Source organism: Phacochoerus africanus, chromosome 12 (assembly GCF_016906955.1).
Source record: "Phacochoerus africanus isolate WHEZ1 chromosome 12, ROS_Pafr_v1, whole genome shotgun sequence".
Classification (NCBI taxonomy): domain Eukaryota; kingdom Metazoa; phylum Chordata; class Mammalia; order Artiodactyla; family Suidae; genus Phacochoerus; species Phacochoerus africanus.
Genome location: NC_062555.1, coordinates 8,917,396 through 8,989,484, shown reverse-complemented (window position 1 = coordinate 8,989,484; position 72,089 = coordinate 8,917,396). Strand labels below are relative to the sequence as shown.

Below are 72,089 nucleotides of genomic sequence, written 5' to 3'. Positions count from 1 at the left end.
TGCTGCACCCACAACATACAAAAGTTCCTGGGCCAGGGACTGAACCCGCACCGCAGCAGTGACCCAAGTCATAGCAATGACAACACTGGATCCTCAACCACAAGGCCACCAGGGAACTCCCCATTCTATTAATTTAATATGGTAGGTGGTATTATTAATTAAAACAATTTTTTTCATAGTTCCCATTGTGTCTCAGCAGGTTACAAACCTGACTAGTATCCATGAGGAGGTGGGTTTGATCCCTGGCCTCCCTCTGTGGGTTAAGGATTCCACGTTGCTGGGAGCTGTGGTATAGGCCGCAGGCAGGCTTGGATGTGGTATTGCTGTGGCTGTGGTGTAGGATGGCAGCTGCAGCTCCAATTTGACCCCTAGCCTGGGAACTTCCATATGCAGCCCTAAAATGAAAAAAAAAAAAAAAAAATCTGACCGGACAACTTTAGGTTTAACTTGATGTCTCTTCTGTGGTGTTCAAGGGCGATAAAACTCTGCTTCCAAATTTCCCATAGAGAAGGATTATTTACATTTCTCAAGTACTCCTGCTGTGTCATTCTGATGCTAATGGAATTCATGGGGTCCAAGAGAGCTTTATTCTTATCTGTGGCCTCAAGTCTCTGTACCCATATTAAGTACAGAGGACCCCAAAAACATCTTCATTCAGCAGCCCAGGTCTCCTCTGACAGATGAGTACACACTCTGATTCTGAGTGACAGTCTAGCACATTCTGGATTTCTGCAGTTGGCCCTTTTCACTCAGGTTAGAGAGCCCAGAAACTTGCAGTCGAAAAGGCTCTCTACCTTCACTTCGAGCAATTTAGGCAACTGACAGGGGATACTATATTGAGATTACTCTCACTGTATTATCAGGAGTCATTTCCTCACCTGGTAAACTCAAGAAGGACTCAAATTGTCATGAGTGACAGCAGGGAAAAGCAAAAACTGATTGCCAAGCCACTGGAAGTGGCATTAGTCAAGTCCCAGTAGGTGCCAGCTGGTTTAGCAGCCAGATGCTGCCAGGTCACACAGGGACCAACCCTTCATAAGTGCCAGCAGATGAAGTTCTTAGGTCATTCAGAAAGGATTCTGGTGTTTCTAGTGAATACCAGTAAAGAACCCTAAGTGAAAAATATTTGTATTTTACGTGGTTTAATTCCAAGTTGAAAAAATATCTGTTCTCCTGTGTATCAGTCCTAAAAAGAGAGAACATGTCATAAACAAAAGCACATAAATTCTAATTGAAAGAGATAATTTCCTATGATTTTCTAGAATCATTTGTAGAGTGAAAATTAATGTATCAAAATTAATTAAGGGAATGTAAAAATCCAAAGAGATGGCTATGGTAGAGAGACAGGAAAAATACAGCCCTTAAAGTATTTCAGGAGCAGTTTCAGACAGTTTATTCCAAGATTTCCAGGAGCAGATAATATGCACATCCTTCAAACTGACACTTGAAACAATCAAAATGTAAAACAATTGAAAATGTAACAGAAAAAAAATCTGATTCACAATAGTAAAGCACTCCATCAAATGCAGAGTAATAAAATTAATAAACAGTAGAAATTATAAAACTTAGGTAAACACCATCAACAAGATTAGGGAAAATGAAAACCTATGTAAATATCAGCACATTAAAATGCCCAATTGTTCCAAAATGATTCTAAAAATTCGTTGAAATCTTCAAAAATGCCAGTGTTTTTCATACAATTTAATAAGATATTTGTAAAATTTCTGGAGATTAAAGTGCATAAGACACATCCAAATTACTGCTCTACCTGCTGCACAATAAATAGGTATCCACCCATTTTACTCACCAATTATCCTCCTGATGCTTAGGTAGCTTGTCTCCAGAAAGCATAAAATGTATTCAGTGATAAATGGCTCGGTGTGTGATGACTGGCTGGGTCACAAGGTACAAACAAATGTTACTAAGTGAAATGGCTTATACATTGAAGGAATGGCTTCACCAAGTGAAATCTAAGTATTATAGCTCCCACTCACCACACACGTGAGCTCTGGTTTACTTATGTTCATTGGGACTTGGACTGTTTCAGATTCCTAAATTTGGCTAGTCTGAGGAGCAAAAAGCAGTTTTTCATAATATTTTAATTTACATTCATCTGATTTCTAGTGAATTTGAGTTTCTCAACATACTCTTGTTCTCTGCAATTTTGTCCACTTTCACACTGCATCTCCTGCCTTCCTGGAGTTAATCTGTAGTTTTTTTCCTCATACATAATGATTATTTTAATATCAATTTTAGAATGATTAAATGATGACTGATTATTAAAGTATGGAACTCATATACAAACATCTAAGATACATATCATATGTGTGAATATATACAAAATGATTATGAGTATTCTAAATATTTAGGTGGTCATGTCATTGAAAAATATCAACTCAAAGTCTATCAAAGACCAATTTTAAAAACCATACCTTCGGTTTGGAAATTCTTAAGATTAGTATAATGAAATTTACTATCCTTCTTCATCTGGTTTGAAATTTTTAAAAAGTCTAAGAAAATTTCCCAACCTCTGATGAACAAAAATAGCTTACAATGTGTCTTCTTTTAGAATCATACTTTTTTCTTTTACACTATTGCACACTTACAGGTTTGGAACCAAAGCATTTGGTTTCATTTTACTCCGTATTTTATGTCAACTTTCAAAACACAGAAATTGACAAGCTATACATCATTCTGTCCTATCACACATACATTTGAGAATAGCCAATTTTTTTTAAAGTGTTCTAGTTTTTATTTTCATAGTAGCATTGTAAATTTCAGTGGTTATTTTGGAAAGAAATATATTCAGATATATTAAATCATTCACTCTAAGAACATTGTTGATGTCATTATCTAGTTGGTATTAAGGAACATTTAATCAAAAAGAATATAAACTTTTGCCTTCGAGATTCATATTATAATACGCTATTTCTTACATATGTATTCAGATATTTTATTTTTTCTTTTTTTATTACTCAATGAATTTATCACACCTGTAATTGTACAATGATCATCACAATCCATTTTCACAGGATTTCCATCCCACAACCCAAGCACATCCCCCCAACCCCCAAACTGTCTGCTCCAGAGACCAAAAGTTTTTCAATATCTGTGAGTCAGCATCTGTTCTGAAAAGAAGTTCAGTCTGTCCTTTTTTCAGATTCCACGTCAGTGAAAGCATTTGATGTTGGTGTCTCATTGTATGGCTGACTTCACTTAGCATGATAATTTCTAGGTCCATCCATGTTGCTAAAAATGCTGGTATTTCATTCCTTTTAATGGCTAAGTAATATTCCATTGTGTATATATACCACCTCGGATATTTTATAATCAATAAATATGCATATTTTTTCAGCTTTCTATAATTTTTATATATAGAAATCACATTTTATTTGTAACATATTTTAACAGATATAATTCATACTATAATATGTATCATTTTAAAGTATAAATTTAAGTGTTTTTTTTTTTTTAATTTTATTTCAATTTTTGTTTTTTTGCCTTTTCTAGGGCCGTACCCACAGCACATGGAGGTTCCCAGGCTAGGGGTCGAATCTGACCTGCAGCCGCCGGCCTACGCCACAGCCATAGCAATGCAGGATCCAAGCTGCATCTGCGACCTACACCACAGCTCATGGCAACACAGGATTCTTAACCCACTGAGTGAAGCCAGGGATCAAACTCGCAACCTCATGGTTCCTAGTTGGATTCATTAACCACTGAGCCACAATGGGAACTCCTTAAGAGGTTTTTAGACTTAACAAAACTATGCAACTTTCACCATCAAATTTCACAACATTTTGATAACCCCAAAAAGAAACTCCATGTGCTCACTCCCAGTTCTCCTCCCCCCAGCCCCTAGCAACCACTAATTCACTTTTTACCTCTATGAATTTGTCTCATCTGGACATGTCTTATTAACTGAAGCATAAACATATAATATGCGGCCTTTCATGGCTAGCCTTTTTCACTAAGGATAATATCTTCACAGTATATCATGCTGTAGCACCATTTAGTATTTTTTCTTTATAGCAGAATAATATTCCATAATATGGACTTTCAGAATTTTGTTTATTGGTCCACCAACTGATGGACATTTGGATTCTTTCCAGTTCTGGACTATGAATTATACTACTATGAGAATTCGTATGTAAGTATTTCTGTGAATATATTTTTAATTTTCTTGGTATATACCTGGCAGTGGTATTGCTGAGTCATATTTTAACTTTATATGTAACTTTTGCAAAATAACTGCTGTATCTGAGTCTAATTCTGCTGCCTGCTCCGTCTCTTCCTATCATACTTTTTGTCTGTTATTATTCCTTGTAATTTTTTGTTGAAGGCTGGACATGAGGAACTGAAGTAAAGAGATCTTTAGTGGGAGGTGTTATCTGGCTAGAAGTTAGGTCATATTTATTGTTAGCAATAGCTGTAGGCATCTAGGTTAAAATTTGCCTTAGTGTCCTTGTTTTTTCCTTCCCTTTTGTCTTGGGTTTCCCTGGAGACTCATTCTTAAATAAAACATGGTACATGTAGATCTTTCAGTTATAACCCTCTGTTACTATATAGAGTTCTATTGATATAGTGGTAAGATGTGTGTGTATGTAGGGGGAGGAAGGGGAACATTCTGAAGTCCTAAAATTAGATATTTTAATGAGCCTGTGTTGCTAGGCTGTGGCCTTCACAAATGTGTCTGTTTTTTTGGATAAAATTTCTCCCCCAGAGAGAAAGGAAGGTACAAGGACATGGAGTTGGATACTTCCGTTCTTTATGCCAGTCAGATGTTGGTAACCTCAGTTGGTTAGGCTCCAGTAACTCAGTTTTCCTCGAGGGCAGACCTTGTTAAGAACAGAATGCTCTGGCATATTTCAAAATATCAAAACTTCCCTCTCCCTCCTGGAGGCAAAGGTGGGTTTTGATTGTTTGTTTGCTTAATTTGTTTTTCCTGATCTAAACTGTGAGACCCTAGAACAGCACTTGGAGGTGAAATACACAGAAGTGTGGGGATTCCCCTAAGAATGGACTGCCTGGAGTTTTTAATTAAATTTTCCCACACTGAGACTACAGCAATTTTTCAAGTGCAGTTTAAGTTTTCCTACCCTGGGTCTGGCTCCATCAGTGGTGTCTGTGCCTGGAATTCTCCTCCTGTATGTAGTGTGTATCCCCCTATCTGTCTCTCCAATCGGGAGGCAGTGGTTTGTCCTATAACCTCAATTCTCTGATGATCTAAGAAGAGTTGTTAGTTTTCAACTAGTTCAGCTTTTTTCTTGTCAGTATGCAAGTGATGATTTCTAAACTCTTTACATGCCAGACTAGACTTTAACTCTTTGAGAAACAAGCAAACTTTCTGTAAAATAGCTGTACCATTTTGCATACAACCAGAAATACATAAGGGTTTCAATTTCCCCACAACCTTGTCAGCACCTACAGTTACCTGTCTTCATGATTACAGTCATCTTAGTGGGTGTGAAATGGCAATCTATCATAGATTTGCTTTGCCTTCATGATTTTGAGCAGTTTTTCATATATTATTTCTTCCTTGGAAAGTTTTCCATGTAAACATTTTGTCCACTTTTTAAATTGGGGTATTTGTTTCTATTGCTGTTGTTTTGATCTGTAAAAGTTATTTATATACTCTGCATACTAGAACTTTGTCAGATATTTGATTTACCATTTTCCCCCATTCTATAGGTGTCATTTCACTTAATGGATATAGTGATTTTCAGTATAAGAGTTTTTGATTTTAATAAAGAATAAATTTACTTCTTTTTTGGTTGGTATGCTTTTGGTATCATATCTAATAAACCATTGAGATTATTAGGTAATGAAATTGACCTATGAATTATTCTAAGAGTTTTATAATTTTATGTCTTATATTTAAGTTCTACATTTTAAGTTGGTTTTATATATGTTTTGTGAGGTAGAAAACCAACTTCACTCTTTTGCAGGTAAGTATCCAGTTGCCTCAGTACAATCTGTTGAAAGGCTAGTCTTTCTTCAATTTTAATTATATTAGCGCTCATAAAAAATCATACTGCCATGAATTCGTGGATTTAATTGGGGGACATCAATTTTATTTCAGTGATCTGCCTCTTTATGCCAGCATCACACATTCTTCACTACCGTAGATTTAAGTTTTGAAATTTGCAAGTGTGAGTCCTTCAACTTTATTATTTTTCAGGTTGGTTGGGTTATCCCTGGTACCTTGCATTTTTATATGAATTTTAGAAATATTTTTAATACATTTTTCAAAAAAGGGCAGCTGGGATTTTAACAGCAATTGTGTTAAATCTACAGATCAACTTGAAGAGTATTGTCATCTTAACAATACTAAGTTTTCCAATCTATAAAACCCTGGTTATACTTTCCACTTATTTATATCTCCTTTAATTTCTTTCAAATGTATTTTGTAGATTCCTATGTAGAAGTCTTAAAGTTTTTCTGTTAAACATATACCTCCATAGGTTATTCTTTTTGATGCTATTATAAATGAAATTATTCTCTTAACTCTGTTTTTGACCTTTTCATTGTCAGCTGTATTAGTTTCCCACTTCTACTGTAACACGTTATCATAAAATTAGTGGTTAAAATCTATTCTCCATGTCAAAACCAGCAACAGAGCATCTTCCAATCTTTTTCTATTTCCACTGTCACATCACTTTCTTCTGATTCTGACCTCTGCATTTCCCTATCTCAAGGAAAGTTAGTTGTGATTACCTTGCGCCCATCTAGATATCCATGATGACCTCCCATGTCAGCATCCTCAAATTAATCACATGACTAAATTACCTTTTACCATCTAAGTTAGTATTTCACAAATTTGGGAGATTAGGAAATAGATACCATTGGGGGTGGAGGGGACTATTATTCAACCTGCCATAGTCTACCCTCCAAGCCTCAAAGATTCACATTCAACTCCCCATGCAAAATGGTTCCTCACCCCAGAATCAACAAAAATGTTATCCCATTGCACTATCAACACAAATGGAAAACTTCATCTAAATTTCGCTAGATCAAAAATTCCTATTCTCTCCATCTAAATGATCTAATTATCCAGAGGTGAAGGTCTGGGTGTAATCCATCCAGAAGCAAAATTCCTTTTTATCTGTTCACTTATAAAACTAGAAAATAAGTTATTTTTCCCAAACTACTATGGTGGGGCAGGCATAGTATAGCAATTACAGAGATCTCTACTCAAAGAAAGAAAATGACAGAAAAAGAAGAATCACCAGTCACAATTTCCAACCAAACTCCAATATATTTTAAGAATAACAGGATAATCTTCTGTGGCTTGCAGCTCTGCCCTTTAGACTCATTGCCCCACTCTCTAAGCCATCATTTCTTTTTCTTAAAAGAAAGTATATACATTTCAAGCTGAGGAGTTTACCAGTTTGTTTCTGACCTGCAGAATTTGGCGGATCCAATTGACATTTTTCATTTCATATGTTCAGCCTTATACCTTTCATCTCAAGCTGTCAGTTCTTCTGCTGGCATCAATTTTTCAAGATCCTGATCTGTCTTCTGTGCATAACATGGGATTCGCTCTTTAAAAAACTGTCTCCTCCACAGATACTTCGTGGATAAGCATATTGCATTTACCAACTTCATCTTCAATGGCTGAGGAGATTTCTGAATCATAGGTGTAGTCTTCTCAAAAAGACCTAAGTGTGACTGAATACTCTGGCCTATTGATTCAAGCTGCTATCTAGCGTCATTTCATTTCAACATAAAGGACCCCTTTTATTTCTAGTTCATCATGTCTGCAGGTGACATAATTCTTTCAGTTCTTTGATTATCTGAGAATGTCTCAAACTTCCCATTATTTTTGGAAGACAGTTTCATTGGATCTAAAATTCTTAACTTACAGTCTTTTAGCACTTTGAATATGTCAATCCACTGCTTTCCGACTTCTGTGGTTTCTTAAAACAGCTGTTAATCTTCCTGAGAATCTCTTGTATGTCATGTCACTTCTCTCTTGTTGCTTTCATGGTTCTCTACCTTTCGGTTTTGGATAAATGGATAATGATGTGTCTAGCTGTGATTTTTTTAATTTATTCTATTTGGAGTTTGTTGCGGTACTTGAATGTTGAGGTACCTGAATACATAGAATAGTTTTTCATCACATTTGAGAAGGTTTTGGCCATTACTTTTCTTGTATCTTTTTTTATCTTTCCTCTCTTTCTGGGACTCCTATTCTGCCTATGTTGGCATACTTCTTAGTGTTTTGGTATCTCTGAGGTTTTGTTCACTTTACTTCATTCTTTTTTCCTTCTGTCCTTAGCCTGAGTAATTTCAATTGATCTATCTTAAACTGTGCTGATTCATTTAAGTCTTCTGTTGAGCCCCTTTAATGAATTTATCAATTCCAGGCTATTCTTTAAAATAATAATTTCTATATGAAAGTCTATGTTTGGCGAGACATGGTTCTCATGTTTTCTTTAGTTTTTAGTGATGTTTTTTTCTCTGAACATATTTAATATCACTGATTTAAAATCTGCTTCCTAAGTCCACATCTGAGTTTCCTCTAAGACAATTCTTATGTACTCTTTCATTTTTTACATATATTTTTTTTCTGTCTAAATGCCTCATTTTTTGTCTTTGGTGGTCTTGTAAAATTTTGTTAAAAATTGGATGTTTTAAGTAACAGTGTGGCAACTTCGTTAATCAGTTTCTCCCACCTGCCCAGGATGTTTTGGGTTCTACTTGGTGTTGTTTAATAATTTTTCTTAAGTAATCATGTAAAGTCTATATTCTCTGCTTTTGTGGCCATTAGAGTCTATCAAATGAGCTCAGCTGTTTGTTAATGAGTGGACAAAGACTTTCTTAGATGCCTAGAATCAATAACTCTCCAATTTATTACCAAGGGTATCTGTCTGATTATTAAAACTCACCTTTAACAATCACTGGAGCAGTTTAATATTCCAACAAAGCCTTCACTTCCTGACTGTGCAGAGCCTTGGGGTTAGCCAAGGTGAAAGCACAGGGCCTTTTCAAGTCTTCTGAATATATCCACTTGGGCACGCACAGCCAAACACACAGCCTTCTAGAATCTCACAAATATGTTGTAGCTTTTCAAAGCCCTCTCCAGACATCTTACTCTCCAGATTTTCCCTTTTAAGCTTTTCAGTTAGCCTATAGTTTGTCTCAACTGTTTTCCACTACCTCACGCAGCTGAAATGTTCAACATTCCCTTGATTGTTTTTGACAAATGATTCTCCCCTTCTCAAAAAAAAAAAAAAAAAAAAAAAAAGATGCACCTGGGAAGCTCAGTCTGTTAAATAAAGGCAGGTTGCAAGTAGAGTTTTTCAGGGAAACACAGACCTGCACAATGAAAATTCTCAAGGAATGGGGACCTGAAAAAGCTCCAACCCTAATGGGGCCCTAGGGTAGGGGCTCCTAGGCTGCTAGTTTCCATAGGGGTTCAGGCTTCTGGTTTTCAAGAATCCTACAGAGTTGAGGAGGGATTGCTGGAAATGGGGCAAATTAAAGTGCCATAAAGCCCACTGTTCTTACAGACAGTCCACATTTTTTCTTGAATAAACACTTTTCAGGACTGCTGCCCATGGTGGTTATTTTTCAGAATCCTGGAGAAGTTGTTTCTAATATTTTTTCTTTTTTTTTAATGGAGAAGATAATTTTCAGGGCTTCCTCCACCATTTTTTGCTGATTTGCCTGCCATATGATCTGAAAGAGATGGGCAAAGTCCTCTCTTACATTTCTGTGAACTTTTTCGGTATGGAGTTAATCTTGTTATTACTTTTATTATTACATACTGTATTAGGCTATATAAATTTTCCCAACCATCTCTTTTAACCATTACTTTTCTAGTTTTCTTTTTTTTATTATTTTCTAATTTACTCATTTCTACATACCATTTATATTCTTTTTAAAAATTGTTCCTTGTGTTTCAATCAATTATGCCTGGGAAGCACAATTTATTTAATTCACAACCAACAAACACACAGATTACATTTTCTTTTGGAACTGCTTGAATTGATTATTATAGTTTTACTTATCTATTTATTTAGTCTTTTTAAGGCTGCACCTGCAGCATATGGAAGTTCCCAGGATAGGGGGTGAATCAGAGCTGCAGCTGCCAGTCTACACCTCAGCCACAGCAATGTGGGATCTGAGCCACATCTGAGACCTATACCACAGCTTTTTTACTATTTCATTGGTTTTCTTTTCTTTTTTTTTCGGTTTGGTTTCCCCTTTCGTCAAGATTATTTAAGGTATCTTGGAAAACCTTTAACGAGGAAGGGAATTTACTGGAAACATATTGCAAAGTTCACAAACTCACCTAAAAGGTTAAAGATCAAAGCACAGAGATGAGCAGGAACCAGGTGGGGAGAGGGCTACACAAGAGAAGAGCCTGTTAGGGCAAAGTTACAAGCCCTGCTGCTAATCACCACTCTCCCTTAGTTACTGTTTATCCCACTCTTAATTATGTATGTTTTTATTGCACCATTTGATATTTGAAATGTTATTATTTTTTATTATAATGTAAATTATAGTGCTATGACTCACTTGAGGGCAAGAACTATTTTCTGCAACTACACGTGTCTTAACACAGTTCAATTTTGATTAGTTGATTCCGTTTACTGATCTACATTTTACTTGTAATTGATAACTTATTACCTCATGGAAATATATATATATATATATATATATATATATGTATATTTCAAGGTCTCAACAGTTATAGGCATAGAGTATAAAGTAACAGAATAAAAAGGGGTGTGTTGAAAGCAAAATATGTTCTTGAAATTCACTGATGAAGAGAATTTCTTCGGTACCTAAATGTCTGGGTATTCAAGAATTACTGAAACTATCAAAAGTTTTCACCTATCATTTCTGAAACTGTGAGCGTTCCCATTATCTGCTATTTACCTTCTTTAAACCTTTGCACTCATCTGGTCAAATACTTTGTCATTCAGATTTAATGGATATTATTTCCTTCTCTCTATTTGGACCATCTCTACAATGTTATTCTTTTTTTCCCTTAAGATGACATCTATTTTTAGCAAGCATTGTTGATATTTCTGCTAACTGCCTTTGGCCCTTCTTAAGTTATGTTCAGGCTCCTCTCACCAAGCTCCGGGGGGCTTTTGTTTTCAATTACCTGAAACTGGGACTTTCAGCAGAGGACAGCCGCCAGGCTTCTGGAGCTGTGTTTCTCCACATTTCATCCATCACCTACCCCTGTTTTTGCCCAGACATGTCTTAGTTATGACTAACTGATGTATAAATATGAAAGCCTGTTTCCCAGAGCTCCCTCTGGGTCAGGCTGGACTTTACGGGAAACTATACCCTTAGTCACTGCTTTCCTCCCTAGCTGTGCTTCATTCCAGCAATGTTTTCCTGGCCTGTGTCACAGGTATCTAACGTCCTTCCTCCTCAGCTATTTCAAGTCTACTACCAAATTCATACACTTAGTACTTAAGCTTAGCTGGATTTTTAGATATATTACTTTTCATTTCTTTGACATATTCTCTTTTTGAAGTGTTCATTATTAATCTTTCATTTTATTACACACAGTAACCTGATTTCATTCTGAGAAAATGAATTAGAAGAGATTTAATCTATAGAAGATAGATATTATGGCTAATTTAGTCATTTTAGGTAAAGGAAATACTAGCTCTGCTGGCCTTGTTCATCCTGACTCTTCCATCTCAAATTACTGCTGATATGCTATTTGATACCTACAGGCTGAATTCTAGTGAAAACATCTGGTTTTACTCAGGTATTTCAAGAAACTCATCTGTTGTCCATTTTCTCATTTTCTGGACCTTATGAGTTTGTGTTTTTATTTTTTTTTTATTATTTCATTTTTACTTTTTTCATATAATTGATTTACAATGTTGTGATAATTCTGCTGTACAACGAAGTGATTCAGTTGTACATATGCACACATGTATTCTTTTTCAGATTCTTTTCCCACATAGATGATCACAGAATACTAGGTAGAGTTCCCTGTGTTATATGGCAGGTCCCCACTTGCCAATCATTCCACACACCACAGTGTGCACATGCCAATCCCAAAACCCCAGTCCATCCCTCCCCCTCACCTGTCCCCTTTGGAAACCAAAAGTTTGCTCTCAATGTCTGTGAGTCTATTTCTATTCTGTAAATAAGTATATTGGTAACCTCTTTTTTTTTTTTTAGATTCCATACATAAGTGATATATATGATGTTTGTCTTTCACTGTCGGACTGACTTCACTTAGTATGTTAATCTCTATATGCATCCATGTTGCTGCAAATGGGATTGTTTCATTAATAATAGTTTTGCTCTCTAATTGTTGTGTGCCTAACTGTTGAGTGCCACATCTGGTATGAGGAAATGAACAGAAATAACTTGAAATCAAAATAGTATTATTTTCTCTCAGAGATATTTTATTTTTCTTCTGTTATCTATTTAGCACACTGATGTTAAGAACAAATTTCATATTTTTCAGCTTTTCTAGTTGTTCTCAGTGAGAAGAACACAGTACAGTTACCTAATCTACAATTAATAGAATTTCAGTGCTCATATAATATTTATGTGTCTGTTTACCTTCTTGTGTTCCACAACAAATTGTGTGTTTCTTAAGGGCGGTGGCTTTACTTTATCCATCTTAGATACCCAACAACCTGCAACTCTATGTACACACTGGAACAGCTCTCCATGACATTGATTAAAATGTCAATTGAAGACCAGTGTCAATTGAAGACAATAGTTGAGAATAAAGCAACAGGGAATCTGAGAAATGTGATAAGTATTCTACGCAAATAGCAGCATCTAAGAATTACGAGAAGCATCATACTTACTGCAGCCTGGAAGATTTGGCATCAAATTATGCTCCTGCAGATGCACCAGCTCTCAGAATCTGTGCAAGTATTAACAATCTTCAAACTCATTTTTATGTAACACAAACTAAAGTTGTTCCAACGAGAAAACGAGTTAATTGACATAGGATTCCTAGCAAAATCAATGATGCATGAGTGCTCAAACACTGAACTTTTTATTATTGTAATTATTACTTGATACGTGTATTACACTAGAACTCAGCCTGTAGGTATCAAGTAAAATGTGAGCAGAAATTTGGGTGGAAGAATAAGGATAAACAGGGCTAGCAGAGCTCAGGTTTCCATTACTTAAAAATGACAAAATGAGCCATAATGTCTACCTTATAGAGATTAAATTTCTTCTAATTCTTTCTCACAGGTCTTATTTTCTAATCATTCAGAATTTTTGTCCCATCACTATCTGGAAACTTCTCAGGAGTTCTCTAGCCCCCTTTTATTACATTCTAGAAGAGAAATCCAGTAAAACTAAAATGCCTAAATTCTCAGTGACCTTTTCTCTTTATATCCCCTCAAAATTATGAGTGGTTACAATTTCACCTATGACTGGCAACAAATAAAGACTTACAAGTCAAAGTACCCAAAAGAGACCAAACCTTCGTAGCAGGCACAGGATTTTGGTGCCCGGCATTCATCCCACATCTACCAGGCTAACTGTACCTTGGGAACATCTCTTGGGGTATCGCTCCTCTGTTGTTCGAAACAAAGCTATTTCAGTGACATTCATCCTATCTCAGACCCAATGCCAAGGTCTCAATTAAACACTTGGCCTCCAGGACTGTCATATAACCCAATTCAGCCATGGCTAATTGTGGAGCTGTTTAGTGGGAATCTGGGAGAGAAAATTCTTCACTCTCCTCACTGTGGTTTCAGGAGTGAAATATTCTCTTCCCACCGGACCTCAATATTGTTTTGGGGGTCAATAAATATTAATTCAACAGCAGACGCAGGCCTTTGATTTAGTTAGAAAGCAAAAGCAACGGTTTTAAGAATGAATACAACAAACATAAACCCCTTTATACCGGTTTCCATTTGCTGAAGATAATTTAAATGCTTTCACAATACGAGTTTTTTCCTACTTCAGTAACTTTAGGTTTTTAAGACATGGGGTAACAGCGGCTATGACTTCAATTTATATTAATTGGAAAATACTAAATTTCCTGTTACGTATGTGTTGTCACGATAAGAAATTTTCAACATAAAATGTTTCTTAACAGCTGAAAACAGAAAAGCGGGAAGGGCTGAGCACTGGCTTCGGGGACTTGAGGGTTGCAAAGAAGCCGGCTGATGATGTCATTTTAGGCGAATCCATAGAAAGGACACGAGTGGGCTGCGCCCCGGTGGTTTTCCTCTGCCCTCCCCTCGACTCCAAGCCCGGTTGTCTATGGCATCCCACCACCTTCACTGGGGTCACACTGACCTTACCTGGACCGCAAGATGGAATCCCGGCGGGCCTGGAACCGAGGAGGACCCGGGGTGCCGACATCCTTCAACAGCGGCGGCCTGAGCTCCAAGGAAGACCTGCCTCTTCTGGAAGCGGCTCGCTGCACTGCACGGGCTTCCCGGCAGCTTCATCCCCACAGAGGTCGGGAAGGTGGGAGGCTTCGCGTCCACGTGTGACCTGCGACGTCAAAGGTCACGTCCTGACGTCAGAAGTTCAACCCCTGGCGTCACTGGCCGCGCTCGCTGGCGTCATAGGTCATGACCTCTGACGTCCCCGTCCAAGCTCACGCGCGGCCATACGTTCTTACGGAGGCCTGTGGACCTGAGCCGCCTTCCGCTCAGCGTGTGCTGAGGTGCGTGAGTTTGGCGCTTCGGCTGTGAAGCTGCTCATGGTGCCCGCGCAGGTGCCAGGTGGGGCCGGGCCCAGGGGGCCTGTTCCTCCAACCTGAGTTCTCCTCGGGGTGGCAGTTCCCTGGAGGGAGGCACGCTCGCCGGGTGAGCCCCGGTCACCTGCGCATCACACCCGAACCTCAAAGTGGACTCTGAGCCGGCTCAGCGCCCAGCTCTGCTGGGCCAGCCCTGCTGTTCCTTGCTCGTGACCCGCCGTAGGGCTGAGTTCCCTGGGCCCGGGTCTCTGGGCCGCCGACCCTGGACCACTCCGGGTCCTGCTGATCTGGAGGGGCGAGCTGCGCTGGGAAAGTGCCGTGAGGATCCCCCGAGAGACGTCTTTCTCCCCTTTTAACCCGCTCACCCCTGAGGAAGGCGCATCGCCTGGAACCTGAAGCAAGCAGGTGAGTTGGCTGTGCCTCGTGGCTGGGGTGAGTGATACGATCCTAGATTCACATTTCTCGTTGAGACCTACTGTGTTTCAGGGGAAAAACGCAAAAAGCTGAAACCAACTAGTGGACACGTTTCACTTTTCAGCAAATACCTTTGAGTGCTGTTTGTATCCAGTGTAGCTTTTAATCCCAAGGATACAGTGGTGAACAAGGACGCGGTCCTGTCAGCAAGGTGTGAGAGGAGAAGGGTAGATAAACAAACATATACACAATTAGAATGTACTCTGTCCAACGGTGATGTGTACTCTTATAAACAAGGAGGAGGGGGCAGAAGGGAGAACTGGTAATAAAGAGGATTGACTTTAATTAGTGTGATGCAGACGGCCATACTTGTTAAATAGTGTTTGAGTAAGACACGGCATGTCTTGTACTAGCCATATCTCTAAATTCTCAGATTTTTATTTTTTACGGAGTAGCGCCATTATCCTGCTAAGAAGGATACTACATATAACATTCCCAGTTCCTGTATTTACTGGAATGTTACAAAATGTGCTGGGTATCGACAAGAAATAAATTATGTATGTATTACTCCAAAGAACATTGATAATTTATGAATTTATATTAAACCCATTTTACTCTGTCTTATTAAACTTGAGAGCTGTGACCTATCTAGAGATTTCAGTTAAATTAAGCTAATTAAAGCATGGAAATAGCAAGGGTGAAAATGGCATACATGTAAATTGCTTAATGCAAATTTAAATTAATGAGTAAAGCAAATTTAGAAGTGCCCTGTTTTTATACAATTAATACATAGTTGTCTCTTTGCCAGTACAGTGAATCACAATTATCATATTCATAAAAAGTGAACTTTCTGAAATCTGACGTTATACATGTTCGTATTCAAAGATTCAGGGTAATTTTAACAGGAATACTTTCTTTTGAATTTTTCTGATATATAGGTGGTTTACCTTAGAATGATACATTATAAATTTTACTTTGTGAAATATCGATGTTTCATTTTTAGTGAAACCATTTTATAGTTTTGTTTTCTAATCTGTCACACACACAAGCGTACACATATATGCTTAAGATATTAATTTTATTATATGAACACATAATAAGTAATATGAATACATGCAGAGAGAAAGGGTTGGGATAAAATAAAGGTGATTAAAAATGATAAGGAGGAAAATGAAGAGAACAATAGTGAGTTAGGAAATAAAGATATGTTTAGAGGTTGCCTTTACATGTAGATTCACAGAAACATACACATATGTACATACATATACACACACACACAAATACATGCGTGTACATCATTTAAATACATTGCCTGTATGTCATAGCCTGGATTTCTATTAGTAGATTTTTTTTTTCTGGCTTTATTGACATAAAATTGATAGTAAAACCCTTATGCATTTTAGGTGAATAACATGATTTACTATGCATTCATTGTGAAATGATTACCACAGTCTACCTAATTAACACATCTTCCACTTCATAGTTACCATTCTCTGTGTTTGTGTGTGTGGTGTGAATACTCGAGATCTGCCCTTCGTGGCAAATTTCAAGTATACAGTAGCGTGTCGTTAACGCTAGTCACCATGCTGTGCATTAGATCCCCTGAGCTTAACTCATCTCGTAACAGAGTTTGTGCCTTTGACCAACATGTCCACATTTCCTCCAACCACCAGTCCCTGGCAACTACTCCTGTATGATTTCAGCTTTTTTAGATTCTATACATAAATGAGATCATGTAACATTTCTCTTTCTCTGTTTTCCTTATTTCACTTAGCATAATGTCCTCCAGGTTCATCCATGTTGTAAGTGGCAGAGTATTTTCCTTTTATGGCCTAATTATATTCCATTGTGTGTGTGTGTGTATCACATTTTTTATCCAGTCATCTGTCGTTAGACACTTAGATTGTTTCCATATCTTGGCTATTATGATTAATGCAGCTGTGAATATGGGAGTCATGATATAGCTGGGAGATCCAGAAATCATTTCTTCTTTTGGATATAAACTCAGGAATGGGATTGCTGATCGTATAGTAGTTTCCTTTTTACTTTTTAAGAAACCTCCATACTGTTCTCTGTAGTGGCTGCACCAATTTATATTCCTATCAGCAAAGTGCAGGCTTCTCTTATCTCCTCCATACCCTCACTGGTACTTGTTGTATCTTGTCTTTTTGATAATAGCTATCGTGACAGGTTGGAGGTAATCTGATTGTGTTTTGACTTGCATTTCCCTAATGATTAGTGATGATGAGCACCTTTACATATGTACCTGTTGGCCATTTTTATGTCTTCTTTGGAAAATGTCTATTATATCAGCTTTGGAAAAATGTAGGCTCTTTTTAAAATCAGATTATTTGTGTTTTTGCTGTTGAGCTGTATGAGTTCCTTATGTATTTTGACTATTAACCTTTTACAAGACACATGGTTTGCAGATACTTTCTCCCAATACATAGGTTGCTTTTTCATTTTTGTGGATTGTTTCCTTTGTTGTACAGAAGTTTCTTAGTGTGACGTAGTCTCACTTATTAATTTTTGCTTTTGCTGCCTGTGTTTTTAATGTCATATCCAAAAATCATTGCCAAGACAAAATCAAGGAGCTTTTTCTACATGTTCTCTTTTAAGAGTTTTATGATTTCGGGTTTTACATTTTAGTCTTTTTTAGTTTAGTTTTGTGTATGTTTTAAGATGAGTTGTTTTTTTCTATGAATATTTAGTATCTCCAACACATTTATTGAAAAGACCATCCTTTTCTCCTTGTGTATTCCAAATTGGAAAGAAGCTAAATGGTCTCTGTGTATACATTATGCATCTTAAATACTCTGAAAACCACACATACACACACACACACACACACACGTGCACACACACACGTGCACACGTACAAACTGATAGAACTCCTAAATGAATTTGGTAAAATTGCATACTACATACAAAACATCAGCTGCATTTCTCTATACCAACAATACGCTATCAAAAGACAAATTATGAAACAAGATCATTTGTAATAACATCACAAAGAATAAAATACTTAGGAATATGTTTAACCAAGTAGGTGAAATATCTGTATGCTAAAAGCAACAAGACTTTGCGAGAAATTGAAGGCACACAAAAATGCAAAGATATCCCATGTTCATTGATCAGAAGACTCAATAGTGTGAAAATGCTCATACTACCCAAATCAATCCACAGATTCAATTCAATCCCTATTAAAATTCCAACAGCATTTTTCACAGAAATAGGAAAATGGTCCTAAAGTTTGTATGTAAGCACTCAAGCCAAGCAATCTTGAGAAGGAAAAACAAAGCTGGAGACATCACCCCTGATTTCAAACTGCACATGGAGAGTTTAGCTCAGCTCTTCCGTGGTAGCTGCCTTGGCATCCGTTTTGTTTGGCAAAGCGGCCTGCAGAGATCTTAGTCTGACACTTTTGTTTGGCAAAGCGGCCTGCAGAGATCTTATTCTGATCTTATTCTGGCACGTTACCTAGTCTGCAGAGTCACAAGCAAACGATACGCCATCCCTGACAGTCCTCACCATCAGCAGACTCTGGCTGCCCAGGGCTTTCCCTTTCTGTACGCCTTAGATAAGACCCCCGTGTAGCTCCCCAAAGCCCTGCTCTTTTGGTTTGAACTGACCCGTCTGGCCTTAGGCCAGGAACTCCCGAGCACTCCATCCACAGCACTAATCAGGTTGTGCCTCAGGTCTGCAGGCTGCCTTGCCCTTCCAGTGCATCCCCTGGAGGTAAGGGAGGTACTTCTTTCTTTCATTTCCTCCCATTGTCCGTGGCTGAACCTTGGCTCACCTTCTGGAACCGTGAGTTCCACTTAGTAAGTGTTAATTTGACATTTTCTCGAGTTATTTCCTACCTGATCATATAGTTGGTTATCAGATTAGGAATTTTATATTTCACCCTTTATTTTCAAGAAGATCATGATACTAGTCTTAAATGCCAAGAATTGTCTGTGGTATGGATTGCTTTAACTGATAGTTATCTGTCAGTTAATTCTAATTGTCACATCAAGTTTTAAGTTTTATAGTAATTTCTAATTTTGATAATTTTAATGTGTTCTCTGTTCTCTAAGTTATCTGTTTCTTTTGGCATCTTCTGTATTCCATGTGTACTTTAGTCTCTTTATTTTTCTTTATTCACTGTGCATGTCTATCTGATATAGCTGTTTTACCACAAGTGTTGGGGATATTTAATAAAAACGTTATTGTAAATTAAGAACCAGATTGATCATAAATAACTGTTGTAGACTTTTTTGAAGATAGGAAGGTCTTTCCCAGTTAAGTTGTGGAAGACCAACCGTGTATATTTTTATCAAACTATTGTTATCAATAAAATGAATTATGTCTTGTCGCCTCTGAAAAAGAGCTTATGTAAACCTGAAAATACACATAATATTTTGAAAGAATATTATGTTTCTGTTTTACAATTTCTCAGTTTAAACTATCCTAATCTTGTATTATTTCTCTGCAGGAATAAGATACAATTTTAACATCAAAAGCCGTACACTACCATCTGAATTATCTTTCCCATCGTGACTAAAATATTTAAAGATATGAAAATGCTTTGGGTCAAGTGTCAAAATCTTAGTAAACATCACATAGTTTACATTTTTACATATACAGTGCCAGTGTAACTGAATGACATATAATATGTAGGTAATTTACATAATTTCAGAGTATCTACTCTTTTTAAAATCTCTTTTTTTTGTCTTTTTGGAAACAAAACATATGAATTAAACAGTTCGTATTTTTGCTGCTTTTTGAAATGCTATAGTACCATTTCTTGTCTGTAAAATAGTAATCATGATTTTAATCTTATTTTACTATAGTTAGTATTTCCTTTATTTAATTAAAATGTTTTACTTAAAATAGTTTTATTGCTTCTTAAGTCCCTATTCATGCATTTTGGTTTTAGGTTACACTAACCAATTTTATAAGCAGTTGGTAACATTGTAAATTATTTTTAAAAGGGAAAAGATTTTTCTTTTGGATTCATCAGTATTTAAATAGTAAAAACAATTTATTATTTGGTAAATTAAGGGGCATTGCTTACTTTGTAAAATTTACATTCTTTTTTTTCACACATTGAGGGAAATCACACTTGAACTTAGTAAAATGATTTATTCATTATAAATTTTACATTGAGCTATGAGATTTAAATGTATTTAAACATACACTACCTTGAGGCATTAAGGAGAAAAATTGTTTTGCTAAATATAAATACATAAATTATCCCATGAATAATGTTTGATGCAAATTTCTTAAATTGAATTCTCTTAAAAAGGTAATTCACTTTTTATCACTCTCTTTCAACATCTTTCAACATCTTCAGGAAGGTTTTGCCTACTGGCTCTTGTCCGTCCTGAAGCTGAATAGGCCTTATTCTATTATAAGTCTCTACAGTCATAGAAAGAGCCTTTTAATTTCTTTATTGACAGACCTGAAGCCAGAATTCATATGCAGAGAAAGGGCTTTTTCCCATACCTGTTTGGGGAAAAAGAAAAAGAAAAACCAGAAACCAAGTAATATAGAAATAGTGTATATACTCTGAAAGCTGGAAAAAATGAGAAACCAAAACAGATATTTTTAAACATCCAGTCAAGAGTATAATGAGCCTCACAGAGCACAAAATATCATCCGTCATAAACAGAGAGGAGCTCACTTACGCCATGATTCTTCAGGTGATGACAGGGTAAAAGAAATACCTACAAATCAATTTAAATTGTTTTTATTTTCTGATGATGGTTTGAGACAGAGCCCAGGCTACTCACACGACCCTTGTTGACCTTGGACTTCTTTCTTTGGCTTAATAATAGGCCAGGTTTACACATGAGAGGGACTTTAGCTTATGCAGTTATTAAGTACCTGTATATCATTATTCCAATTTAGCAAGTAAAGGCATAGACCCTATGAAATTAACTTACCTTTAGGTCACCTGGCTTTAGAGTATAGTGAGCTTGGGGCTTGAACCAAGGCAGTGTATGTATGGTAACGTCCTATCAAACTGAAGTACCCACTTCAGGACTCCAGAGAAGACTTGAGAATTTGGTCACCAGAGATCACACACAACATTAACATTAATCCTGGTGTGATGCAAAAAGAAAACCTCAAAGGACTACATGGTACTCATTCTTAATTACCTGAAATTGCATCACACACAACACATACTTAGACTACTACCCCAAAAACATTGCTTATATTTTAACTAAATGACCTGGGAATAAAAATATTCCCAAATCTACAGTAGACACTGGTCATTTCATAGTACATTAAGGAAGTTTTTGACAAAATTCCAATACCTTTGTTCATGTGAGTCTACGTTGTAGATCATATCACTTGATTTACCAATAATCAAAAATATATTTTATGCAAAAATCTTAAAACTTATACATGTGTATGGCACCAATATTGATACTCACATACAAAATTAAGTTTTTTTAATTCTTCTCACCATAGCACCTAGTGAAATATATACCATTAACATATGAATGTGTAAACATATCTCCTTCTAGTAATTAAATTTATACTTATATCTGTAGACATATATACAAAATTAACTTTGGGACATATAATATATCCTCTTTATTTTACTTATATTTCTCTTAATTAAATACCATTTATGTTATATGTTATTATCTATTCTTATCTTGTGTTTGCTTATACAACATCTAGTTAAATATACTTCTTTGTGGGATAGTCAGGATTTTTTCCAAATAGTGCAACTATAAATTCTGTGTTGAACCTCAAACTTGTACATAAATTATTTTTTTCAGTCTCAAAGATGGAGAAGATGAATACAATCCTAAATGTTATAACTGATCTCAGAATTATTAAATCAGAAAATTTTATCAAATATTGTTGAATATATTTGAATAGTAAAGACTATGCATGTAAGAAAGCATGATGAATATGTAAGCATAAATCTTAAATAACTCTCAGGTGAGTGCTAAATTTCAGATACTTTGCCAGGTGATTAAAATTTCACTTGGCAAGTTTCAAAAGCACCTGGTGAAGAACGCTAAAAATGGAAACTAGATAGTTTACACTTTCTATCTCAATTTGATAAAGTACATTTGAGTAAAGTGTAGAAATAAAGTAGAAATATCACATATCTGCTTGCTATGCAGAGGATAAGTAAAAATATAAAGGCAGAACCTCCAGAGATGCAGTGTACTTCAGATTAAATTCAGGGTCTCCGTGTATGGAAAATGGACAGGTTTGACGCATTATTTTTAAAGCTTGCCCTACATCTTATAGAAACTCAGAAATTGTATCATATGGAAAAAGAACTTCCTTTTTCTATACCATTTAATTTATTTATTTATGATTTTTATTTTTTCCGTTGTAGTTGATTTACAGTGTTCTGTCAATTTCTACTGTACAGCAAAGTGACCCAGTCATACGTATATACATACATTCATTTTCTCCCATTATCCTCCATCATTTTCCATCACAAAATCTACCATCTCAGTTCCTCATGAAAGAACATTTGCAAAACTTATCTACTAGTCCAGTAATATCTATAAATATTTATAGGTAAGTATTTCACTCATGAAAAAGACTAGTCCTCAAAAAGACATAAGAATGTACTTACTTGTGTCTAACAGCTCCATTTCACTGTCAGCTGTCCAAATGTAGGATGTGTATTCATTTTACTTTTAAATAATATAAACCTTTGGTGTTTAAGAGAAAATGTCTTTCAATTAATTTAGTATAAATTTTAGTGTTGGGATTTTTACATTTTAGTTATTATATTGTATGATTTTCAGAAAAGCAATTATATTCCATCTCTCATTATTTTCACACAACCCCATGAAGTAAGCAGGTAGTATTATCCCCTTGGAACAGTCAAAATAATTTTAAACAAAAAAAGTTTTATATGACTGAACTAAAGTTAAAGAACTTGGAAGCAGTGGAAGGAAGACATAAAAGTTGTTTTCTGGCTGCTAGTCTTATGTTTTTCTTGGCAAACACTTGAGACAAGAAAGAATAACTGAGTTCTGTTAAAAAAAAAAAACATTAGTTTTAAGAATAAAGCCAAGGAAGATATGAGTGTCTTCTTAAACTATCATTTATATTCTTAGCACATTTTATATAAATATCCTATAAGGCAAAAACAAATTCAGGGGGCATAGCTTTAGTTAAATGTTTCCAAAATATGTTTGTATATTTTCAATATACAAGCTGAGCATTAGAGAAATTAGGTGAGATAATTACCTTTATAATCAAGCACCATATCTGTAGCATATTGATTTGTGGCAGCAAACTACATGTCAAAATTAATTTACACATTTAATTTAAATGTTCTAGATATAACACAGGACTCTCAAGAGACCTTATGTAACTTTAAACATGTATAACTGAGGAATAAAATGGCATACCTAATATTTTTACACTAATGTACACAAAAAAATGGATAAAGCCAGAAAATGGTGAATGATGGACACATTCATCATGTAAGGGTTCTTTATAAATGAAACAATGTAAAATTCCTGGGAGTAGGGGAAAAAAACGCTTAAGCATCAGCAAGCAAATCAGCTTGCACAGGGGATTGCTATAAAGGGCTGATTGCCTCAGCAGTTCTCTCTGTGGAAGGAGACCTATTCTCGAATTAAAGCTGGCTAAACAGATAAAGGTTGAACTTTTCAACTGCAAGGTAGGTATAGGAATTGCTCCTTTTTTTCCTGAGAGAAGCAGTAAAATTTTACTACACACATCACCAATTGGGCTTTTCAGCATTAAATACCAGCAAGTCTATTGTGTGGCTGCCTGCAATATAAATGAGGGCTGGGAGGAGAGAGGTAAACAGACATCTCAAATGGTTCAGACAAAGATGGAGACTCAAAAGTGGTAAAGCACACGCTTTTCCTTGATGAGGTTTCTGACTTTTTGATATTGCAACTTTCACAAGACAAAAGCACTCTTTGTTAAAGGAGGGGAAAGAAAGGTTGAATGAAAACTAGAAAAGTAAAAATTGGAGTTTGTGTGGCTGGGCCAGATGTATAAAATCATTAGTTTTATCCCAGTGACAGAATTTTATGGAAAACAATAAAAGCTACATAAAAGAATGCTGATAGCATCACTTTACTTTCTATTAGCATTAGTTTAGATGTGTAGGCGAGCGAATATGCACCAGGGAGAGGAAAGGATGGAGAATTTTTTTTTTTTTCTTTGACCATTAAGTTAATGGAGCTGATAAATGGAATTGTAACATTGACACTAAGTGACAGTCTTGTTCCTTTAAAATCTGCTGTTTCATTCTAGTTCCTTCAACCTTGAATTTCTAATGTGTGCAGCTATTACATTTAATAGTTGTGTTTGGTGATTTTATGAGATTCCAAAGAATAATAAAAGAAATGCCACTTCCGCCTGAGTAAAGAAAGTTAAAACACATTAGTGAAATTTCAGATCTATATCTACACATAATCGTTGAAATTTATTTAAAATAAAATCCACTTAATTTTGCAGATTAAAGATGAGAAAGAACTGAGCCTTGTAACCAAGAAGGAGGGTTATTTCTTCCCACATTTAAAGAATCAAGGTGGAGATTTAAGTCAGTTGTTTTCATATAATTGTTCTTTTCCTGGGAGGGCAGAACATGTCCATGTGTACTTCCCTAGAGAAAAAAATATGGTCACTTTCTATTCTTTCTCATATGTAAATCTACCATCCAAAGAAGATGTATGGCCTAAATATGTTTAAATGAAGAAATTTTAACCACATCTTGGAAAGAGTACAGATAAAATTTACTCTTTCAGTAGTCTTGGAAAATGTGTTGTTTGACATGAAGGATAAGGACTGGGATCCACTTTGGTAAACCTACTTGAATTACAGTCAGTACATTGAATTAGGCATGTGTGTTTTTGAGAAATTTAAATTCTGTATCATACCTTTATATCTCCACAAAATTTTTGAAAATAAGAATGTAACTTTTAGTAACATTAATAAAAATTTGAAGTTCCCGTCGTGGCGCAGTGGTTAACGAATCTGACTAGGAACCATGAGGTTGCAGGTTCGATCCCTGGCCTTGCTCAGTGGGTTAAGGATCTGGTGTTGCCATGAGCTGTGGTGTAGGTCGCAGACGCGGCTCAGATCCCACATTGCTGTGGCTCTGGTGTAGGCTGGCGGCTACAGCTCCGATTAGACCCCTAGCCTGGGAACCTCCATATGCCACAGGAGTGACCCTAGAAAAGGCAAAAAGACAAAATAAAAAAAAATAAAAAGTTTAATGCCAGATATTTTTTTACAGGAAAAATGAAATGTGGAAAAGTTCATGGATTTTTATATTGAAAAAAGAACAACTCTGGCTTAGAAAAATGTGATCTGTTCAAAGAAAAAAAAGGAAGGAAAGAAAGGAAGATAAAAAAAGAAAAGAGGGGAAAAAAGGAAGGAAGGAGAAAATAGAGTAAAAACTAATCCTTGACTAAAAACAGAACTGCTGTATGACAGCAGTCCCATTCCTGGGTGTATATCTGGACAAAACTGTAAGTCAAAAAGTTACATGCACCCTAATGTTTATGGCAGCACTATTTGCAGTAGCTGAGATGTAGAAACAACCTAAATGTCCACTGACAAATGAATGGGTTAAGAAAGTGTGGTACATACGTATAATGGAATACTACTCAGCCATAAAAAGAACAAAATAATGCCATTTGCAGCACCATGGATTCAACTAAAGATTCTCATATGGAGTGAAGTAAGGCAGAAAGAGGAAGACAAATTATATATCAATTATATGTGGAATATAAAATATGGCACAAATGAACCCATGTACAAAATAGAATAGACTCTCAGACATGGAGAACAGACTTTTGGTGGCCAAGGGGCAGGGAGAGGGAGTGGGATGGTCTGGGAGTTTGGGGCTAGTATATGCAAACTATTACATTTAGAGCGGATAGACAATAAGGTCCTACGCTATAGCTTAGGGAACTACATCCTGTCTCCTGGGATAGGTCATGATGGAAAAGAATATCAAAAAAAGATTGTAGGAGTTCCCGTCGTGGCGCAGTGGTTAACGAATCCGACTAGGAACCATGAGGTTGCGGGTTCGGGTTCGGTCCCTGCCCTTGCTCAGTGGGTTAACGATCCGGCGTTGCCGTGAGCTGTGGTGTAGGTCGCAGATGCTGCTCGGAACCCACGTTGCTGTGGCTCTGGCGTAGGCCGGTGGCTACAGCTCCGATTCGACCACTAGCCTGGGAACCTCCATATGCCGCAGGAGTGGCCCAAGAAATGGCAAAAAGCCAAAAAAAAAAAAAAAGATTGTGTGTGTGTGTGTGTATATATATATATATATATATATATATATATATATATGACTGAGTCACTTTGCTGTACAGCGGAAATTGACACATCATTGTAAATCAACTATACTTTAATAAACAAACAACCAAAAAAACCCCAATCCCCAGAACTAATCCTTGAAGTTGTACAATAATAAATATAGGTTATTCTTTTTTAATCATAAAATTTTACAATATTCAAGTTCTTAAAAATATCAAGCCAATTAAAAAGGAAATAAAATCGGGGAACAGGTATTTCAAAAACCTGAACCTCCCCTACCAAAAAAAAAAAAAAATAGACCTAGTATTACTTTTGTAAAGTTACATGTTCATAAATTAGAGAGGAGGCGACAAGGTAGGAATTATTTCTAATTGATATCCATATCAGAAGGGAATATTGAAACTGTTGATCAAACTGTTGTGATTGAAAGTAAGTAATACGGGAGTTCCCATCATGGCACAACAAAAACGAGTCTGACTAGGAACCATGAGGTTGCAGGTTCTATCCCTGGCCTCACTCAGTGGGTTAAGGATACCTCGTTGCCATGAGCTGTGGTGTAGATTGCAGACGTGGCTCAGATCTGGCATTGCTTTGGTTGTGATGTATGCTGCCAGCTGTAGCTCTCATTCAGCCCCTTGCCTGGGAACTTCCATATGCTGCAAGTGTGGCCCTAAAAAGCAAAAAAAAGAAAGTAACGAAATACATGACATACTTTATAAAGCAACATTAAATAAATACCAGCTAGTGCTGGCACAGTTGATTTATAAGTGAAAGTTCAAGTTGGCTTATATATACTACATGTCTTTTTTAAGGATACTTTCAATGAGCTGTAATTCTTGATTGTAAAACAGGTGACTTTACAACTTGGCTGTATTTATTTATTTATTATTATTGCTTTTTAGGGCCACACTCGCAGCATATGGAGGTTCCCATGTTAGGGGTCAAATTAGAGCTACAGCTGCCAGCCTGCACCACAGCCATAGCAACTCCAGATCCAAGCCACATCTGTGACCTATGCCACAGCTCATGGTAACGCTGAGTGAAGCCAGGGATCGAACCCTCATCCTAATGGATCCTAGTTGGGCCACAACAGTAACTCCGAAAACTTGGCTGTATTTATTAATGAATAAATGACTCTGATTGTGTGGCTCATCCCCAATTTTGAAGAGTGCTTTTCGGGGATGCTTTAGTTAAGGATATCTCTACTTAACTGTCAGTATATAAAAAGCAGATGCCAAGACACTGTCCAGTCTTACTTCCACTTAATCGTTCATCTATTTATTCATATATTTGTATACTTCCAGCATAAGTCCATAATTGTTTGAGAGGTAGAATTTTAGCTCGTCTCTTACGTATTGCTGTATAACTCCAAAATGTAGTGGCGTGACACAACAGTTACTTTAATTTTCTTTTTTTAAGTGATTTTTATTTTTTCCACTATAGTTGGTTCGCAGGGTTCTGTCAGTTTTCTACTGTACGGCAAAGTGACCCAGTCACACATACATGTATACGTTCTTTTTCTCACATTATCCTCAATCATGCTCCATCACAAGTGACTAGATACAGTTCCCAGTGCTATACAGCAGGATCTCATTGTTTATCCACTCCAAATGCAATAGTTTGCATCTGTTAACCCCAGATTCTCAGTCGGTCTCACTTTGTCTCCCTCCCTCTTGGGAATATAAGTCTGTTCTCCAAGTCCATGATTTTCTTTTCTGTGGAAGGGTTTGTTTGTGACGTATATTAGATTCCAGATATCAGTGATGTATGGTATTTGTCTTTCTCTTTCTGATTTACTTCACTTAGTATGAGAATCTCTAGTTTCATCCATATTGCTGCAAATGGCATTCTTTTATTCTTTTTTGTGGCTGAGTAGTGTTCCATTGTGTATATATACTACATCCTCTGAACCCATTCATTTCTTGATGGACCTTTAGGTTGTTTCCATGCCTTGGCTATTGTAAATAGTGCTGCAGTGAATACATAGGTGCATGTATCTTTTTCAAGGAAAGTTTTGTCCTGATAGATGCCCAAGAATAGGATTGCTGGGTCATATGGTAGTTCTATATTTAGTTTTCTGAGGTACCTCCATACTCTTCCATAGGGGTTGTACCAGTTTACGTTCCCACCAACAGTGTAGGAGGGTTCCCTTTTCTCCACACCCTTTCCAGTGTTTGTTTTTTGTGGACTTATTAATGATGGCCATTCTGACTGGTGTGAGGTTGTACTTCATAGAGTTATTTTAATTTTCTTATGTGATTCCTTAGCATGGAGTGAGCCCAGCCAGGCTGCTGTTTATGGTGTGGCTGCAGGACAGTAGAGACCAGCATTAGCTGGCTTGCTGAGAACAGGACCTTATTTGAAAATTGGGTCATTACCATGCCAGATTAGGGTGGTTCCTAAATCCGAAAACTGGCATCTTTTTAAGAGCAGGGAGAGAGGTTCATATCCAGAGACCCAGAGGAAACTCACGCAGGGAAGAGCACCTTGTGAAGGTGGAGGCAGAGCCTGACGTGATCTGCGTAACAGACCAGCACACAGGGCATTGCTGGGAACCGCCGGGAACTAGGAGAGAGGCGTGGGGCAGATCCCCTCTCCAGGCCCAGAGAAGGAAGCAACTCTGCTGACACTCGGTTGCAAGTGTCTAACCTCAGAACTGAGGGAGAGTAAGTGTTTTAAGCCACGCAATTTGTGGTAACCTGTTGCTGCAGCTCGAGGAAATCGATACAGTTAGTTCCCCCGCCCATGTCTCTCTTGCTGTGGTTCAGCATCCCTCCCTTTCATGTGGCTTTACCACCGTGTCTCTCTACATGGTTTCTCCAGGTGGACTTTGCCATGCATGCTCAGGACGCCCATGGGCCCAGAGCAGAAGCCATGATGGTTATAAAGGCTGAGAACTAGAAGGGCATAGTGTTATTTCTGCTAAATTGGATTAATTCAAGCAAATCTCAGGTCACACCCAGTGATGAGTACCAGGGGTTATGCATTTCATCAGTGGCTTCCAGTGTCAACCGTGTAGTCTTCCTCATGTAAAGATGAAAAATGTCAGTCAAGTGGTGTGAAATATGTTGTGAAACTTTAAGTCGTATCATAGTAGCCAAGAAACAGTCATGCTGTGAGACAAAAATCAGAATTTAGGAATTTTTCTTACTATCCCTATATCTTATTAATATCTGTCAAGACGCAAACTTTTTATTTGTTATACCCATATGGAAACTCCACAATTTTCACTAAGAGCTACTAAGGGCAAACCAAGTGGTATTACTTTAGTTTCAAGCATTCAGTTCTGACTTTAGAGCCCTTTAATGACTAGACCAAAATTAATGCAAATATAAAAGCTTTTAAGTCCTAAGCATTTCCTCAACATCTCTGTTGAGAAAGTCTGTGGCTGGTTAACTATTCAGTGTGAAGCTTTGCAGCAGAATGTAAGATGACCTTCAAAGATAACTTTCTTGCCTTCCTGAAGCTTTCAGCCTACTGGATGATACAAGCAGTAGTCAAGATAAAAAATAATAATAATCTAATGAAATTCCAATAGCAATAATAACTATGATGAAAAGTAAAACAGAGTTAAGTCATGCAAATTTCATTAGAGTTCACAAAAGTGTTTTCTGAGATGATAATTTGGAGACACAATTTGAGAAAATAAGCCACTTGAAGATTTTGGGGAAGCTGCCAGCAGGGCAAATAATGAGAACAAAGGCAAAGAAATAAGAGGGATCCAGTAGCAGTTTCAAGTATTTGGACAACAGCATTTCAGTAGTTTTCAGCTGGTCCAAAGATTGTTATTTCTTTCATGCCTTTCTCTTTTCTCATATGCCAGAACCGCACTGGGCTAGCTACAGCTGCTGTACAAATCCTTGTCAGTTAGCTAACCATTTCCTAGAATCTCACCAAGGCACTAGATTTTTTTGATGGCTTTTAAGTCTTGGCTGCCAACAAAGATTTACTTCTTTAAGGACTTCTTGGCAAAAATTGGAAGCATTGCTCCTGGGAAGTTAGCCTCACAACTCTGAATCAACTGAAAGAAATCTTGTGTGTGCCTGAAAAGCCTATGATTTATCTTAATTCCATATGTAACATCCTGTGTAAAGGTTTCCAGAACTTCTGGAAGCTCAACAAATTACTGGAGTATAGCAGCTATCATAAACGTGAGGATGAAGATGCCGGTGGAAAACCACTACTGCTCTCCTGTGTGGTCTGCACCTTACCACCTCATTAAATAGAGCTGCATTTCGGAGAGATTTATAAATCGAAGGAAAGAGGTATTTCCTCACAGTGGGCGTTACTGAACCTCTCTTGCCAACTCTAAGATAATTAAGAGAAAAGTACCCAACAACTGCATTTTTTCTTTCACTCTTGTCAACTGATTTCTTCAGAAGCAATTCATTTTCTTTGACAGTTACTTCGCTTTCTTTCGTGGGGCGGTCACCTTTCCTAGTCCTTTGTCTTTTATTTGTTCATTCGATTAATTTCCCCATAGAGGTTCCCTTACTTTTTGCTCCACCTTTAGTGCCCTCTGATCACTGAAATTATCTTGGCAAACTATGCTTCCTGTCTTTGGAAAATTGCCCAACCTGCAGCAGCAGAGGGTCCAAAGGCAGGATTCCGGCCACCAACAGTGTTCTTTTGAAATGTAATTATTTTTTTCTAATTGAAATTTAGGTCAGTTAATATACTTGTAAAATTACCATTGCCATCTTTGCCTTTTAATTAGAGTATTTAGATAATTTATATTATGTAATTTTGACATCTTTGGGTTTAATAAACCCAATCACAGTTTTCTATTTAACCTTTTTTATTCATTTTTCCTTTTTTTCTACCTTCTTTTGAATAAACTAATTTTTGTGATTTTACTTTATCTCTTTTGTTTACCTCTTGTCTATTATCTTTGTGTTCTTTTAGTGGTTGTGTAAGGGTTACTCATGGCACTTCACTGTAATATAGTCTCTCCAAGTGCTATGCTATATCACATAAATCGTAAGGATCTTCCAGCAGTATACCATTTGTACTTTCCTTGGCCTTGGTGCTTATGTTGTAAGCTTTTTTAAAAATCTGCATGTTGTAAACCTCCAAGTGTATTGTTTTGTATTTGTTTTATTCAGTCCATTATATTGTATAGAGATTTGTAATTTATAAGTATTTTATGTTTCCCAAAGTTACTGTGGTTTCCCTTCCACTTGGTATCCTTTTCCCTTCTTCTTGAGAGTTTTCATTTAATATTTTTCCTGGTACAGGTCAATTGGTTGTTATTTCTTTCAGCGTTTGTATGTCTGAAAAAAGTAATTATTTTTCCCTCATTTTTGAAAGGCAGTTATTACTGGAGAGAGAACCCTTAAATTGGCAGGGTCTTCTGTTGCTTTGCCTTTCAGTACTTTAAGATGTTGCTTCTTGGCCTCCTGGATTAGATTGTACTCAGTAAGAAATTTCAATGAGAATGAGAAAGTTTTTTATCTTTGTAACTCTGTATGTGGTGTGTTTGTGAGTTCTTGGTCCTCTGCAGCTGTCCTCTGAGCCACCCTGACCCTCAGTGCATTCAGCCCATCGTCTCCCTGACCCTTCATCTGGACCCCACGCTCACTACCCCCACATATCCCAAGCCACAGAGCATAACCTGTGGGCTCCAACTGCATCGTATCTGCCTTGCAGGCAAACCCCACACTCCACACACCTGGGCCAGGCCCAACTCTGGCCTCCAGAGTCCACCACAGTATTCTGAACAGAACATTTCTTGCTGGAAAGGCCCAGGGGAGGGGCCCGCACCCCTAAGCCAGGTGTTGACAGTTGGACTGGGCAGATCTGGGCTGGCAGATCTTAGGGCAGCGCTCTGAGTCTACTCTTCAGGGAAAAGGCTCGAGGTGGAACAGAGAACAATGGACTCCTGGGATAAGGAGCAGACACCTTCTACTGCCAAGAGGCACAAATGGCTGCTGGGATGTGCACGAGAGCCTGCGTTTTTTCACATGCATGTGACTGTGCGTGTGTGTTTGCATGTGTGGATTACTTTTTTTCCCACTACCTTCTGTGTGAAGTGCACTTATTTGACTAAAGGCCTCACTCTTTTTCAAGAGCAGTGTTTGGATAGGGAGCCCAAGGTGACTTAGGACCAGCTGTGCACTGTGTACTCGTTACCGTATCTTGGGTTCCAGATATAGGGGCTCTCTTTTTTCTTTGACCCAACTTAGCTGAGAAGGCCATTTCATTTACTGGGATAGTCACCCAGCTCTGGTTGCGAGAATAGCTACTCTGCTACAGTTCCAGGCATTGAGCTGTTTTCATTTTGTTGTTGTCGTTTCACAGTAAGGGTCTGCGAGGCTCATTAGACAGCCCGTGACAAGATAAAAAATGATTAATGATGCGAACAGCTATAGTCTATCAGCCACATGCCACTTGTCGCTATGACACTCTCCTGAAAGACATCCCTGGACTCAGGTTTCCTCTGGGGGTGCCCAGAGGATGGATTTCCTCGATCCAAGACCCTGACTCAGAGCGGAGCTTTGGGATCATGATTTTTCCGTATAGTTAGTGACTCCGGCTCGAGTCAGGGGAGAGGCGGAAGCAGGGCTCTCTCTGTGGGTGGGGGCACTTTCTGCCTTTCTTCTTCATCTTCTGAATCCTCATCTGTGTCTTACACTTGGGAATCCTGTCCAGCTGGGAAGGAGTCTCCTCTTCCTTCTGCCGTTTCTCATCCTTCTCATCAGACTGGTCTACCTCGTCAGTAGCACTTGTGAACGTAGATTCTGGCCCCAGGCACTGGTGTGTGGGACGGGCAGTCCGCTCGCTTCTCTTGAGGCAGGAAGCCCACCATTCCCACCACCACAGAATCATGCCAGTTGATCTCACGTTAGCCACCACTCCTCCTTCTTTTCTTCCTTCTTTCTTGGAAGTTGGCCCACTTGGTAACCTACCTGGTCCAAAACTTCTTGGGGCTTCTCAGCCTCTTTTTTGAGCTTTCTAAATAAGCCTTTGGGTGGGATAAAGATCAAGGTACAGTCATCTCTTGGTAGCTAAAGGGGATTCGTTTCAGAACCTGCACAGATCGGAGTGCTCTAGTCTCTCATATAAAACAGCATATTAATAGCTATAACCTATGCACATCCTCCTGTATACTTTACATTGTCTCTACATTATTTATAATACTTAGTACAGTGCGAATGCTATTCAAATGGTTGTAAATACACCAGAAATGCTACATAGAGAGGTTATACTGTGAGAGTAGGAAGTCAAACTCGTAGCTTCTCTGCTCTTTGTGCATCAGATACCTTAGAAATTGGCACCCATTCCTGGCCACAGACTGAGCCATCGGCTTCACCATGTATGAGCTTAATTAGTTTCTCTCCTCATTATGGGCCAATTTTATAGTTCTCGTATATAGACAATAATTCCCCACCAAACTCTTATTCCCGAAAAAAGATCACAACACTGTGCAACACAATTTCAAAGACCAGAGATATAATGATAATTAAAATGTTCCAAATTCTTTTTATGTAACAAGTATAATATTGACATTTAATGAGTATAATCTTTGAACAGAAAAACTAAAACCTAACACACATATGCATAATCATATGAGCGCTAGCTTTGTATTAGCAAACAGAATGCAGAACATATACAAAAGTATGCATATTACCCAAGTGTGAATTACTCTAGAAATGCAAAATGGCTCAATATTAGACCATCAGTTAATATAACCACTATGTTAATATGGTTGGGGAAGAAAAAAAAAATCACATGATTAACACCATTAATATTAAAATGAGGTCAGAATTAAGCACATACTTTGTTTAAAACCATCCATGATTAAATTAGAAATTGAAATTTAATTTAGGAATATGAAAATGTGGGTACATATGTCCAAAACACATTGTCCTGTTTAAAAGGAAAGAAATTAGAGGTAGTATTACTAAGTCAAAATGTCCATTGCATCCTGTTATTGATTTAGAGGTATTGGTGAATATAATTAGAGAAGAGAAAAAAAATCAGATAATACGTAAAAAAAGGAGTAAGATGTATCTCTGTTTTTATAGGCTAGGTACTGGAATCTATGACACTATCCAGCATGGCTTTATGAGATCAGGAATGGGGAACAGGAAATTCTGGATGAAGGGAAGAGTTGAACACTGAGAAAAGGCTGCAGAGAGAAGTGGATGGAGAGCAGTGTTAGGCAGACCATCTGCAAATCAAAGCTTTGGGATTGTAACTCAGCAATCCTACTCTTAGAGTATTTGACCCTAATTAGTAGTAGTTTTTCCCATTTAATTTAAGTAGATTTTCTTATTGATGTATATAAGACCAGTCAGTCAGTAGTACTACCTTAAATCAGTCTTTGATAGAATTCATTGAGAAAGGAAAGAATTGATTTTATCATAAACATTCACTTTCCAAGAAGAGGTTCGCATTTGGGAGCAAATGAATGTGTGTCTGGAATCAGAAAAAAAAAAAAAAAATGTAAATCTATGGAAAAAAAGATCATCTGAAAAATATTATTGAAGGATCTTTGGTTGGGGAGACTTTGAAGTTTAGTAGATTGAGGGGGGTTTTGGCTTTCATTTTAGCCCCTTTTTAAACATTTAGCCATGGTAATAAATTTTGTCTTTTGTCTTGCCATACAAGGAATTTCTTTGAATAGTGTTTGAGAAAGTTTGATGTATTTTAGGGAAAAAGTAAAAGCTATATTATGAAACCTAAGTTAAAATTCTTCTAACTTTCCTTACATTGAGCTTACCCTTACTTGAGATGAAAAATTTTGCTCTCATCTATTATAGAGAGTTTTTGCCATCTCTTTAATATTATAGAAGAGTACACATATAAAATGATCACATTCATTACCCTTTTAATAAAGTGAATATAGTGATTGCTTTGGGATATAAACAGGAAATTACACTCATATTTTAAATCTTTAACAATATCCATAGGATTTTTGATTTTGAAACCTATAACTTTGGGAGTGAAAGGATCATCTTCCGTACATTTCTGTTGCTCTAAGATTCAGTTTTTCTAAGGATTCATTTAATATCGAATGAAATGCCCTGCTTTATTTAGGCAAATATATTTGTTTATTGGTAATGGACGAGTGATATATTTTGGCCTTTGTACTTTCCCAAGATGACACAAGTCAGAACAGTATTATGATGGAAAATGTGTGCCAGCTCCATGGTTTGTCGTCTCAGATTTGAATGTTAAACTATTGTAAATAAGCCTCTAATTTCTGGTCCATATTATCTGCAAAAGTTTTGCTATTGCCTATCCACCAAAAAATTAAATGAAAATATAAAGAAAATCATGTATCCATCCCTCAATTATATGAAATCATCTCAGTTATCTCAGATCTTTTTGGGGTAAGAAATAAGCATAGAAAATTGAAGGTCAATATCAACCTGTTTCCTAAATCTTTCTCTCAGAGGAAAGCATTCTTCTAAATTTGGGTCCTAGAGTCCCATTTTTTAAATACTCTGAATACATTTTTATTCTCTTACGCCATATTTAATATTACTTTACCCATTTTGAAATATATCTATATCCATGTCTCTATCAATCTATCTACCTACCTATCTAACCTTTGCCTGAGTGAAGTGCAGGATGTTCCAGGGAATACTGACTGTGTTAATAACTGAGCAAAAAAGTATGTTTCCTTAAGTATCTTGTAATTATGTTTATCTTTTTTAACTTGCTGACACCTTTACTAAAATTTACTCTCTTTTGTATAATGTAGTGTATCATTTATTAAATTCTCCCTACTTCCTTTACTACTTGATATATTTATATTATCCTGCTATATTCAGTATTAAAATAACAGTAATGCTCAGAAATTTAGAGATTAAAAATATGCCCTTTTGCAAGGTTGGTATATTGGTATAGGATGCAAATATATGCAATTTTTCTTTTTTGGTGTCACTCAAGCACCCATTTTCAGAAATTAGAAGAAAATATCCAACCAACTCCACGCAGTGGAATACTATAGAATGTTTAATGCCCCCTGACATGGAAGATAGATTTTCTTATATAATGAAGTAGCCAAGAATGATGAAAGAGTGCTTTAAGTAAGAAAGAATTTTTTATGTTTTACCTAAAATTGCTAAGTGTTTTTATGAACCACATTTTCAGTCTTAGGGTTTGTTAGTGTTGAGTACTAGTTATTTAAAATTTTTTGAATCAATATGTGCAATTATAGCAGTAAATACAGACAAATTAACATTAACCTTACCTATTTGAGAAGAAAAATGCTTCAACTCCAGTCGTTTTCTGTGAGCATTGTTTCACCCTATTATGAAGAAAAAAGGCCATTCGTCCTTGGGCTGCATTTCCTTGGTACAATTATAGTTAACTAGTCTTGATGAGTGAATTAAAATGAAAGTAATACAATTCATATTTGTTAGATTTCTCTGATATATTGAGTATTCACACACAAATGCTAATATATACCAAATAACATGATTGAATGTATGAACATTTCCACCTTTTGAATAAGTTTCAAACAAGAATAGTCTTATATATAGACGGTTTTTAAAAATATTTCCCCATCCTTTTTTACCTAGCCAACATTCATTTATCCTTTCATCCTCACTCTGATACTTTAGTAATAGCATGAGAGTACTGGTCCGTTTCTCAGTGCCAGTCATCTAGTCAGTGTCCCTAAGAACAGTTGTTTGGAATAGTGCCAGTTTATAGCGCAGTTCTTAATCTAAGACAATAAAGTGGGCTTTTTACAAATGTTAATGACTTCAGTTAAGCGGAGGAACTTTTTTTTGATATACTGAACATATGGCCTTTGCATTTTGATTATTGTTTTTAATGTTAGTAAATATTAATGGTATCAGATATGTTATACATATGTTATTTCGGAAATTTAGAGGACAATTTATTGCATTTCCTTTGACCATGAAGTGTTTTGGTTAAATGATCTTGAAATGCAGATGCAACAAGAGTGGCAAAAAAATAACTTTTTTTGAACTGGTGTAAACACCTTGCATTACTGAATTACCACATGAAAAATGACGCACTGTATCATTGTGTCTCACAGAGAACTTTACATAAAATATCCACTGTCACATTACACCACTTGGGATTATAGTTTTACTGTTGTATAACCGGAGCTGTATTCTATTCTTTTTTCTTTTATTGAGGTGTAATTGACAGGTATAATAAACTTTATATTAGTTTCAGGTGTACAGTATAATGATTCAGTATTTGTATATATTGCAAAATTATCAGCACAATCACTGAGTCTAGTTAACATCCATCACCATACATAGTCATAATTTTTGGTAATAAGTAGAGAAGGAAAGGAGGAGTTGCCTCAAGAGAATAAGAAGAAATGCTGGCAAGCTGGGCAGGAGGAGAATTAGATGATGATGATGTCCTGAAGCCCAGCGAAGAAAGTTTTTGAAAACCTGTAACACATTCTTCTGATTAATCAGGTATAAAATGAGGATGTTCAACTGACCATGAGGTTTAGTACCGTGGAGAGTACTTCTGACTTAAAATATATATTTGTTAAAGTGACGGAGTCGAAAACTTGGTTAGAGTAAGGCTAAGAGAGAATTGGATCAGAGGAATTCAACATAGTGAGTATAGATAGTGTTTCTAATGCAATCTGATGTGCAGGAAAATAGAGAAATAAGAGAAATAGACCCAAATAAAGTCAACTGATTTTTGACAAAGGAGCAAAAGTGATAAGATGGAGCAAAGATAACCTTTTCAACAAATGGTGCTGGAATAATTGAACATCAAAATGCAAAAAAAGAAAATCTAATGTAGACTTTACACTTTTTACAAAAATTACTAATTAACTCAAAGTGAATTCCAGACCTAAAATATAAAACACAACACTATGAAAATCCTAAAGATAACATAGGAGAAACTCTAGATGACCTTAGTTATAGTTTTTGACTTTTTTTTTTTTTTTTTGGCTTTTTAGGGCAGCTCCCACGGCATATGGAGGTTGCCAGGCTAGGGAACTGAAGCTGTAGCTGCTGGCCTATAGCACAGCTCGCAGCAACACAGGATCCTTAACACACTGAGCAAGGCTGGGGATCAAACCTGCCTCCTCATGTATACTAGTCAAATTCATTTCCACTGAGCCATGACGGGGACTCTTTCCTGGTTTATGACTTTTTTAGATACAATGCCAAAGACACAATCTATTTAAGAAGTAATCAATAAGCTGAACTGTATTAAAATTGAAAACTTCAATGCTTTAAAAGACAATTTCAAGAGAATTAAAAGACAAGCTGTAGACTAAGAAAGAATATTTGCAGAAGACCTGTGTATTAATCAACTGTTATCCAAAATATATGAAGAACTCAGAATTCAACAATAAGAAAACAAGCAACATAATTTAAAAATTGTCCAAAGACATTAATATACTTCTCACCAAAAAGATATTCAGATGGTAAATAAACGTATGAAAGGAGGCTCTATATCAAATGTCATCAGGGAAATGCAAATTTAAAGAACAAACTACTGTTTTTTAGAATGGCCTAAATCTGGAATGACAACACCAAATTCTGGCAACCATGTGGAACAGCAGGAGCTCTCACTTATTGCTGACAAAACAATACAGCCACTTTGCAAGGCACTTTGACAGTTTCTTAACAAAACTCAACATTTGCTCTCCAATCCAGCAGTCATGCTCCTTAGATTTTACCTAAAGGCGTAGAAAACATGTCCATACAAAAACCTGCACATTGATGATGTTATTAATAGCAGCTTTATTAACCATTGCTGAAACTAGACTAGACTCCCTTCAGCAGGTGAATGGGTTAATAAACTGTGGTACGTCTAGATGCAGTGGAATATTACTCAGCACTAAAAAGAAATAAGTTATCAAGCCATGAAAAGACAGGAAGGAAACGTAAATGCATGATACTAGATGAAAGAAACCAATCTGAGGCATTCCCTTGTGGCTCATCATGTTAGGGATCTGGCATTGTCACTTTTGTGGTGCCAGTTAGATCCCTGGCTTTGGAACGTCTGTAAGCTGCAGGTGCAGCTAAAATGACGCAGCAAGTCTGAAGAAGCTATATACTTTAAGATTCCAACTCTACGATATGCTGAGAAGACAAAATCATGGAGACAGTAAAAAAGACCAGTGGTTCCCAAGCGTCAGGGTAGGAGGAAGGCTGAATAGGCAGAGGACAGAGAATTTTTACGGCAGTGAAAGTACGCTGTGTGATATCATAGTGATGAAGTCACGCCACTCTAGGTTTGTCCACATCCACTCTGTGAACACTCAGGTAAACCATCAACCTTAGGTGATTTTGATGTATGGGTGTAGGTTCAATTGTCACATTCTGGTGGGGGATATTGACAGTGAGGGAGGCACACGTGTGTGAGGGGCAGAGGGTTTATGGGAAATCTCTGTCCTCTCAGTTTTGCTGTGATCCTAAAATTACTTAAAAAAGAATAGTCTTAAAAATAAAATAAAAACTGCTGACCAACATAGTGTGGATATTTCTCTAAACTTGACCAACCTTCAGACAGACTTCTTTCTGCCTCTAGGCCCATGACTTCCCTCCTACTCTGTCCCTTACAGATTCCATATAGGTTAACTACAGAGCCCTCCCCACCACCCCCACATCTCTTTTCTTGGACCATTTGCTTTAGAAAACTTGAAAACTTCTTTGTCTCTTTAACATGTAAATCTTTTTAAAAAATATCTTACTGGTTTTACAACCCAGGACTGTCTTTCTCTAGGACCTGGAGCTGTCATCATCAAAGATGCTGGCATCTCTACATCCTAGCCGCTGTGGATGTGAAGGAGCCTAACTGCAGTGTGCATCTTGCTCAGTTACGAAACCACCTCCTGTCATGAAGGTAGGCTGATTAGCACACACCCATGACCTAAGATTCCTCGAACTCTACTCTTAAAAATTCTGTCCTTTTATTTTTAAGGTGTTAGGTTCAGACTGTGTTATTACGTTTTCCCTTGTCTTTTGCAAGAGCCTCCAAGAAAATCTTCCTCACCTGTTTAACTCTTCAGTTTTCATTTTAACAATACTTAGTGTTATGAAATGACACTTTCAAGAAAGATTTCGAGATGGAAAATACGGATGAATAATACTGATTAGAAATAAACTTCATTTCAATAGTCATCCCTTTTGTTTTCTTCAGAATGTCCTTAAGCACAGATCTGTACAAGTTTCAAGTCCAAAACCAGATATAATAGCTTTTAAAGGTTGGACTAACAAAAACTCTTCTTTACCACATTGTGATTCGAGTATGGAAGTTTTGTTCACTTTAATACTTCCAATTTAATGTGTAATCATTAGAATTTGCCCTGGATATAAAGAAAATATCTTGGACTAAAAATCAATAATAGCAGTTTTGAAAATCATTTTCTATTGATGAGATTCTGCTTCCAGAATTAGACTTAGCCCACAATTTGAAACTTTATAGTAACATGAAAACAGTTCACAATTACGGTAATTTAGAATTTAACTCACATTCAAATTGAAATGAGAGGAAAAATAAATCCCTGTCTGAAACTGTTCTCACTGTATGTGTTTTGAAGCTTATTTTAAAATGTAAAATCAACATTGCTATTCTAGTCACAGCAAAGCACTTTCCCAAATGTCGTATTAAACTCACTACTGGGAGAATGACAAGGCTTTCTAATGTGATTGTTCTTTCCTTATAATAAAGGCAAAAATTACCAGTGCTTCTGAACTTAAAATAAGATGTGATTGGAGTTAGATGAATTAGTTCTGATGAATATGTATTTCAAGTGGTTATGTTTAAAAATATGTATCTGTGGGTATGCTTTATTTCGATTTTAACCTGAATTTAGCAACTAAATTTTTACTTTGAATATCCTTGTTTTAACTTTCTTGCTATCAAAGTTGTGGCAGAGTTATATTTTTAAGAAAAGGTTGACATAATATTTGGTAAAAATTAAAAATGTTTTGACTGTCTTTTTCTAGGCTTTGCTGTTTGCTTGTATAATGTCCATAAACTCTTCATCACTCCAGTTCATATTCCTTTGACTGGCTTTTAGAATATCATAATATGTCTTACTCTCTGCTTTTAGTGAAATGGTTGGTAGAGAAAAAAATTGATGGATATTTCATGAAACATTTTAGCTATGTAAAACAGATTCCAATTTTTTGAAGTAATTTATAATAGACTACAATAGGCATTTGCTGTCATCTCTCAGCTACATCTACAACTGTTATGCTTAGGACATAATAACAATTTTCTTATGTTAACAAATTATGTTATTGATATGTATGAGAAGCTTTAGGCAAATGATAGAAAATATTTTGAAGTTGAAGGAACATTTGAAAAAATAGAGGTATTTTGGTCTAGAAAGTTAGGTCTTCAAAGAAATGTTTTTGCATGTAAGTTTTACTTTTATTCAATAACTATTGTGTGAATAAATTATATTTTCTCTTCATTGCCCCCACTCCCCTTTTAAAATGATTTTTTTTTCCTTTTTTCTCCACCATGTCTCTGAAATGACCTGGCTTAGATCATTAAATCAAATTTATCTTTTTCAGTTTTTCCTTTACTTGGATTCTTTAGCAACACTCCAGATATTTAACTGACCTCTGGTTTTTGAAATGCTCTTTGCGTTAGTTCCTCACAGTTATTTTTCACGCTTTACCAGTCTATCCTAAATTTTGTCCTAAAACCTTCCACTGTAAATGAATCTTGAAGGTCCTTAGGTGAGGCCAAGGGCACTTTCTACTTTCACTCGTAACTTTCTCCGTGGTCCATTTGCTCTCAAGTGTGGTCAACATCAGAGTCGCCTAGGAAGAACTGAAAGCCTGCACATTTGAAACACCTCCCCACAGATTTGCTAATAAAATGACAAAACACTGTGGACTTGTCTCCTTAGTTCCTGGAGTAGATACAGAAGACAGGGAAATAGGAAACCCAGGCTCTATCCATAACTAGCAGAAATGACTGGGGAAGGCAGCCATGCCCAGAATTTTACCTGATCCATGATAGACGCAAATTTGAACTTCAAAACTTCTACCAGGTCCAATAAATGAATTTCCAGTTTTCTTCATAGAAAAGGTATTTTGTTGGAGCTGAGTTTTTGTACAAACACACACACATTTTTATTATGCTAGAGAAAGAATTGTGATGATGTCAAGTTATTCTGAGCTGTAACTATTCTGAATAGAAGATCAAGTTTACATTTGTTGCATTTAGAAAAGCATGTCTTCCTGAATGAGGATTACTTGTAGATTGTTCTGAACATTTGTACTAATTCTCTTTGTAAATATTTCTCGCCGTGTATGAATATATTGTGATAACACTCTCACACTTGTGATTAAGTGATGAGGGGTATTTTATCTCACCCTGGGCCAGGGGCTGGGTTGTAATGAGTAAGCAACAGATTTGTGTGGGAAAAGTCACACCAAACTGTTTTGATGGAGATATGCTTATTGTTAATTAGGGAAGACAGTAACGGAAAGGAAGTCTGTTTTGGTTTTAGGGACTACAAACCCAATTCAGATATGTAAAAATATCTCTGTGGCCAGAACTTTCTCACTGTCACATCACACAACTGCCTGGTGTACAGTCTTGATTCACTTGATCTATCCTAGCTGTAGTCCCTTCTTGCTCTCAGTCACCTCAGTATCTTAACAGTCAGGGAGCAAACTTTTATCCTCAGTATCTTTGCTCAATATTGCTATTTTTTAAAACAAGGATACCTGAAACCGTTACCACATCAGTGAATTTCTTAACAATTTGAAAAAGGCTATGATGGAAGCTCTGACGATGATATGGTTAGGTAGTGGGTAGGCAGTCTGCTTAAAATGAATTTATACCATCCTTCCTCATTCCTGGATATTTGACTGTGTTAATCTATGACATTATCAAAAGGAATTTCTAGTTACTTGCCTTGAAGTCATGTCCATCACTGGGTCCCAGTGGCTGACGCTAATATATTGGGCTAAAATTATTTGGTGTGTGCATTCACACCAGTAAATTCAGTTTGAGAAAGTATTTTGCTTTGTCTTGTCTTGACAAACATACAGATATGTTTATGCATACACTGAGGTAAGCCCAACATCTGTAGCTAGCTTCTTTTTATGCCAGAAATCTTTACCAATTAGAAACTGGGTGCAGGGGTCAAAGAGAAAGTAAAAGCGTGGGTGTTACAGATGTGTCACCTGGGTGAGGAGATAAACTCGGCAGTGAAGGTCTACCAGGAGGAAAGATGAGAGGGGTCACATTCAAGGAGAAGAGAGACCTGTGGAGGAATAAGCCCTCAGTTTGGGACACTTTTCCCTCAAGACATATACAAATCCCTAAACTTGGCCATCAAGAGACCTTGATTCCAAGCAGAACATGGCAGCTAGGGTGCTGGTCACTCAGCAGAGCTTTTAACCATCTCATTGGGGGAACGCACTTTAAAAATGTCCATGAAGGAGTGCCCCCAGCAAATTTCTTGACTCCAGTAAAACCCCAGAAAGGCTATACAATAGAATTAGAGTCCAGCCCTCTTCAAAACTAAATTTTCACATGAATCCGTTTGATCCCTGTTTAGGTAAAAGAAATCTCAACCTACTATAATTAACAGTAGAAAAATACTAATTTCTCTCTGCAGGAAGATAAGCTCATTAAGAACTTATACATTTTACAGAGTTCCTGTTGTGGCGCAGTGGAAACAATCCGACTAGGGACCATGAGGTTGCAGGTTCGATCCCTGGCCTCGCTTGTGGGTTGGGTTAGGGATCTGGCTTGCTGTGAGCTGTGGTGTAGGCCGGCAGCAGTAGCTCCGATTGGACCCTTAGCATGGGAACTTGCATATGCCAAGGGTATGGCCCTAAAAAGCAAACAAAACAAAACAAAACAAAAAAAAAACAAAAAAAAGTTACACATTTTAAATATGCAGTTCCATTCATTTGGTAAACAGTAAACAAGCAGGCCCATAAAAAGGACCAAATGACAACAAGAACTCTTAATAAGTGTTTTCACATAACTGAGTAAAGTCAGATAACTCAGAAAAAACCATTTCTTACAATTATAAAAGATAACAGTTATATTCTTTTCCAAAGCACCTTTGTTAGGTTATCTAGTTTCATCCACACAACAATCCTATGAGCTAGGTGGGGCGGGCAATGGAAATAGACCCAGGAGTGATCGCAATATGTTAGTTGTCAACTGTGATCTTTAAAATAATTGTGATTAATTTACTCACAGAATGTAATCAATGAGGAGAAAAGTTACTCCCAGAAATCTGTGGTCTACATTCTTCGTTAGAAATTTTAGAAAGGAGAAAGAAAATCTTAAATTTTGAGAAATAAAGATATTAATGTAATAGTTTTCAAGACAGAGCCACAGGTAATAATAGTGACAAGACAGAGTTTCAGAAGAAAATATCCACACTGATCAGAAAGAGAAAAAGACAAATATTAAAAACTACCCAAAAGAGCTTAAGTGTCCATAGTAAACTGTTGTTTTGAAAGTTGTAGCAGCCATGTAATTGGAGTCCCTCCATGACAAAAGAAGAGATGGTGATAGAGGGGTTGTTTTTAGAGATAATACACATAAACTTGAAACATATAGTCTTAGTCTGTATTAAAAACCACAAATAGATAAATAAAAAGAAAAATTAGGTGTAGCAGGAAAAAAAAAAAAAAAAACTTACCCTCCCCAAATTTAAAAGCAAGGAGAGAGAAAAAATATCACCATCAAAAGAGCAAAGATAGAACCACAATAAAATTGCTAATAGAAATACTGAAAATCAGAAAGCAATAAATAAATAATTTATATGCTGAATACTAGAATTTGATACTCAGCCAAAATGTGCTTCAAACTGAAATTGAAATAGAGAAGTTAAAATTAAATATGAACTGTTATAAAAATAATTGAAGAAATACTTCAAGATAAAAAAATGGCTCTGCAAGGAAAATAGCAAATGAAGAGAGGAGTAAAAGAACATACAAAATGTTGAAGATATGCACGCACCTAAATATATATTGACTATGTAAGATAGCTTTGTTTGACCTTGAAGTTTACCATGTTGAAAGGACAACTTCCATGCACCAGCTTAATTTTTGAACTTTTGACATACAGCTGTAATCCTCATTTTAAGAACCTAATCTGCTAATTATAATAACAGCTATCTCACTTATTAATTTTGATTGAATGATTAATTTGATTATTGGGGTCCATATTTCCCTACCTCTTTGCATGCTTCATCATATTTTCAAACCATTTTACTTAGGCATGCTTGGCAAAAGTAGCTGTGCATATTTACTACATGCAATTTGATGAGTTTGAAGATAAGTATACATCTGTGAAACCATCACTGCATTCAAGGCCATAAACATATCCAGTATCTTGAAAGATGTCTTTCATCTTCTTCCTTTGTTATTATCATCATTTATTTTGTAATAAGAAAATTAGAATGCATTTGTAATAAAATAGTATGAGTTATCCTCTTATTAATTTGTAATAAGAAAATAGTATGAGTTATCCTCTTAGCAAAATTTAAATTATACAAATACATTATTTTTAACTTTAGGACTTATCTTTTTGCATAACTGATACTTCGTATCCTTTGCTTTATACTCATTTCCTCTCCCTCAAATATCTGGCAGCCACCATTTTACTGTCTGCTTCTATGAGTCTGACTACATTAAATTCCTCAGGTACTGTTTATGCTTCTGTATTTAGCATAAAATAATTCAGGGTCATCCATGTTGTCACAGATGGCAGGACCTCCTTCTTTATCAAAGCTGAAAAATATTTCATTGTAGGTATATGCCACATTTTCTCTATCCTTTTATCCATTAATGGACATTTAGATTGCTTCCATATCTTAGGTATTGAGAATAATACTGCCATGAACATGGCAGTACAGATGCTACTTTAAATTCTTCTGGGTATATATTCAGATGTGGGATTGCCGAATCATATGGCAGTTCTATTTTCAGTTTTTTCAGGAGATTTTTATTTTGTTTTGTTTTATCCTTTTGCCTTTTCTAGGGCCACACCCAGGGTGTATGGAGGTTCCCAGACTAGGGGTCTCATTGGAGCCGTAACCGCCGGTCTACACCAGAGCCACAGCAACGCAAGATCTGAGCCGTGTCTGTGACCTACATCACAGCAACATGAGATCCTTAACCCACTGAGCGAGGCCAGGGATTGAACCCTCAACCTCATGGCTCCTAGTCGGATTTGTTAACCACTGAGCCACGTCGGGAACTCCTTCAGGAGCTTTTATTGTGGCTTTTTTGTTGTTGTTGTTGCCCGTACCAATTTACATTCCTACCAACTGTATCCAAGTCATATACAAATGTCCCCACCAACACTTCTTTTTTTTTTTTTTTAATAACAGCCATCTTAACAGGTATGAGCTGATGTCTCATCGTGGTGTTGATTTGGATTTGCATTGTTTGTGATGATGAGTGATGGTGAACACTTTTTCATGTACTTGTCGGACAAGTTTATGTTTTCTTTGTAAAAATGTTTATCCAGACTCATTACCCCTTTTCTAATTCAATTATTAAGTGGGTTTTTTTTTTTTTGGTTGTTGTTATTTTTGTTTGCTTTTGCTGTTGACTTGTAGGAATATTTTGTGCACTTTGGATATTAGCCCTTAATCAAATACAGGGTTTGAAAATATTTTCTCCCATTCCTTTGATGGCGTTTTAATTTTGTTGATGGTTTCCTTTGTTGTGTTCAGAAGCTTTTTAGTTAGATAGAACCCTGCTTGTCTACTTTTGCTTTTGTTGCCTATGCTTTGGGTGTCATTTCCAAGAAATCATTGTCAACACCAGTGTCAACAAGCTTTTCCTCTCTCTTTTATTATGAGAATTTTATAATTTTAGGTCTTATGTGTCAATTTTCCATCTGATCATAATGATACACCAATTAATACATTGCAAATGGCATTATTTAAACTAATTTGAATGTCAACTTGAAAGTAGAAATATGAGTAAGACACACATAGATATTTACTTAATTATACAGCTTAGGTTATATCACAACCAAGGTAATTCATAATCTATGTTGTGGCAAACTGTTAACTTACCTAGCTGTTTATGGTATTAAACTGGGATAGAAGGGTTTTATATACATAATTCTTAAATTCTGTAAATTTATAAAATATCCTATTATCAAGAATCTCAAATGATAATTGTCTAATAACAGGCTTTCTTTACATATGATCATAGTCTGAACAAAATCACTTTTAAAATGATTATATAATTTCTGCATTTAAACCAGGATTATTGCAAAATATTTTATATGATTCTATTCATGTATATAGAAAAAAAGTTATAGTTACGATTTAGCCATATCAGAAAGAGTTGTTTTAATAAGGCCAATGCAAATTTGCATTAAGAAAATCTTTCTTCCTAATGATAAAAGATGGATGGGTCATGAAGTCCTTTCTTGACTCTGAAAAATAGAGATATGTTTGTCTTTTTTTTTTTTGTAAGAAAATTTTGGAAAAAAAATATCTTTATAGATTGTGAAATGCATGAAATATGTTGGATGGTGTTTTCAACATTACAAAGAATAATAGAAAGAATAAATGTCCAAAAACCACAGGACTAATGATGTAAAAATTCAAAGAATCATTCATGAGATGAATACAGCTCAGTAAGCCTCTGCTGTAGCTTGCCAGTAAGTTCAGGGCTTTCATTTGTTGCTTGAAGATACATTCTAATGAAGATTTCTTTCAGCCCTATGAAAAACTTCAACATCTTCCTAAAAACGAAGGAAAAAACATCCAGTTTATTTCACTTTGTATATGAGGTTCATTATTTCTCTCCCCTCTCTTAAGGGATAGCATTATATTTTTTTCCTTTGTGATGGTATTATGAAATTTTTATTTCTTTCTATTTCTACATTTCAGCAACTAATTATCTTAAGACATTATTATAGTTTTTTTAAACATTCCAGTCAATTACAGAGCTATTCTCTTTGTTTACCTTTTACGATTCTCTAAGTATATTTAATGTCAGTATAGTTGAGAAGTACTTTCAGGTCAGTCTGTTTATATATACGAGTCTTCACCTTTTGACATAACCTGTGAAATGTCATTTAAAAATGAGTATCATTTATTATTTATAATTGCAAGCACATATTTCAGATTACACTTGCTTAAGTGTTAGTTCAGTGAGCCGGTGAGGAGGCAAGCTAACAATGGAAGGACAACTTTTCATTAAAAACTCGTAGTACTGTTAAAAATGAACAAGAAAACCTTTTTTATGTTCGAAATTGTGAAATATGTGTTTTGAAAAGATTATTTTAAAATAATATCATGTGAGGAGTTCCTTCGTGGTGCAGCGGACACGATTCCGTTGGATCCCTGGCCTCGCTCCGTGGGTTAAGGATCCGGCGTTGCCGTGAGCTGTGCTGTAGGTCACAGAAGTGGCTCAGATCTGGCGTTGCTGTGGCTCTGGCGTAGGCCAGCAGGAGTAGCTCTGATTAGACTGCTAGTCTGGGAACCTCCATATGCCGTGGGTGCGGCCCTAAAAAAGACAAAAGACAAAAATAAAATAAAATAAAATTATGTGTATTTCCATAATTTGCTCCCAAAGAAGAACATGTATCTAAAAGTAGTTATTTGAATTTCTGCACTACTTTTAGTTTTCTCAGCCAGAAATTAAAACTACTTTTGTTTGACACTTTTGTGAGGTAATTCATGGTAAGTTACGAAATTAACATTGAGAATGATAATAGACATAATATTAAGATGATAGGCCAAGCACAAGCTAAACTTTATGATCAGCTTTGCAAGTGTCATATATATTACACTATCGAGAGACGAAATAGTAGAGTTTTTACGTGTTCCATGCATAATCTATATTTATTTATTTAATGCAACGACTAAATTAACGTGTTTTGGTACTCCTTTGTGCCAGAGAAAATGCTAATAAACAGTCGGCGTGGATTGTCCCAAGTGATCCTCACTACTCAGAACCCTAGACTGCACAAATTTTAGAATATATTACTAGCTCCATTTGGAAGATGGGGAAGTGAGATTTTGCAGTTGTGCTGTGGGCAGTCATACAGCTGTTAACTGATAAACTTCAGAACTCAAGATAAGGTCTGCTAAACTCCACAAACTTGAACCTTCCCCCTTTGTTCATGTGCATCACAGAAGTTTTGTCAAATCTTGATAAATGTGAAATAAACCCAACATCAAAACAGAGAGAATAATGGAATGCATACCCAATTGATGTATATGGTATTTGATGTTGGCAAATTTTTTTCCCGATTTACATTTCTATATTTGGTAATATGATTACAAGAGAAAATATTTTTTTATTATTAATTTGAGTTATTTCAATATACCTCGCTATAACATAAGCCTTCAAGAGACTTAGATTGGAAGAAGACAGAAAAAATATAACACAAAATGTTGACTGCACCTAGTTGCATGTGGGATAAACAGAGTAGAATGAGTGAATGGAGAGTAGGTGGTGCTTTTTTTTAAAGGATCCTCATTTGATATTTGAGTGTTTGAGCAGATGCCCAAATAACAAGGAAAGGCAGAGCTTGTAGTTTTTGAAGATAAACAGTCCAGGCCTGGAGACAAACACTGTGAATGACTGCAGGAATGTGTATGGTGGAACTGAGGACGTACAAGGCAGAAGGTACAGTCGGAGCTGGTCGGACAGAGGGAGGTCAGTAGAAGAGGGTGTCAGAGAGGTGACTGGGAAGGGGTGTATAGGATGCAGTAACTTTTTGATGAGGAGAGTAGGTTTTTGTTTGTTTTTTTGAGTGAAATGGGAAACTTTTGGAGGGATTTGAGTCAAGAGCGATGGAATTGTCATATTTCAGTAAGACCATTTTGGAAATTATCTATTTGAGGCAAACGTAAAAGCAGCATGTAAATGTTCTCATTTAGAGGATACAGAAATAGTTTACCTGAGAGATGAGGCTGCCTGGAGATGAGGTAGTGGTAAGTATTCAGATTCTGCATAAAACAAAGGTGGGGACAGCTACAGTTGAAGATGAAGTGGATAAGATAAGCACAAAAAGATGGGTGATGAGTGATTCCAAGATTTGGGGTTGAATAAATGGAAGACTTGAATTTAGAGCCAATTTGTAAGATCAGGGTTTAAAAAATATCTTAAAAACGTTTTCCTTTCCTAGATGAATCATCATTGATTACTACGTTTATTCAAATTTCCATCTTTCCCAGGAGTAAAAATAAAACTATATGAATAAGCAAACTTAAAGCCATGTCTTTGAACTTCTGTTTAGCTGTGAAATGCATTCATTTTAGTGCTCATTTCTTAATGGAGAAGCATTTATGTAAAGTCCTTTATATCCAGTGAAGTTTTCTTTTGGGTGAAAAAAAACTCATAGTAAATTGTTGGAAGCATAATTAATTAGGCAAACAAGTGAAGTGCATTTTCAGAGGGAACATTATGATAAAGGAGATATCTGAAAAAAGGCTTAAACAAGCGAAAATCCTGTCTCTGGACCAGGTTTGAAATATAATCTACGTCTTCCCTCTTGTAAGAACTATAAAAAAGTGTTTTACATTTGGGTAAGATTGCTGTCATCCTTGCAGTTTTAGAATTGCCATTTATGATACAATTAAACACCTTTATTTGCAAGCACACTTGTGAATAATATGCATTCCTAGAGAGACATTTCTCACCTGAGTGATCAAGAGTTTGGGTTCATTTGTTCTCTTAGGCTTATCTAAGGCTGAAATCCAAGCAGGGACAGCACAGTAGCAGTTTTACCATGGACATGTCGAAACCATTGTTAACAGCTATTTTTTAAAATTTTTATTTTTTATTGAAGTATAACTTGTCTTACAATGCTGTGTGAGTTTCAGGTGTACATAAAATGATTCAGTTATACATGTACATGTATCCATTCTTCTTTAGATTCTTTCCCCATATAGGTTATTACAGAAAACTGAGTAGAGTTCCCTGTGCTATACAGGAGGTCCTTGTTCATTATCTATTTTGTATGTAGTAGTATGAATATGTTAATTCCAAACCCCTAATTTATCGCTCCACCCCACCTTTCCGTTTTGATAACCATAAATTTGTTTTCTAAGTCTGTGAGTCTGTTTCTGTTTTGTAAATAAGTTTGCTTATATCATTTTTTTTAGATTCCTCTTATAAGTGATAGCATATGATATTTGTCTTCCTCTGTCTGATTTACTTCACTTAATATGACAATCTCTTGGTCCATCCATGTTGCTGCAAATGGCATTATTTCATTCTATAGTCTGGCTAAATATTCCGTTGTATGTATACAACATAGCTTCTCTGTCCATTCCCTGAGAATGGACATGTAGGTTGTGTGCACGTCTCGGCTGTTGTACAGAGTGCTGAAGTGAGCATTGGGGTGCATGTTTCTTTTCAGATCATGGTTTCCTCTAGATAAATGCCCAGGAGTGGGGTTGCTGGATCAGATGGTAGTTCTGTATTTAGTGTTTCAAGGAACCTCCATACTGTTCTCCATAGCGGTTATACTGACTTGCATTCCCACCAGCAGTGTGGGAGGGTTCCCTTTTCTCCACATCCTCTGCAGCCTTTATTGTTGGTAGACTTTTTGATCATGGCCATTCTGACTGGTGTGAGGTGATGCGTCATTGTAGTTTCGATTTGCAATTCTCTAATAATTTATGATGGTGAGCATCTTTTTATGTGCCTCTTGGCCATCTGTATGTCTTCTTTGGAGAAATGTCTATTTAGATCTTCTGTCCATTTTTTGATTGGGTTGTTTGTTTGTCTGTTTGTTTTGATATAAAGCTCCATGAAATGTTCATATATTTTGGTGATTAATCCCTCTGTTGGCAAGTATTTTCTCTCATTCTGTAGGTTGTCAATAGCTATTTTGTTTTGGTATAAAAGGAACAAAATATTTTAGTGTACTATACTTACTGTTGTTGATAGAGTATAAATATTGAAATGATTATAAAGTTTCAAAATGTGCTGTTCAAGTTTTAAAAATATCTGATCCCCAAACTTAAAGCACAACCACACATCACAGCCCAGGGAAGACAATATAGAGAAATCTTATCTGTTGGTCCTACCTCAGTAGTAGATTTCACCTCAGGCAGAGGAAAGAGAAAGAACCATTGCTCATTTCATGTAATGATGATTTATATAATGTTTTCCTAACTTTGAAATGTACTTTGACTTTTGTCTCCTGTCAGTATAAATTAAATTTTCATTTTCTTTTGTTCTTTTCCATTAATTTTATATACCCCTATTAATTGAGTTTATTTTTCTCTTTTTTATAAGCTAAGATATACACATATCTGCATCTTTCATGTTTTCCCTCCTCTAGATAGCTTTCTGACAATTCACATCTTCTCTGAAGTTCTCATTCCTTATTTCTTGAGTCTAAATCCACTAGGAAAATAATCTGGTGCACCTGATCATTAACGTCACCTTTCCCCAAGATAGCGGCAGTTCTGCTCGTATATTCCAATAGCACATCTAGAAGTTAGAACCTTCCTTCGCTGTAATCTGCCTATGAACCTAATATGCTTATAGATTAACTGGCAACAGAAGTAGATGAAAAACAGGAATTTCACCATGAATTTAATATTTAAATTGAATGAATAAGCCTATTATCGGAGCCTCCCAACGAGTCCCCAAAATAAATTATAAAATAATTATCACTATACTTGAGAATCAGGGCATGAGAATTCTTTACCTCTGACTCTCTGATAAACATATTACAAAAATCTATTACTTTCCCATCAAACGTAATATCTTCTTAATGGCTTTGTTCCTTCAATTGTGTTCCTTTTGAAAGCAAAGCTATACCAGAAAATAATAGGAGCTCAAGACACAATGCATCTAATTTTATTGTATAAGATAAATTGTTTTTTTCAGAGTTAATTTTAAGTGTTCAGCAAAGTGATTCAGTATATATTTTTTTTTCAGATTTTTTTCCATTATAGGTTATTATACTAAATTGGTTTTAAATGACTTAATGATGGCAGTTTCTTTCCAAATCAAGACTAGGCAAGTGATACCTTACTTTTTGCATAAAAATTCTAACAAAATATGTACTTGAATTTCAAGCACAAAAGAAACATGGAGTTTACATTAATTGGGTATAAGGAAATTCTTTTCTCAGGGAATTTGAATATCATAAAATTCTAGAACAGCTTCAGGCACCATCATCAAAAATATATTTCCAACATTTTCCACAAGCTCATAAACGTTATTTTATTTTATTTAAACTCAAATATTGTCTGTTCAAAGAGGAAGGTTTGCTACAGCTTTTGACATGCTTAGGGATTTCCATGTTGTCTAAATGGTATGAAATTAATGAAGTTTCCACTTTCATGGCACCTATTTCTTACTCTGTTGCCTTTTTCTATTACATTTATCTAAATTCTTACACAAACCAGCATTGCTCCATTGACACAGGTTAGAAATGCTGCTGAAGTTGAACTGGTGGCCTGGCGTCATCCCATCGTGCCTGATTTCAGTGTGTCTCTCAGTAGTGTCAGCTGCAACTTGGTGTCAGAAGCCCATTTAAAAGGTCAGTGTATGATGTTCACAATCAAAATTTGTTCGATTCAGTGTATAAAACCGAGGTCCTGACCTCTCTTCCGTCAAAAACCTGGTCCTTGTGCAGCAGACGATGAAGTCATTACCTTGCTGCTCAGTGTTGAAGTCAGTCCCATTTGCGTATACCCACCATCCTTTCCATTGAAAGTCATCCAGATTTGACTATCGATGACAATCTCACAGCTGCCACTGAAAACAGTAAAATAGGTTTAGTGTTCTTTAAAAGTCAGAATTCAGATTGTGTCACTTCTGAGTCTGAAACAGCCATTCATCTCCTCATAGAAAAGACCTGCAAAGCCCCATGCGACCGGCCACCCCTTCTTTGACTGCGTATGCTGCCGTTTCTCCCTCGTCCTCTCCGTTACGGTCACGCTGGCCTCCATGCTGTTCGTACAGGACACTCCTACTTCTGGGCATTTGTACGTGCTCTTCCCTGCCCTTGAGATGCTCTTTCCCCAGATAGCCACATGCTTGTCTACTCTGCTTTTCAGTCCTCTACTAAAAGTCAGCTCTCCTAACTTCTTGGTGATTAACCTGTGGAACTGTCTCAGTGGTTTCTATCTTCTTCTTTGCTTTTAATTCTTCTGTGCAGAAGAATTTTGTTTATTGTTATAACACTAGTTTCTAGAACATTAATGGGCACGTAATAAACGCTCATGTATTCGTTAACAGAGTTAATACATGAATGAAGTTATACACTATCAATAACCTCAAAGAAACATTCTCAATAAGATCGATAATTCCGCATCTCCGGAGAAAAAATGGACTTTCCAAACCACAGTAGTACTTCTCATATAATAATTTGGCATCCATGAAATCCTAAACTGAAAAAGTGGTGTTTTTATTTTCCTAATTTGGTTGGATCTTCGGAGAGGACTTCTCAAATATTATAATACTTCTCTGGAATGACACAAGCTAGGATTTTAAAATAAGTAAACTATGTATATGTTACATTGGCTTAAAGGTATAATATTCTCTTCTCATATAAGTCTGAATTTGGAAAAAGAAATCACTTTTTTAAAAGGTTTAAGGAAGTTCCGGTCGTGGCTCAGTGATAACGAACCTGGGGATTTATGGTTTGAGGCTGCAGGTTTGATCCCTGGCCTCCCTCAGTAGGTGAAAGGATCCGGCATTGCCAAGAGCTGTGATGGAGATCACAGACGTGGCTCAGATCCTGCATTGCTATGGCTCTGGCATAGGCCAGTAGCTGTAACTTTGATTTGATTCCTAGCCTGGAAACGTCCATATTCCACAGGTATGGCCCTAAAAAGAAAAAAAAGTTTTAAATGGTTCAAAATAATTTTAATCATATAATATATGGTTAAATATATTGTATTTTATTATATGTACAGATAAATGCATATATATTTGGGGGGACAGACAGGTCTACACAAATGAATATTTTCTCCTAATCTCCTAATTGCAGAATTACTGGTTTGCTGTTACTACGTGTCATTTTATCTTAATTTTAAAACATTTAAAATAGTATAGTATACTGTGTTTTATTTCCAGTGCAAGTGCCCTTGTCAATAGTTCAGTAGCAACAGAACATTTTCTCTTGGCTGTCCTGGTCTATCCATGGCCGTTTGTTTTATAGTTCATTACCCAGGGGTGTGGCATCTTTCTGTCAGCTTGTGCAGTCAACTTTTGTTAGATCGGGGCACAGTGCTAGCTTAATTCCCCTGACACTAAGTACGTTTTATGTTTATTATGTTATGTTATATATTATACCATAGACAAATGATAACATGGACTGGCATTTGTCTTTGGAAACTTCTTGTCCATGGACTTCATTCTAGTGAAAGCTGAATTGAGATTCATGTTTTCAACCAGAAGAAGAAAATTCCGCTTAAAGAATGTAGGTGGACAGTTCGCTGCATTTATAGTGTCATAAGGATCACACTCTTTGAAATAATTTAACTTATTAAAGGCAGCCGGTATGGTCTAATGGTATGTACTTCAGCGCTGCTGGTTCTGAGGGATCTGTGTGGATAAGACAGTGCTTTGGACTTGGTGATGATGATTTAGGACTGTAGCCTCACAAACCCAATTTAAGAGTGCTGTGGAAGAAACAAACAAGAGCAGCCGCTTGAGGTATCTTAAAAGCAAATGCAGTGTTCTCAAGGGAGATGCCTATTTCAGTCAGAAGTAGAAACTAGAGGAAATAGAAGAGGTTCAAGATAAAGCATATTTTAGATACATTGGCAGTGGAGGTTTTGGAGTTGGGTAAGGGCACATGTGGGGTTAGATTATGAAATGCACAGAACTGTGTCGCAATGGAAGTGAGAGGTAATGAGCGACAGCCTGGGAGTTTGGCATTTCTCGTGTTCACTGATAGAACAGAGATCAAAGTAGTGAGGGCTGTTCTGATCGTTTCTTAGGGTGGTCGTGGCTGAGGGTATTTTTCTGCTAGTCACGAGGGACCTGTAGTAGCTCTCTGTGTTCCGATCTTCAGTCTTGCCTCAGGGGGGGCAGTGTAGCAAGGAACACAAAAAGTTCAGGAGTCTGGTCCTTGTTCCTGCTGCTGATGTATTAGAGACGGAAAAATGTTGCTGGGACTGTAATGAGCTCTGCAAGCTTTTCTTCACTCCTGCCTATGCCCTCAGGCACACGAGGCAGATTTACTAGGTGGAGCTTCATAAATATAATGCAACATTACTTGTGATAATATATAAATATAGATACAGATATGTGATGCATATATAGTGGCTTAATATGTTTAAAGTTTTGTTTAATTATTTAAGAATGCTAATGCTGGAGTTCCCGTCATGGCACAGTGGTCAGCGAATCCGACTAGGAGCCATGAAGTTGCGGGTTCCATCCCTGGCCTCGCTCAGTGGGTTAAGGATCTGGCGTTGCCCTCAGCTGTGGTGTAGGTCGCAGACGCGGTTCGGATCCCATGTTGCTGTGGCTCTGGCCTACACCAGTGGCTACAGCTCTGATTTGACCCATAGCCTGGAAACCTCCATGTGCCATGGGAAGCAGCCCTAGAAAAGGCAAAAAGACCAAAAAAAAAAAAAAAAAGAATGCTCATTAGCAGAGAACTAGCATTTTACCTAGCAGAGAAGTCTAAGAAAAGTTAATATTTAGGGGTTCCCATCGTGGCTCAGTGGAAACGAACTGACTGGCATCCATGAGGATGCAGGTTTGATCCCTGGGTTAGGATCTGGTGTTGCCATGGGCTGTGGTGTAGGTCACAGACATGGCTTGGGTCTGGCATTACTGTGGCTGTGGAGTAGGCCAGCAGCTACAGCTTCAATTCGACCCCTATCCTGGGAACCTCCATATGTCGTGGGGGTGGGCCTAAAAATAAAAGATTAAAAAAAAGTTGATATTTAAATAGTAGTTTGCAGATATAGAACAAAATGGTACCAGGAATCATTATGCACTCAGGGTATTTTTTTGCCTTCTTTTTAATCTTTTCTGATAAAAAGCTACCTACATAATTATTTTGGTTAGGACCTTATTCAAATAAAGGGAATATAAGTAAATGTTTTGAAGGACAGAAATGCATAGAAAACACAAAAAAACAGTTACTGAACTGTGCAGTTTTCTGCAGTGCGTACACAGCAATAGAGACTGAGTTTTGAGTAGGGCACCTGAATGCTGTCACTGAGCCCTCTTCATTTCTGGATGCTGAGGTCTTTTTTCATGAAAACTGAAATCACAAGACTTGTTTTTATAAATAGGCAAGTCTAAGAGTTCACATGCTTCCACATACCTTTTCCAGATAACACCAAAATCCTTTAAAAAGATAAGGTTTAATGGGTGTCTCCTGTCTCTGTGATAAAGTTAGCCTTTCTACTATTCCAATCATAAAAAGAAATAAAGCAGTAGAAATAGAAATACAAATATATATATATGCACAATAATTAAACTGCTTTCCTCTGAGAAAAGCAGTTCAAGTCTCGGGCTGTAACTATGAGGACCGAAGAATGAGATACAACCCCCACCAAGGGTAAAAGGTCGCTAGAAGGAGGGGGAGATGTGAAGAGAAAATTGCAGTTTAACCTAAATGACAGCAGCTCATACTTTAAACATTTACATAAACAGTATAGGAAACTTCCTTTCCTTTCTCAAAGAATCTCTGAAAAAATAATGAAAAGCAGAGTTCGATTTATGGATTACTGCATTTCAATTTGAATCCATTTGTCTTCCCCTTATGCTATGTTGTCTGTAGCTAGTGGAGTGTTACAATTAATATAACTAATAAACTTGAAGGCAGTGTTAGTTATATGCAGGCACTTTACATAGGTAATCTAATTTAATATATTCACAGCTTCAGCCCTATTTGATTAAGATTGCACAGTCTGAAAGTTGAAGAGCTGTCATACCGTCCCATGGACGCCAGAGGCTGGTTTGCACCAGCCTCTCGTTTTTAGACCATCAGGCTCAGAATGAGGACAGTGAGTGTGGTCGCAGATCAGACAGTGTCTGTCCCGATGCAGGTTGTGTCCACCTCTCGTTTCATAAGCTTGCCCTACTTTGTAAACTGGATGGGTTTCAAAGTAGGTAGAATTATCTGACCATAGCATTCTGTGGAATATTTCAGCTACATAAACATGATATAATGCATAAAATGAAAGCAATTCAAAGCGAGTTTGTTCAGCATTTGTCCTTGAAAGCATGCTCTGCAAGTTTGAGAGCTGAAAAATAATTGAACTTTTTTGAAAACTGATAATGGTTGAACTACACATCAGAAATTTTCTATAATCCCAGGGTCAAGCGTAATGTTCACAGTTATATAAAATACCTTTCATAATTTAGAAATCATTGAAGGTCCTATACGTTGTGACAGACTCAATCAAAGTAAGCTCTCCGGCGATGCACTTTTAACAAAACAGTGAGAGGAACCTGGAGACAGCAAGGACGCTGGTCGGAGGGATTTCTGGAACAGGCAGATCTCCCTTAGGTTTGGCAGGGGTGCACAGCAGGGAAGTCGTTTTTAAAGCACGCTCAAGTAGAAATGAATTAAGTGTGATCCCTGGGCAGCATATATCCCAGATCAGCTACTGCTCTTTGTACAGCCTGTTGGATAAAGGAATTTTACAAGTTACTTCCTCTGGTTAGCTCATTAAAAAGGCATCTCTCACACATTAACACTATGAAGGGCAAGAAACCAGAATGTACGTGGAGTAGGAAGGGAAGGGATTAACCTATGCCATGTATTAAACAACTACTTGAAATCTATTTTAAAAGTATTGTGTAGTTTAATCTGAGTATGACTATCAGTCAGGTGTTGTGTTTTTGTTTTTGTTTTTTTAAGAAAAGGGAGTCTACCAGCATGAAGAAGAAAAATACCAAGAAAATCACTTTCCATACCATGTAAATCCTTACTGAAATGTTTAGTTTTTCCAACGTTTTCCTCTTTGAATATCTTCTTGGTCCAGTAAGAGGAGTAAAAGTTTTCTATTTAATGACCATACCCCTGTTTTTTTCCTTTTGCTTAGACATCAATAATGTGTTATAACCAGTAGGTCAGTCCATAGTCCTTGCTTAATCTTATTATTTTGCAAAGAAACAAATCTGTTTCATTGGTTGCATCGTATTTTCCCCAGTAGCACATGATATATGGAGAAATAAATTGTTCTTATTCTCAACGTTAGTCAAGCTGAGGAAATAGAACATGAACATATGTACTGGTGGTATATTAGTAGTGATCCATTAATTTTTAAAAGCTTCTTATTATTTTAAAAAATATATTTTTTATCATTTATTTATGTGTATATTTTTTTACTCCTGTACAGCATGGTGACTCAGTTACACATACATGTATACATTCTTTTTTCTCATTTTACATGTTCCATCATAAGGGACTAGACAACATTCCCAATACTACACAACAGAATTCCAATGCTAATCCATCCTGAAGACAACATTCTGCAACTATTTACCCCAAGCTCCCAGTCCCCCCCACTCCCTCCCCTTCCCCCTTGGTAACCACAAGTCTATTCTCCAAGTCCATGATTTTCTTTTCGGTGGAAAGGTTTCTTTGTGCTGTATATTAGATCCCAGATATAAGTGATATCATATGGTATTTGTCTTTCTCTATCTGACTTGCTTCATTCAGTATGAGAGTCTCTAGTTCCATTCATGTTGCTGCAAATGGCATTATGTCATTCTTTTTTATGGCTGAGTAGTATTCCATTGTGTATGTATACTACATATTCCGAATCCAATCATCTGTTGATGGACATTTGGGTTGTTTCCATGTCCTGGCTATTGTGAATAATGCTGCAATGAACATGCGGGTACATGTGTCTTTTTCAAGGAATGTTTTCTCCGGATGTATGCCCAAGAGTGGGATTACTGGGTCATACGGTACTTCTATGTATAGATTTTGAAGATAATCTGCACACTGTTCTCCAAAGCGGTTGTACCAGTTTACATTCCCACCAACAGTGCAGGAGGGTTCCCTTTCCTCCACAACCCTTCCAGCATTTGTTATTTGTGGACTTATGAATGATGGCAATTCTGACTGGTGTGAGGTGGTATCTCATGGTAGGTTTGATTTGCATTGCTCTAATGATCGGGGATGTTGAGCATTTTTTCATGTGCTTGTTGGCCATCTGCACATCTTCCTTGGAGAATGGTCTATTCAGGTCTTTTGCCCATTTTTCCATTGGGTTGTTGGCTTTTTAGCTGTTGAGGTGTATAAGTTGCTTGTATATTCTAGAGATTAAGCCCTTGCCAGTTGCATCATTTGAAACTATTTTCTCCCATTGTGTAAGATGTCTTTTTGTTTTCTGTTTGGTTTCCTTTGCTGTGCAAAAGCTTGTCAGTTTGATGAGGTCCCATTGCTTTATTTTTGCTCTTATTTCTGTTGCTTTGGGAGACTGACCTGAGAAAATATTCACAAGGCTGATGTCAGAGAACGTTTTGCCTATGTTCTCTTCCAGCAGTGTGATGGTGTCTTGTCTTATATTTAAGTCTTTCAGCCATTTTGAGTTTATTTTGGTGCATGGTGTGAGGGTGTGTTCTAGATTCATTGCTGTGCATGCAGCTGTCCAGGTTTCCCAGCAATGCTTGCGGAATAGACTTTCTTTTTCCCATTTTATGTTCTTGCCTCCCTTGTCAAAGATTAATTGACCATAGGTGACTGGGTTTATTTCTGGGTTCTCTGTTCTGTTCCATTGGTCTGTCTGTCTGTTGTGGTACCAGTACCACACTGTCTTGATGACTGTGGCTTTGTAATATTGCCTGTAGTCTGGGAGAGTGATGCCTCCTACTTGGTTGTTGTTTCTCAGGAATGCTTTGGCAATTCTGGGTCTTTTGTGGTTCCATATAAATTTTTGGATTGTTTGTTGTAGTTCTGTGAAAAAAGCCATGGGTGATTGGGTAGGGACTGCATTGAATCTGTAGATTGCTTTGGGTAGTATGGCCATTTTTACAGTATTAATTTTTCCCAACCCTGGAAAAATCTTTCCATTTCTTTCCATTTCTTAACATCTTCTTTAATTTGGAAATGGATCTTTCCATTTCTTTCCATTTCTTTACATCTTATTTAATTTCCTTGATTAATGTTTTATGGTTCTCAGCATATAAGTCCTTTACCTCCTTGGTCAGGTGTATTCCCAGGTATTTGAATTTTGGGGGGTGCAGTTGTAAAAGGTATTGTATTTCTGTATTTATTTTCTAATATTTCTCTGTTAGTATATAGAAATGTGACTGATTTCTGAATGTCAATTTTATATCCTGCTACATTGCAGAATTTGTTGATCAGGTCAAGTAGTTTTGGGGTTAAGTCCTTAGGGTTTTCTATGTATAGTATCATGTCATCTGCATACAGTGACAGTTTTACCTCTTTTCTTCCTATTTGGATGCCTTTTATTTCTTTTGTTTGTCTGATTAGGCTAGGCTAGTACTTCCAATACTATATTGAATAGCAGTGGTGAGAGTGGGCATCCATGCCTCGTTCCAGATTTTGGTGGAAAGGCTTTCAGCTTTTGTCCATTGAGTATTGTATTTGCTGTGGGTTTGTCATATATGGCCTTGATAATGAAACCAAGAACTGGTTCTTTGAAAAGGTAAACAAAATAGACAAATCTCTGTCTAGACTCACCAGGAAGAGGAGAGAAAAAACCCAAATAAACAAAATCAGAAATGGAAAAGAAGAAGTCACAATGGATACTGAAGAAATACAAAAAAACCATAAGAGAATACTACCAACAGTTATATACCAACAAATTCGACAACCTAGAAGAAATGGACAATTTTCTAGAGACTTACAGCCTGACAAAACTGAATCAAGAAGAAATAGATCTACTGAACAGACCAATCACTAGAAGTGAAATTGATTATGTCATAAAAACACACTCCCTACAAATAAAAGTCTAGGACCAGACGGCTTCACAGGTGAATTCTACCAAACATACAAAGAAATTTACATCCATCCTCCTTAAACTTTTTCAAAAGGTTGAAGAAGAATGAATACTCCCAAAGACATGCCATGACACCATCATCACCCTAGTTCCAAAACCAGACAAAGATACCACCAAAAAAGAAAACTAGAGGCCAATATCTTTGATGAATAAAAATTCTCAACAAAAAAATTCTCAACAAAATTTTACCATCTGAATCCAACAACATATCAAAAAGATCATAGACCATGATCAAGTGGGATTCATCAGGAACACAAGGATGGTTCGACATACGCAAATCAATCAACGTCATACACCACATTAACAAAAGAAGAGTCAAAAACCACATGATCATCTCAATAGATGCAGAAAAAGCATTTGACAAAGTCCAACATCCCTTCATGATAAAAACTCTTACCAAAGTGGGTATAGAGTGGATATTTTAAAATATTTTAAAGAAAAGTTTTATTCTACATGAGAATTAAAGGCTGAAAAATATTAGAAGTCAGAGAAAAAGAAGTCCCTTTAAAGTAGAACAAGAAGTAGATTTTTAAAATGCCAGTAGAGTTTATGACTTCCTTATTTCATTTGACAAACATTTAATTTACCGTGGGACATGTGCCAGTCGGGGGAGACTCTGAAGGAAACGAAGAACAAACGTAAATCATACTTCTTTTTCATAGGCAGTGAGGAGGTGTTGCGAGTTTTTCAACAGAGCATTGACATATCAAATATGTTTTGAGGAAAAATGAGTGGCCTGTGTGATGACCACAAGGAAAGAACGATTAGAGGTGGCAGGGTTCAGACAGTTTGGGGTACTTGTGATTTATTGCTTCAAAGGGTGTTACCTCTGAATATAGAAAGATAAGACGAAAAATTGAGTAAGAGGAAGAAAAACAACATTTATTGATAGTCTAGGATACATGTATTTCATATGTGAATCTCCTTAATCCTCATAAAATATTTTATCGCATTTTAAACATGAGTAAATAAACTGAACAAGACAGAGACAGAGGTGAAATTCAAATCTAGATTTATATGACTAAAACATTCATGAGTAGGCATGGCATATAAAGCTTATGGAAAGATGCTTAATCAGGAAAGTAAACGTTAAATCCGCTGTGAGGTACCATGACATATCCAGGAGAATGGCAGATAGGAAAGAAAGGAAGGAATGACGGCAAGATAGAGAAAAGGAGGAAAGAAACGAAGAAAACAAAGGCAAAGAGAAAAGAAACTGTAAATGTTAATTTTTAGAGACCTTTTGAAGCATCTGACATCGATGAAAAAATGAACATCCTCTTTGCAACGTAGTTTGGCATTTTCTTGTAAAGTTAAGCATACTTTAATCATATGGTCTAGCTGTCCAATATTCCTGAATATTTCCATGTATATAGTAGAATACTACTCATCAATGAAAATGAATAAAATGCTGACACATTAAAAAATACAAAAAGTATATGTGGTAGACATCTCAAAAGTATCATGCTAATAAGTTAAGGAAACCAGTCATACAGGATTTTCAATGATTGCATTGATATGACATTCTGCCAAAGGCAGAAGTGTAGGGACAGAAAACACTTCATTGGTGGGCAAAGGCTGGGAGTGGGAAAAGGGATTTGTTTAGAAAAATGTGAGGTTATTTGGTGGGGATGATGGGACTATTCTCTGTCTTGATTCTGAGGGAGTTTACATGACTTTGTACAGTTCCCAGGCTTCTCAGAACTGTACACATAAAAAAGGAAATGTACTGTACCTACATTATCACTTGATGAGAAGCAACAGAAAGTCCAGGAGCATATGCCTTGCGAGTGGCAGGTAATGAAAAGAACAGCTTTAGGGAAAGACCTCCAGCTATTACTATCTATAGGCCTTTGGGATTGAAAAGGTTTAGGGGTGCCTTTTGACTACTTTTTACAGCTTCAAGTAGTTAACTCCTATGTGTTTTAGTTTCCTCATCTCTGAAATAAGAATTTAAGCATTCCTTTATTCATTTAATATTTATTGAGCTCTTTGTATTATGAGATACGTATTTTCAAACTGGAAACAAACCAGTGAGAAAATTATTCAATCCCCAATTGTTGGCCCTCTTGAAAGTTTCATTGTATTGAAGGCCAGTAGAAAATAAAATAAAAGCAAGAGCATCTAGTCCGAAGAATGATGATTAAGGTTAATAATTGCTACATATTTCACACACACACACACACACACACGTATATATAGATACATATCACATTTTGAGTGCAATTATATATATTGTTATTCCATAAGTTGCTTTATTATTTGTTCAGTGACAAATGTTCTAACATCATGCCAAAGTAGAATACCTGGCTGTCATCATTCTGTGAGAAAAGTGATAGAAGAGGCTGGGAAGGAGTGGATGCTGAGTGGAAGCAATCTCACTTAACAAAAAGTGACTGTCTTACTTCTCCTGTCTTCAGCTTTCTTAATGCCTTGTTTCTGAATACAAACTTTGGTGCAGTGACCCAAAGCCCTCCTCTAGTGTGAAGTGACACCGTGATGTGGACGTGGAGGTGAGGGTGGCCTCTAAAGGTGCTACAGCTTCTAACACGGGTTTTGAATCTGCCTCCTATTTTCAGCTACACCCACCTTCCCACTTTCCCACCAGTTCTTGAACCATTCTGCATCCCTTAAATAAATCCCCCTTAATCATGATGTAGGATCCTTTCAATGCATTGTTGAATTCGGTTTGCTAAAATTTGTTGAATTTTGCATCTGTTCATCAGTGATATTAACCTATAATTTTCTATTTTTTGGTCTCTTTGTCTGAATAAGAAGGATTTATATAAGGTATATATAATCAACTGACAAAACAAAGATAAATATTTTGTAATTTTAAAAAGTAATGCATGTATATAGTTTTGTTCTCAAAGCCGTTTAAAGAGTAGTTAGGCAATATTTTCTTAGTGGGAATGTAGTTATATTAAAACAAATAAACAAAACCTATCTGCACTCTTCCTTCTGGTTTATGACATTACTGTACATGAAATCATATTTCCTAGATTTTCTCTTTTCCTAAAGTCATGGAGAAAGTTAAGTAAAATAAAACCTTCCCCTACAATAAGTATAAATACTAGGTAAAATGCCAAGCATCCATTTAAGTCTCATTTAAGTTGAAGTATCCTTGGCAATGACGAAAGGTTTTACTCCATCTACATTTTTAATTTCATTTTCAAGCAGTTTTCTTTGAGATAACTAACCTCCAGGGAGAATATTATATTAATTTCTTGGCTCTGGAACTATATAACATCCTCATTATGATACTTTAGGTGTGCTCAAGAAATTGGTTGAGTTCCACTAAAAAAAGACAATTTCACAAATTACTCATAAAATGCAGATTGTAGGTTTGTATCATTCTGGATGGAGTTGTGAGACACAGATAATAAAGTATCTGCATCGGTTTCTGAGACAGTTGACCTTAGGCTAGGTTTAACTCCAAGTTCAGTCTCTTTCCTTGTCTCCTATGTAACCTTAAATCAGGTATCATGGACAGAAGGAACAGTGTTTTACTGCCAAATTCAGTGCCTGGACGGGCTCGGATGCCTTGGAACAAAGCTAAGCTTAATGGCAATGTTTTTGACAATATTTGATAGCTTAAAGGAAAAGAAAACTTCCTTTTTGGCAAAAACTGCAGGACTCATGTTTTTTGTTGTTGAGCAAGTTGACAGTTTTGAGATTGCTTATCAGATGAGTCAGCACATCGGGGCATAAGGCATCTGGAGCCAATGGGCAGAAAGTTTCTACCTGGTATCATCTCTTAAGGAGTCATTTTAAAGCTGAATTTGGAAAAAAAAAATCTGTCATGGATAAAATTCAAGAAGAGAGGAAATTTTTATAAGGTGTTTTCACTCACTCCAGAGGTTATTGAACAGATTTTATAGCTGTCTTCTGGATGCTCTCACAATATGTTTCCTTAAACCTGTGCGTTTAGGGTACACGTGAAATGGAACAAATCACTTTCTCCCTTTCACTCCCAGCAAAAACGTGGTAAAGGTAATAATATCTGTTATTAGATAGGAGCACCTTGTTGCACCTAAGGGTTAATATCACTGATGCTTTTCATAAATAAACGTTGAACTCTCGTAAAGACGGATAAAGAAGCACAACCCAGATAAACCAGTGGTCGTGTAGAAAAGATCCGAAAACAGTTATGGAGACAAAAACAGGCAAAACAGATAAACAACTTCTGTAAGAAGTAGCCAGTACATTTCAAATAATATAGTATCTGCTATAATCATTACTTCACAAGATGGAACTGTGGTGTATGATGTTAATTCTAGTTAAGATTTTAGGGTACTTTCTCTGTTGCTGAACTGAGAAGAAAAATGAAATAACCAGCTGTTACTTATTTGGACAAGTCATATGTTAAGGCCTATTCTTTTTTTAAAAAAAGCATAATCCTATTTTCTCTGGACTCATACCATTGTTTGATGACACAACATTGAAAAGATATTTCTTCCCATAAAAATAAATATATAATAGAAGTAACAAAATTATTTTATTAGCTTATCTTAAACTGTCATTCATCTAATTTCTTTGTTTTTGTCTTTAAATATTATAGCAACCATATTTGTGTTGTGAACAATATATTACTCAAAGGCAGCACAAGGAAATTTATCTTCAATTCCACAGAATTTTCTGTCTCTAACTCTCAATATTTGTGTGAAACTCTTATATCTAGGAAAATAGACCTAGCTTTAAAAATAATAGTAGAAATATTAACACTATTTTACTGAGAACTAACTTGCATTGAACACATTATATGTGTGTGTGTGCTATTTAATTCTTAAAATTTCATTCGGTAATATTTCCCTCATATTATAGATTAGGAAAGCTTATTCACAGGGTTTACATGATTGCTTTAGTTTACAATTTGCAAATCCAAGACTCATGAGTGTGCTGCCCCACCTGCGTGTGTGCTTGTAACTGTTGTGGAACACTGTCTTCCAGAAAGTTGGTTTACACAAAAAGAATAAAAGCAAAAGATTTAACAATATAAGTATAAAGTGTTCTGAATGACCATTAAATATTTGCAACTTGAGTGTTTAATTATTATTAAACAACCTTTGTTTAAAATAATTTGTCACTAAACATTCAATATTTTTAATAATAAGTTTAAAATACTGTTTAGAGAAAAAAAAAAAATATCCCTCTGGGCAACAGTAAACCTCAACATCAGTGGTACTCCAGGTGTGCGATGTGTGATGTTCTTTTGCTTTGCCCCATGAATGTGCCCAACTTTTGCAGGTCTGTTGCCGAAATACGAGCTGGCATCTAACCATATCCAATACAGAATGCCACGCTAATAAGAAACATATTCTTAATCTTCTATAGTAGTAATTTAAGAGATGCTTTTACATTAGACATATGGTTAGCTTATAATTTTTTTTGTATTGTGCATAGTAACAGGTAAATTACTTCTTTTGATTTTTTAAGAGTACTGCTGCCAGGCACACTAACCCTGCAGGGAAAGTCTAAAAGGACTTTTAACCCGTTCCCTCCTTCATGGCTTAAGAAAAGCAGCTTTTCTTTTCCTGGGATTCGAAGTCAAAAGACCTGTCAGAGTTAATCAGAGAGGATGTGCATAAAGAAAGAAAGTGAACGTTGGTTCCCCAAGGGGCTATGTCACCTTAAGGGATGAGGTTGCCTCAATTACTGCTCCAGGGACAAGGCAAGAACGTAATCATTCCTTGGATTGACTGTTTCAGCCCCAGGTTGAACTCAGGAGTACCTCTGGAGCCTGATTCCTGCACGCTCTGTGTTTTTAAGAAGTGCCAAGCACATTATTGTGAAGCAGTGAGTGGAGACCTGCAGTCCCAGTGCGGGGTGTCCATGTGGCTTTGGTTGGGCAGGGTCATTCCTTGTTCTATGTAGTTTTGTCCTTAATATAAACTTGTGGCAGCAACACATGTAAAACTGCAGATTTCTGAATTTGGAAGGATTTGGTGGGAAGTAAGGTCCAGATGATGTCAAGAAAAAAAAGATTACGTGATCTACTGTTGAGGCAGTTGGAAACCTGGAAATTAGAGAGTTAGTATTGATTTACATTTTATAGTAAATAAAGATGTCAAGCATTTTTTAAAAATTGAAACCAGTATCTAAGTATAATTTCCTATTGTTAAACTACATTTCCAAGTAAAATCAAAGTAATTTTGTTAATTTTTATATAATGAAAAACAGGAAAATGTCCATCTTATACACATCTTTTGTTAATTCTGAACAAAACTATAGGAGTTCCCGTTGTGGTACAGCGTAAATGAATCTGACTAGGAACCATGAAGTTGCGGGTTCGATTCCTGGCCTCACTCAGTGGCTTAAGAATCCGGCATTGCTGTGGCTGTGGCGTAGGTGGCAGCATAGCTCTGATTTGACCCCTAGCCTGGGAACCTCCATATGCCATGGGGTTTTTTTGCGGCCCTAAAAAGAAAAAAAAAATGAATGAAACTATAATGTAATCACAACACTGACCATTCTGACGATTTCTAGCATAGTAAAGCAAATAAAATAGAAGAATGCTAATTAAAACAGTGTCCTTTTATGACCAAACACTACATAATGATATGTACTTTAATTCACTTTCACACTTTTTGCTGTATTAAGGTTTCCATATTGAGGAATTCTAATAGTACTCATCACCAAACTGCTGTATTTTCTCCTCCAGATATAAAAGTTCTGCTTCCCAGTATTTACAATTTGATAAACTGAGTAAGTGATTAATAAAAGCATTGTCAAATTTGAAACTGTTTACAATACAAATAATTTCACAAGTATCAAGAATTTGTACTACTCCTATCAGCACGTATGTCGGTTTGATAGAACTCTTTGATAAGTCCTCTGGTCTCAGGAGGAGGTAGGTTGTTGATATTTGGTAATAAGTTCGAAGCTCAGCACTTACAAGATATTTCTTAAGTCTTTCCTACACTTTCTGTTGAGTCAATTGCCAAAAAAAAAAAAAATCTGTCCTTAGAATAATTGAAAACTGCTCTAGATTGTCATTGAGTGATATATGGCAATACACTTTGGTTATAGTAACAGACATTTTTATTTTTTTACCATCCCATTGAACTGTGAAAATAAATGATTTGTCAACTGTTGACAAGCAGATAATTGGTTACTTTGTTCAACTAAAATTATATCTGTTTTTTTAGATCTTCTACAAGGTTAAAAATATTAAATGCCATAAGTCATATTTCAATGAAAACTTAATAGCCTTACAAGATCATCTAAATTCTAGTCAATTACTTGTATTGCTTCACTGCTATGCATTTTTTGTTAAAAGAAAAAAAAAACACATCCAAACAGTATTGCCAGGATAACATCATTTATTCAACCAGTGGCTCAGGAATCATTTGGTAGGTACACTCTGTATTTAGTTATTTTAGCTTTAAAGATGTAGATAGTCGTCTGATAAGTATAATTTAAATAAAGCCCAGTGCATTACCTAAGTGCTTGTACCCTGGAAAGTGTTTACTGTTTCAGATGAACATGTTTGGGTTCTTCAAAACATTAGTAAAAAGGACATTAGTGAAACCAGGCTCCAAAGCTAATATAATGTTGCTAATATAATACCACAAAATACAAATGTAGTAATATAAAAAGTTATTTTTGAATCCTACAAGCTATTGCAAATTTCTAAACTTCTACACCTTATTTACCCAACTCTTCTAGTTGTCAGGAGAAATCTTAACAGTGGATAATGCTAGTTTCTGCAAATTCTGACAAGCAATTACAAATCAGATTTCAAAAAATTCATTTTATTCATTGTGTTACATAGGCTACATATCTATACGTGTGTGTGTGTGTGTATATATATGTGTATATATATATATATATATATATATAAGGATATATGTTTATAAAATATTTATTAAGCACACATAAACATCCATATATAATCAGTTTTTATTGGACCAGAATAGATGAGAATGTTAATGCATCTATTTGGTATTTTTATGCATTTCAAAATCACAACTTGATCTGTCAAGGTGATATGAAGTAGAAAATATCAGCTTGCATACATCAAAAGAGTTTAAAAAAATATATTTTATACTAACACACTTTTCTTCAGTCACAAGGATTGCAAGTAACCTCTTTTGAGAACCTGCTCAAAGCTGAGATAGTAATAAATGGCAAAACAGTATAATGAAAAATATCAATGATTATTATTGACAAGGGATTTCATTTTGATTTCATTTATATATGCCATATCAAGATTAGAAGCATATTTCAGAGATATTGTAAGTTCTGTCTCAAACCACCAGTGAAATAAGTTTCCTGATAAGCAAGTCACACAAATTTTTTGTTTCCCAGTTCATATAAAACTTACGTTTACAGTATGCTGGTCTGTTACATGTATAGTGGCATTATGCAAAAATAAATGTACATACCTTAATTAAAAAGAAAAATTTTTTTAAAAATGGAGTTCTGTCATGGCTCAGCAGTTAATAAACCTAACTAGCATCCATGAGATTGAGGGTTCTCTCCCTGGCCTTGCTCAGTGGGTTAAGGATTTGGTGTTGCCATGAGCTGTGGTATAGGGTGGTAACTACAGCTCTGATACGCCCCCTAGCCTGGGAACTTCCATATGCTGTGGGTGTGCCCCCTCCCCAATAAAGACAAAAAATAATACTCTTGGGAAAATAGCATCAGTAGACTCCTTCCACGTAGGGTTGATGCAAACCTTCAACTTGTAAAAAATGGAATATATGCAAAGTGCAATAAATAGAAGTGCAATAAAATGAAGTATGCCTGTATTGGAAGTGTATATCTATTGTAAATTGCCAGTTTTCATCTATTTCTGAAATGGGCGTATAATATACATCAGTAGACATAGCATGGCTATGTTCATATAGATTTACATGAAGTCATAATTATAAGTAGTAACATAAAAGTACATATACAGTAATTTGAATGCATTTGCAAATTACTATATAATTAAATTGGTGATAATCAGCATAGAGAATTTAAGTGGTTTAGTGAAAATAAGAGTCTCAATCTATGTTTAATATATTATTGAATTCAAACAAATAACTTGATACATGTTTTTCTTTAATTTTCACTTAATTGGATGTAAATTTTTTTAAATCCAATCTATGGTTGTTGTCTGCAAGAAATCCCCTTACATCTTTGTTAGCTGCTGTATGTTCTATATGTTTTAATAAAGTTTGTTCTGTTCTTATATTCTGATTATGTAAAGGAAAGGAAAAGGAAAAGGCTGCCATGCCCCATAAAAGAGGGGGACTCTGCCCTAGGCTGCTTTCAGCCTTGAACTACAATCGCAGCCCTTCTCTGGGTCTCCATGTTGCAGGCTTTGCCACAGATTTTGGACTTGGCAGCCCCTAAAATATCATGAGCCAGTTCTTGAAAATAAATCTCTCTCTACATAAATGTGTCCATAGCCTATTTGTTCTGTTTCTCTCGAGAACTCTAAAACATTGACCACCTCATGTTAAAATAAGGAGGTTATCTTGAATGTCTGGAAGTGCCGAATATAATTACAAGGGTCCTAAAAAATGGAGGAAGATGTAAGAGCCAGCAGGAGATGTGAGTATGGAGCACAACATGCACCCTTGCTGGCTTTGGAAATGAGGGAAGGAGACCAACAGTCAAGGAATGTCAGAGGCCTCTATAGGCTGGAAAAAAAAACAAAAATAAAAACAAAAACAAAGAAACAGGAGATGGAGGCAAGATGGCGGAAGAGTAGGGGGACATGCTCGCCCTCCCCCACAAACATAACAAAAAAAACCACATCTACAGGTTAAACGACTTGCATAGAACAGCAATCACTTGCTGGCAGAAGAACTTAAACTCCAATAATGGTAAGAATCTCGTGACATTACTGGGTAAAACAAG

General features: G+C 36.4%; 1 long non-coding RNA gene across 1 annotated transcript; it reads left to right on the top strand.

Annotated features, from left to right (window-relative positions):
• Positions 1–18,646: 18,646 nt before the first annotated feature.
• Positions 18,647–53,812, top strand: LOC125112404 (uncharacterized). The gene is made up of 3 exons (XR_007131152.1): positions 18,647–18,912; positions 40,070–40,189; positions 53,713–53,812. It is a non-coding gene; the product is annotated as an uncharacterized LOC125112404 (long non-coding RNA).
• Positions 53,813–72,089: the final 18,277 nt, after the last annotated feature.